Genomic DNA, 72,089 nt, shown 5'->3' on the forward strand with positions numbered 1-72,089 from the left:
ACCACTAATTAAATATAAATTTGTCCGATTTCAATTATACGTGTTAATATATATATATACCTGATATAGGTTCGTGAATCCGAGGTCAACCCTGCTTTGTTCAGTTGTTAAATGTCGTTATATGTATTTTTACTACAAAATACATTAGGTGAGTTTCATTTGCTCCCTTTTACTCATTACATTTTTGGGCTGAGAATACATGCAAATGCTTTATTAACTGTTTTACAATATTTATATGCTTGAGTTTCATTTGCTCCCTTTTTAAATGCTTTTGCAATATATATTTTTGGGACTGAGAATACATGCGCTGCTTTATAAATGTTTGATGAAATAGACATAAGTACTTAAAACTACATTCTATGGTTTGATTATTAAACCGAGTATGCCTCTTTTAGTCTGGTAATCTAAGAATTAAGGAACAGACACCCTAATTGACGTGAATCCTAAAGATAGATCTATCGGGCTCAACAAGCCCCATCCAAAGTACCGGATGCTTTAGTACTTCAAAATTTATATCATGTCCGAAGGAGGATCTCGGAATGATGGGGATATTCTTATATGCATATTGTGAATGTCGGTTACCAGGTGTTCAATCCATATGAATGATTTTTGTCTCTATGCATGGGACGTATATTTATGAGAACTGAAAATGAAAATCTTGTGGTCTATTAAAATGATGGAAATGATTATTTATGTTTAACTAATGAACTCACCAACCTTTTGGTTGACACTTTAAAGCATGTTTATTCTCAGGTACGAAAGAAATTTTCCGCTGTGCATTTGCTCATCTTAGAGATATTACTTGGAGTCATTCATGACATATTTCAAAAGACGTTGCATTCGAGTCGTTGATTTCATCAAGATTATTATTAAGTCAGTTATAGTTAGATATATTATAAAATGGTATGCCCGCCGTCAACTTTTGATGTAATGAAAGATTGTCTTTTCAAAAATGAATGCAATGTTTGTAAAATGTATCATATAGAGGTCAAGTACCTCGCGATGTAATTAACTGTTGTGAATCGTTTATAATCAATATGGACTTCATCCGGATGGATTAGGACGGGTCTTTACAGTTGGCATCAGAGCTGGTATAACGCCGTCCATGTGTGGTGGGTTAGTCGTAAAGGAGGTTCTCACAGTGTTACCTGTGACGAAGCATTGGCTCTTACTCCTTACGATCCCTTACGAGGGTTGGCAATTGCTGAGAGGCAGGCCTTAAAATCAATGTCTGAGGTACACTCAGTGGTCACCAGGCGGTTAGTTGGGAAGGCACTGGGTGGGACGGTGGTTGTCCCCACTGTATTCACAGTTGGTATCAGAGCGGTATTCTTAGCGAACCATGTCTGTATTAGTGTGTCTAACTGATAAGTCTTTAGGATGCATTAGTGAGCCTGGACTTCGACCGTGCCTGCATGTCAAAAGTTTTGCTTATCATTTTGTGTCAAAAATTACCTGCTTATCATTCTTAGTCTAAACACATCTTACTGTAATGATTGCATGAATAATGTATAGACAAAATTCGTATCTTAGCGTATCTGCTAATTCATATCTTAGTGTATCTGTTATTGTTACCTTTGCCTGACAGCTTCCGTAGATTCCTCCGTAACTTATGGGATTTTAGTATTATATATGCATGTGTAAATTATGTATTGTAGGGTATTAATCTACATCCTATAATCTATTTCTTATCGAAAATCCTTCATCTGATCGTACGAGATGAATCCCTCAACCAGTTTGAATTCCTCGGATTCCGACAGCTATTCCGATATAGAGTTTCACCTAAGCTCCGAAAGCAGTGTCACCAGAATGAATCAACCAATTCATTTGATGGGTTCGTAGTTGACTTAATCAATGGAGACGCGAAGAAGGCGATCCATTCCACCAACCGAATTCACCTCTTGACAATGAACCTGAAGCGTTTACCGGCGAACCTGTTCGAGACACCATTTTCAGTCTCATTTCCAGGGTAACTCGACAAGATTATATTCTATCCACAATTCTGAACCTTATTCATCCGCTCGTTCCGACCGACAATCATCCTGGAGTAATAAGTCAACGAACTTCGTGCTCGAATAATCAATTCGGAGAATATGGTACAAAATGTACCAGCTTCAGCAACATCACCGGCACCAACAGTACAATCAATAACAGCACCATTACCATCAACAATCCATGCTTCAATATCATCATCTATACTTTGAGTATGATCATCGTTCTACGTATCGTTCTACCTCATTTATCTTCGTTCAACATGGCGAATATGTAATCTCTAAAGTTTTAGAGATTATTTATTCCAGTTCCAACCGAAAAGCAAATGAGTTTAATATCATATTAACTCATTAAATCCATGAATATATCTGAAGAAAATATATATGTATATATGTTTTCATAAAGATTGTAATTAAAAATTCTCTTGTACAAACTGTTAATGGTGAAAATATTTTAACGGGTAGGTAATACCTCACGAATATTCAGATTTCACATTAATAAGTTACAATGTACATTCTTCGAAGCTGATTCAACCGTCATTTACTATCCTACTTACGTCCACCGATATACAAATCTGTTCACCACAGAATAACCATATTCATCCAATTTCATATTTGAATTTTGATTTATCAGAATTCAACAAGTGGCATAATGAAGAAAACATTGGACAAAATAAAATTTATTAGAAACAAACAAATTAACTTTGAGAAATTTTGTTAAGAATCCACGCTAACAAAATCCTAGCTAACCGTTCCTAGCTAACTGTTAATTCCGTATTACATTTTATTTATCGCAATTTAATTATCGCAATTTTATTTATCGTCATTTAATTTCTGTTATTTACTTTACGCATTTTATTTATCATCATTTAATTTCTGTATTTATTTTACGCACTTTAAATATCGGGACACGTATACAAGATTTTGACATATCATATCGACGCATCTATATATATTATTTGGAATCACCATAGACACTCTATATGCAGTAATGATACAATAATATATATATAATTTGAGTTGTGATCGAGTCTGAGACATGTACACGGGTCACGATACGTATTAATTAATTCGAATATTATATATTAAACTATACATGAATTATTTAATTACTAACTGTGGACTATCAACTGAGGACTACCAACATTGGACAATTAAAATGAATTAAAATATTGATTATAACATATGAAACTAAACAATTCTTCAAGTTTGCCACTTGATTTCATCTTAAACCTCATTTATATCTTGACGATTACAATCTGTATTCAAACCTTTCATGATCCTTGAAAACACCTCAATCGAGAGGATGAACCAACCGCACTTCATTTACGGAAGAAAAGATCAATGCCTATAGTTATGCACCTGAAAAACTCTCGGAACCTGAACAAACGTTTGACACGTATCTGTGCTAACTCCTTTGGCATTGTTATTATCGAAAATAACTTTTCAATCCCTTTTCAATTTAGCCAATTTTGTCACAGCTCCAACAAATCAACATGGACTTTTCATTCAAACAAACCTTGTTGTAACTTTGATATATAAGAGTGCCCATTTATTGTTACCGGAGAACATTTATATTCTACCATATAACCATCAGCGTTTAATCATCTAAAAACACAATTCTCCTGAAACCACCTCGGATTGATAACCGATGATTCAGATATCGTACCTTTAAATGCAGAGGAAACAGAAAAATTGTAGATGGTCTAAACAGCCAAGAGTTTGACGATAAAGAAGGGAGTGTTAGGAACGCTCGATAGAAAATTTGGTACTGAAAAACAGATTGAGCAAACCATGAAGGAGATCTAGGTCAAATACAAAGACCATACCATATATTCAAAGAACCCAGGTAATTCTGGATCCGATGAAACCTTCAACGAATATCTTGCTCCGTACTCATGTTAAAATCTTGCGAAAAATCTTTCTTCATCAACCATCGAACTTAGAAATTCCAAAATATCATCATCAATATCTTCGATATTTCTGAGGATATTTTCATAAATATTCTCATCGTAAATTATATACCTCTTCATGCTTCCTGTGTATCATTATATTGGAAACATTCAAGAGAAAATTTAGTACCGAAAAGCAGATTATGCGAAACTATGAAGAAAGCAGTGGACAAATCACAAAGAATAAGTTTGACTTCAAAGAATCCAAATGATTCAATGTCTGCTAAAGTCTTTAGTGAATATCTTACTCCTTACTCTAAAACCTTGCGGACAATAGTTTCTATCATCCTCTGATCTTAGATATTCCGAGATATTATCGTATCTATCATTATAAATATCCTCGATATTTCTGAATATATTTTCATGACTAATCTTAGCTGAAATCATTAATCTCTTCGTGCTATCAGTATTACATCATATAGAAACTGTTAGTTTCTATATTCTGTAAACTTTCGAGCTTAAAACATGAATGTTATTGAAGTAATGTTGGAAATTGATGCATGAGTTAGTATAATATAATGACACTTGATCAACGTGATTATATTACAGTAAGTCATGCTGAGTTTCTAATGGGACATGATGATTCACAGTCCATAACGTCATCACGTGCCATGTTACATAACTCTTTCATTCTGATTAACTTCTGAACATATCAAGAAAATATATTTTTGATAGTTCTGTTCTCAGTGATTCTGGTAATTTGACAAATCAAATCGTGCGATTTTGTTCTTTCTCGTTTAGAACATTACATTCATTCGAAACTCCATACTTACGAATTCTGGATCATTACTCGCTTTACTAGGGGTCGGGAGGATAATAAAAAGACAAAGAGCTCCAAAATATAAGAGAAAATATAAAGCCCAATGACGACACGAAGGTTACAAACTGTGGATATTAATACGAATAGCAATATAAAGACACGGCATAATTAAAAATAGTATCACCTAAGGTAATAATAGAAGTAAACAGATTTTTCTGGTGGAAGATTGAAAAGAAAGATGACCGAAATGATAATTAGGAAAATATCAAGGATTAGAACTGGATTAATCATTTCACAATCCTTTGGATGTAAGAACTAAGAAAGAAAGTATAGGAATGGTGAGAATAATGGAACGGAAGAGCTTAATTTATAATGGAAACATCTGACAGAACAATCGAGACAGATGATCGCATTTAATTATAGAGATCTTAATTTCCTTTTTCGCCGAAGAATCCGATCTTATAGATTTCGAAGATTTTCTTTAAATTCAACCCTGTTTACGTCAAAAGCTAAGGAAAATCTTATTTTCTTCAATTCACTCTTTTGCGATAGCTTCATTCGTATCCTTAGAATAATCGAATTATTTTATAATTATTATTCAATGATGATAAACCTCTAGTTATCAACTCATATTCGTCAGGAAAACATATTTATTGTTAGCCATGACGACCTCACTTAAATTTCGGGACGAAATTTCTTTAACTGGTAGGTACTGTGATGACCCGGGAATTTCTGACCAAATCTAAACTTAATCTTTATATGAAATTCGACATGATAAGCAAAATCTGTACTGTTGAGTCTCGAAAACTTTGAAACTATGTTCATATATTCAATTGACCTTGACTATTCCCGACGATTCACGAACAACTATTTGTAAATGGATACATATATATTTAAATATAAGAATGTATATATTAATTTGAAATAAAATTTATAATATTATATGAGTTAATTAATTATATAAAAATAATAATAATAATAATAATATATGATATTATTAATAAAAAAATTAAATCTATATATATATGTAACATATATTGAATGTATATTGATATGGTTTCGAATTTAGTTAGTAAATGATTATAGCACTGTTTTGTCAGTCGATCGATATAAAGCATATGTCAAGACCATATCGACCCCATAATGACCCAAAACTATTTTAGACTTGAATTATTAATCAAAGTAGTTGTAAAGTTGATATATTATTTCCGGTTAGCATTATCTATTATCTGTATCTATATAATCATGGTGGGTGTATATAAACACAACTTGTACTATTTTAATATCCGCTAACGTCCATTAAATTAGGCTCATTGAAATCATTCATAATCAAATCATGACATAAATATTATCTAAATATTCTTCTAACATCACATTCAATCTTACAAACTTAATGGATTGTTTTAAGCTAACTTTAACATAATAAAAAGGGCAAATCATAATAAACACAAACCCACTTGATAGATTTTTCTTTTGCCACTTCTAATTAATGGTCATATCTTTGTTTCGGTTAACACACCACAACACCATCTATTATTATAGATATTTATACAAATCACAATTACAATAATAAAGTAAAATAAAGGGAATATCATTTACCACTTATTCATTAATCAAATATAAGATGCCACAAACATTCACATCACTTGTAACATCAACAACTATTTGTTAAAGCAAATATTCTTTACAAATACATGATTGAACAATTACAAGTCACGGACATAATTTATATTAATGTCCTTACTTGATTTTGATTCCATCACCAAACACCCAAATCACCTTCCACTGATCACCATCATCAAACCCAAGTGTTTCAACAGCTGCTACTTGATTTCGATTTCTACTTCTGTTATACGATGAAGACAACACCACCAAACCGTCATTCATACTGCTGTAGGGTTCCTGTTTCAATGACCAAACAAGCAACCTGCTGCAGAAACCGAAGCCAGGTAACCTTGTGATACTACTGTTTCGCTGCTAATATAGGATCTGTTCCTGTTTCTTTTTCAATTGAACAACATCACCCAATCAGCACCATTACTATTTTGCTGCTATTATTCACCTGCAAAATAATCGAACACGTTTCAACTATCATGGTACTTTTTCTATTCCTGATTAAAACAAAACATCAAACCCCTCTTAAACACCATCATCTATATCTATCATCATTAACAAGAACTAATAAGAACCATAACAAAAATCCATTACCCGATCATTATTCTGTTTTCAATCTTCAACCAAAACCGATCACCACTTCCATCATCATTTAGGCTGCTACTGCTATTTCTGACTTCTACTTTAGTCCACTAACACCATTATAAATCATCATCAAACCTGTAACATACATATCCTGCTACTATTCTATGAATACTAGTAGTTTTCTATCAAATTAGTTCAACATGTACCACCTGCTCAATCCTTTTACAAACCAAAACAAGCTAAGAACCAAGTAATTGACAACCTACTACTACAAAACTCAAACTGCTTACCTGCTGTGATGATCCGAGAACCACCACCATAGTTCACCATCCTTTTCATTTGTCACCACCACTATCCTCGTGTTCTTCTTCTTATTCTCCTAAGATCAATCACCATTGAACCCATTAAACCACCACATCGATCACCTATACTGATGTACAGTTTTCTTGTTTGCAAACACCTAAACAACTTGATGAATTCGACTTTCTTTCTATTTCAACTCGAATCAAAAACCAAAAATCGATGTATTAGCTGTTGCTATACTCCTGTCCAAACAATCACACCGACAGCCACGAATTTGCAACAGTCAATAATGATGATGATGAATTTTTGATGAATTAATAATAATGATGACACGAGAATGATACGATGAAGACTGATGATATTTACCTGATCGTCGTGATGATCGGTGCTCGAATAATGATGATACGATGATGAAAAGTGAGGATGATGTTGAAACGATGATGATGATGAACTAATGATCGATTATACCTCGAATCATGGATTAATCGATTGATCGATTGATCAATTACAGAATTGAACAACCCTTAAATCATGAATTTCTCCTGTGAGTATGATTCTGCAAATCTCGATCTGTTTTGAACTGATATTAAACACCATCCCTCTTTATTAGGTAGCTTATTATTATTATAATTATTATTATTATTATTATTATTAATGATATTATTAGAATTATTATTATTGTTATTATTATAATTATTATATAAGTATTATTATTAATATAATTTACATAAGTATTATAAATACTATAATTATTATCATAGTTATTATTATCATTAGTATTATTCTTATTATTTATATTATAAATATTTTCATTTCTATTAACATTATTATTTTTAACATTATCATTATTATTAAAATTTTATAATTACTATTAATGAAATTATTATTTTATATATAGTTATTTAATAAAAAAAAATACAACTTAACATTATTAATATCATGGTTATTATTACTATAATTACTATTATTATAAATATATATATATATATATATATATTTATATATATATATATATATATATATATATATATATATATATATATATATATATATATATATATATATATATATATATATATATACTTATATACTACTATTATTACTAAAAGATAATACAACTTTTTATCTAATATTATAACTATTAAAACTATACTCAATATACATAACTTAAAAAAAAATATTTTATATATAAAATGAATATATTTAATTTATTAAGGAAATCTATAAATTTTAAAATAAGATTCATACCACTAATTAAATATAAATTTGTCCGATTTCAATTATACGTGTTAATATATATATACCTGATATAGGTTCGTGAATCCGAGGTCAACCCTGCTTTGTTCAGTTGTTAAATGTCGTTATATGTATTTTTACTACAAAATACATTAGGTGAGTTTCATTTGCTCCCTTTTACTCATTACATTTTTGGGCTGAGAATATATGCAAATGCTTTATTAACTGTTTTACAATATTTATATGCGTGAGTTTCATTTGCTCCCTTTTTAAATGCTTTTGCAATATATATTTTTGGGACTGAGAATACATGCGCTGCTTTATAAATGTTTGACGAAATAGACATAAGTACTTAAAACTACATTCTATGGTTTGATTATTAAACTGAATATGCCTCTTTTAGTCTGGTAATCTAAGAATTAGGGAACAGACACCCTAATTGACGTGAATCCTAAAGATAGATCTATCAGGCTCAACAAGCCCCATCCAAAGTACCAGATGCTTTAGTACTTCGAAATTTATATCATGTCCGAAGGAGGATCCCGGAATGATGGGGATATTCTTATATGCATATTGTGAATGTCGGTTACCAGGTGTTCAATCCATATGAATGATTTTTGTCTCTATGCATGGGACGTATATTTATGAGAACTGAAAATGAAAATCTTGTGGTCTATTAAAATGATGGAAATGATTATTTATGTTTAACTAATGAACTCACCAACCTTTTGGTTGACACTTTAAAGCATGTTTATTCTCAGGTACGAAAGAAATCTTCCGTTGTGCATTTACTTATCTTAGAGATATTACTTGGAGTCATTCATGACATATTTCAAAAGACGTTGCATTCGAGTCGTTGATTTCATCAAGATTATTATTAAGTCAGTTATAGTTAGATATATTATAAAATGGTATGCACGCCGTCAACTTTTGATGTAATGAAAGATTGTCTTTTCAAAAACGAATGCAATGTTTGTAAAATGTATCATATAGAGATCAAGTACCTCGCGATGTAATCAACTGTTGTGAATCATTTATAATCAATATGGACTTCGTCCGGATGGATTAGGACGGGTCTTTACAAGAATGATGGGATTGTAATGACCCGTCCTAATTCATAAGAACGAATACAATAACATATGATTACATCGCGAGGTATTTGACCTCTATATGATACATTTTACAAACATTGCATTCGTTTTAAAAGACAAACTTTCATTACATCGAAGTTGACAGGCATGCATACCATTTCATAATATCCACCTATAAATGATCTAATCTGTCATTTACTTAATCATAATCTTTACTGAACTCAACGACTTGAATGCAACGTCTTTTGAAATATGCCATGAATGACTCCAAGTAATATCTTTAAAATGAGCAAATGCACAGCGGAAGATTTCTTTAACACCTGAGAATAAACATGCTTTAAAGTGTCAACCAAAAGGTTGGTGAGTTCATTAGTTTATCATAAACGATCATTTTCATCATTTTAATAGACCACAAGATTTTCATTTCCATTTCTCATAAATATACGTCCCATGCATAGAGACAAAAATCATTCATATGGATTGAACACCTGGTAACCGACATTAACAAGATGCATATAAAAATATCCCCTATCATTCCGGGACATCCATCGGACATGATAAAAACGAATTTGAGGTACTAAAGCATCCGGTACTTTGGATGGGGTTTGTTAGGCCCAATAGATCTATCTTTAGGATTCGCGTTAATTAGTAGATCGGTTTACTAATTCATAGGCTACCAAGCAAAAAGGGAATATTCGGCTTCGATCATTCAACCATATAATGTAGTTTCGATTACTTGTGTCTATTTCGTAAAACATTTATAAAAGTGCATGTATTCTCAATCCCAAAAATATATATATATTGCAAAAGCATTTAAAAAGGGAGCAAATGAAACTCGCCATACTGTATTTCGTAGTAAAATACATATAACGTCATTGAACAAGTGCAAGGTTGGCCTCGGATTCACGAACCTAAATTAATTATATATATTTATATGTTGGTCAATATTTGTCTAACAATTTAGGTTAGGTCATAGTGTATCACAATTCTAATGCTCGAGACTAATATGCAACAGTCAATAAAAAGTCAACTTGACTCAAAATGATTTCCAAAATCTATACATGATTATCATATAACTTAAATATCATCGTTTTATATATATTTAATATTTTTAACAGGTTTTATGAAAGTAAATAATAAAAGTCATTTGTTAAGAAAAATTTATATTTAAAATTTATATATGATAAAAATATACTTTTTTATATCTTAAGTAATAAAATTTATAAAGTTCATTTAATATAACGATAGATATTATTAATGTAAATAAATTACGTGTAATAAAATATCTTTGTATTACATATTTATTTGATAAAATAATATTGATAATAACAATAATAATTAGAAGTATTATTTTGTAATAATAGTTATTATTATTCTGCTAATAAAATATCTATATTTATATTAACTAAAAATGATATTAAAATGATAATTTTTATTAATAATAGTACTAAGTTAAAATATATTTATATTTTCATTTTGAAATATAAATTTGAACTATATATAATATATAGTTTTTCAAAACTAATAATATTCAAATCTATATATCTTGAAATCGTTTAAATAATAAGAAATATTATTCGTAATAATTGTATTTTTTAAAGTTAAAAATTGATATACTTTATTTATATAAAACGTTTACAAAGATATTTTAGTATTCCAATTACTTTATATTCCAAATCATTTTATCACAAAGGTTATAATAGTAGAATTTGTTATGTCATAAGACGTTCTTAAAAAGTCTATTATATCGAAATGACGTTTTTGTTTAAGTAAAAATCATATATAAATCATATCAGGTTTCAAGGTTTTAACTTCCAGTTTAATCATGACTCGTAGGATTAAGTCTAAAGAAAAATCAAACGTAAGGAATCATCTTAATGTAAAATGTCGATCTATTTAACTTGTCAATATCTATTCTCTAATTTCACTTTCACAATACCTAATATGAAGGTTAATTAATTTATCTTATCAAAAGTCACGAGACAATTATTGTAAGGCATGTATTGGAATTTAACAGAAATTTCCACCAATCTGACTTGCTCTCACTACTTGACACTTTGTCCTTACTCGAAGATCACTTTATCATTTATTCCGAATATCGTTAAAAAGGAAAGGTTTTTCTAAATCAAAGTGGACCTCTCAATAGAGACTCAAAATCATAATTCAATGTATTTGATATTTCAATCTTTTGATATTATCTTTAAATTCCATCGATAATTATTCTAAATATATTTTGAAACAAATACGTTTATGTAAAGTATTATACGTCTAATACTTTGTTAACGTTTTCAAGTTATAATATATATACATATACATATATAATCATATCCGTTCATATAATGGTTCGTGAATCATTGAAATATGGTCGAGGTTAAATGAATGTATGAACACAGTTTAAAATTCTTGATATTCAATTTAACAAACTTTGCTTATCGTGTCAGAAACATATAAAGATTAAAGTTTAAATTTGGTCGGAAATTTCTGGGTCATCACAATACCTACCCGTTAAAGAAATTTCGTCTCGAAATTTGATTGGGTTGGTCATGGCTGACAATAAGTATGTTTTCATGCGCATATAAGCTAAAGATTAGGTTTTTATCATCATTGAGTAATATGGACAAAATCATTTGATTTTGTGAAGAGTACGAGTGAAGCTATCACCAAAAGAGTGAATTGAGTAGGTATAGATTCGTCATATCTTTTGACGTAGATAGGATTGATTTTCAAGTTCAAGAGATTTGAAGAAAATCTTCGTAATAAGATTTGATTCTCCGGTAACCAAGGGAATTAGGATCCACTTTAAATGTGATCATCCTTTTTGATTGCTCCGTCGGATGTTTTGCTATAAATTCCACCCTCTTCGTTTTCTTACAACTCACACGTTATATTCTTTCTCCTTTAATTCATACTTTGAGTCATTTGTCAATATGCTTCATCCAGTTCTGGTTCTCGATATACTCCTAACTTTCATATCAGTCATTCTTCTTTTTCACCTGCCGCCAGAAGAATCTATTTACTTCTACTACATTTTGGGTTTTATAGTGTTCTTAGTTCTCCCATGTCTTTATATTGCTATCTGTATCGATATCTACATTTTATAGTTTCTGCGTTGTTGTTGGGTTTTATATCTTTCCTTACATTTCGATGTTCCTGCTTCTGTCTTCTATAATCATTGTCATCCCCAATTAATGCTCTCTTTTATTTGCTGCAATTTATACCCCAATTTCTATTTCGGAGTTTTGTCCTTTTGTTTCTTCTTCTTCAGATTAAACACCGCTTGTAATGGTCCAGAATTTGCAGATATGAATTTTGAATGAATATAGTTAATGTTCTAAGAAGGAAATTGAAATGGCACGATTTTGATTTGTCAAATTACCAGAATATCCTGGAAAAGACCGAATCATCAAGAAATATTTTCTTGATATTTTTAGAGGTTAAATAGAATACGAGAGTCGTGTAACATGGCACATGATGACATTATGATCTGTGAATCATCACGTTCCATTTAGAAACTCAGCATGACTTACTGTAATATAATCGCGTTGATCAAGTGTCATTATATTATATTAACTCATGCTTCAGTTCCCAACATTACTTCAAAAACATTCTTACTTCAAACTCGAAGGTTTCAGAATTTATAAACTAAACAGTTTCATTAATGATGTGATACAGATAACGCGAGAGGATAAATGATTTCAGATGAGGATATTTATGAAAATATCTTCAGAAATATGGAGGATATTTATAATGAAAGATACGATGATATCATAGAATTGCTAATATCAGAGGATGATGAATGATATTGTTTGTAGGGGTTTAGAGTCAGGAGCAAGGTATTCGATAATGACTTCAGCAGACACGGAATTATTTGGATTCTTTAAAGGTAGATTTCATCCTTGTGATTTGTCCACAGCCTCCTTCATACTTTGCTCAATCCGTTTTTCAGTACCAAATCTTCTCTTTTTCTGAGCTTTGCCAACACACTACTCTTTATCATCAAACTTTTTACTGTTAAGGTTGTTCATAGTTTTTGCTTCTTCATCAGCATTTCGAGAACTAGTTCGGAGTTCAGGGTGTTTTTCAGAAACTTCACATTCGAGGTATGTAAATCTTGGAGGTAGACGTTATATAACTGTTGATGTAGACATGCTGCGAGATTTCAAAATATTGATTGCTAATTCTCAATAATTGGTATGAAAATTCTTGTTACAAAATGCGGATGAGTAATTTATGGGGTTTCCAATGAATAGGTACAGTGATTTTTTTCGGAGAGGCTTAAAGATCAATGAAGTTGTTGGTAAGTTTACTGCTAATGTGGTGAAACATAAACGGTTCTCCGGTAACGATGGTGAAAGGGTAACGTGTATATCGAGATTATAATAAGATTGTTTCAACTGAAAAATCGAGGTTGACTTGCTGGAGCTGTGACAAAACTGACTACTTTGGAAAGGAATTGAAAAGTCATTTTTGCTAATAAATGCCAAAGGATTTGACGCGAATACGTGTTAAATTATGACTTTGGTTTCGAGAGCTTTTCAGGTATATAACTGTGGGTAATATGTGGTTGGATCATCATCTCGATTGCTCATTATTTGAAGTGTCTTCAGAAATTTTGGAGGGTTTGAACACATATTGTAATCGTTAATATACATATGATGTTCTAACACAGTTTTTGAAGTCAAAGTATAGCTTTGAAAGATGTACGAATCTATAAATGATAATACCGGTTATATCTCGAATTGGATTTTGATTTGTCAAAAATCATAATTCGTAATCAATTTTTAGATGAGAATGGTTGTTTTGATTTCTATAAAAGAGGGTATATTGTTGTGAAAGTAGTAAGTATAGTTGATGATTTGCTTAATCAGATTTGAAGAATGTAACATATTAATTGTGAATTTATATATCTCTCGGGTATTACCTACCCGTTAAAAAAAATTTACAATTAATATTTTGTACAAACGAATTTTTATTACAGTCTTTAGGAAAATATATATGTGTATATTTCCTTTAGATGTAACATATATTTAATGAGTTAATATTAAATTAAACTCATTGATTTACGGTTGAAACTAGAATTGAGTAATCCCTAAAACTTTAGAAACCACATAAGTATTTCTTCAATGATATTATGCATCAATACTTTGTTATTTGTTGATGCATGATATTGATTTTTGTGAAATTCTTGTGAACTTCGCACGATACGAATGATGTTGTCTGAAAAGTTTCGAGTACGTCGTTGATGAAAGTGTAAAATCAAACATATATTTGAATAATACATTTAATTTATTATAAGATAGAATTCATTAAATTTAAAACAGAAATTGTAGTTAACACCGGTTAAGTTGCGGACGAAGGACGTACATTATTGCATATTAGTAATATGAATTAACCGAGTAGTTAAGATTCACACATAATAGCTTAGTACGGAAAGATTTATTATGGTTTAAAGATTTACATATATAAGATATACATATAAATCTTTTCGGTGGAAATGAGTTAATACTTCATAACTCGTTGATACAATATATTTGTTGTTGATTCGTAAGTGAGTCTTGAACTGACAGAGTTTGTGATGTTACAGGTACTGTTGATTTTGACGATGCTGACGGCACTGACTGTGCTGGTGATGCTAACGGTACTGTTGATGCTGTTGGTAAAACAAGTCTAGCTTGTAAATCGTGCACCATTTTCGATCAAAGTTTCTACTCTACCGTCTCCGTTTACTCATCTGCTCTACGGTTAGATTTAAATAATCTCTAAGACTTTGGAGATTACATAATCGCCACAAAGATACCTCTTCCATGAAGTTATAAATTAATACTTCATCGTTTATTGTTGTTGGTATTTCTTGATATTTACAGGGCGTATGATGTTGATACTTGAGGTACAGATTGTGATGTTGTGTTGTGGAATGCGGATGTTGTTGGTGGTGGTGGTGATGTACTGTTGGTGTTGCTGATGGTGGTACTGTTTATGCTGCTGATGGTGCTGCTGGTGTTTGTAACCTTTACACCATATTCCCCAAAGTCACTACCCGAGCGCGAAGCTCGTTGACTTCTATTATACCGGGGTGATTGTCGGTTCGGACGAGCGGATAAATAAAATCTAGGATTTGATGTAGTATATAATCGTGACGAGATACTCTGGAAATGAGAGAAAAAATGGTATTTCAGACAGGTTCGCCGGTAAGTGCTTCAGGTTCTTCGTCAAGAGGACAATGTGGTGGATGGAAAGGATCGCCTTCTTCTTATCTCCAATGATTGAGGAGACTACGAACCCATCCCTAATTCATCCAGAATAGATGATGGCTGATTGGTTGATCCATTCCAGTCACACTGCTTTCGGAGCTTGAGTGGGATTCCATTTCGGAATCCGAGGGACTTGAACTAATGACGAATTCTATTTCGTACAATTGAATAAAGGATTTTTTGATATGAAATGATTTTTCGGTTATCGGGTGGTATTCTAATTACATAGAATATCTGTATATAAATAGAGCAAAAGATTTCGTAGATTACGGAGGAATTTACGGAATATGTCAGGCAAAGTTTACAGTAACAGATACGCTAAGATATGAATTGGCGATACGCTAAGATATGAATTTTGTCTATACACTATTCGTGCAATCAATGCAGTAGAATGTGTCTAGACTTAAGAATGATAAGCAGGTAATTTCCTATGGATGATAAGTAGATGATTTCCGACTAGAAATGATAAGCAAAACTTTTGACATGCAGACACGGTCGAAGTCCAGACTCACTAATGCATCCTAACGACTTATCAGTTAGACACACTAATGCAGACCTGGTTCGCTAAGACCACCGCTCTGATACCACATGTAATGACCTGTCCTAATCCATAAGAACGAATACAATAACATATGATTACATCGCGAGGTATTTGACCTCTATATGATACATTTTACAAACATTGCATTCGTTTTAAAAGACAAACTTTTATTACATCGAAAGTTGACAGGCATGCATACCATTTCATAATATCCATCTATAAATGATCTAATCTGTCATTTACTTAATCATAATCTTTACTGAACTCAACAACTTGAATGCAACGTCTTTTGAAATATGCCATGAATGACTCCAAGTAATATCTTTAAAATGAGCAAATGCACAGCGGAAGATTTATTTAACACCTGAGAATAAACATGCTTTAAAGTGTCAACCAAAAGGTTGGTGAGTTCATTAGTTTATCATAAATGATCATTTTCATCATTTTAATAGACCATTGGATTAATTGCATTGGATTAATTGCTAGTGGAGGTGTCTTTTAATCTACAATTGTTTATCGTATAAATCTAGAAGTTAAGAGTATAGATGCTTTTTTTGTCTTTGGTACATCCTTTATAGTCGAAGGTGATTTCAATTTATATTATCATTATCATCTTTATATAAACATAATAGTCTCCATTATAGTCTTTCCTGGTGTTTAATTTCTATCCCTTTAATTATTTATGCTACTTATATACTCCGTATTATATTAATTTGTATTATATTATTAGTTTTTAGAGCTAGTAAATTTGTAATAACTTTAACTTAATTATTATCTGTATCATTCACTATTATTTATTATTATTAAGTATTATTATTATTCTTTATTTTGTTTTTTTTACTGTTACTGTTATCCATAATTTTTTGCTGGTAGCAATTGAATCTGAAACTGACTTATACCATCTTCATTTATTTAGTTTTTAATTAACTGGTAATATAGATATTCCTATACCCTTACACTTAATAATTGGACACTGTTTTTCTTAGTTTTTTATACGAATTTAACTTATTCATTTTTTTTTACTTGTACTGGGTCACCTTTTTAGTGAATAAAGTAATATAGATCCTACGCGTACTTATGGTCACTTGAGGTCATGTTCTCCTAATTTTGGGGCGGGTAGGCCTAGAGGGGTTAGAGGTGGTTGTAGGGTAGCCACCCTTGGTAGGATTAGAGTGGGTAGCTGGAATATAGGAACCTTGACTGGTAAGAGGATTGAGCTCGTTGATACCTTTCGTAAGAGTAATGTAGATATTGTGTGTGTTCAAGAGACTAGATGGAAGGGTGAAGAGGCGATAGAGATTGAGGACTATAAGTTGTGGTACTCGGGTTCTAGGATAGCACGGAACGGGGTAGGTATCTTTTTAGGTAAACTACATATAGATAACGTCGTTGACGTGGGCAGGTTTAGCGATAGGATTATGTCGGTTAGTTTAATTATTAAGGAGGAGACTTTCACGGTCATTAGTGCATACGCACCTCATGCGGGTTTAGGTGATGCCGAAAAGAAGAGTTTCTGGGAATTGTTAGATGAGGTGGTGAGGGGGTGCCCAGCGGACCATCGACTGATTATAGGTGGTGATCTGAATGGACATATAGGAGCGGAGACAGAAGGTTATGAGGGAGCCCATGGGGGCTTTGGGTTTGGTCCTAGAAATGAAGAGGGGCGCTCAATTCTTGAGTTTGCCATTGCCCACGAGTTGGTGGTAGCAAACTCTTTCTTCAAGAAGAGGGATGCTCAGTTAGCCACTTTCCATAGCGGGGATCGTAGCACCCAGATTGACTTTTTTCTTCTTCGTAAAGGGGAACTTATGACCTGTAGGGACTGTAAGGTCCTTCCAGCTTTGACGTGCTCCTCCCAGCACAGATTGCTGGTCATGGACCTAGTCACTAAGGGAAGAGTTGGCAGGAGGGCTAGGGTTGTACAACCTAGAATCCTTTGGAAGAACCTCTATGGAGCGAATGCGGAGACTTTTAGAGCGAATGTTGTTGAGAGATTGAGTGTAGAAGGGGATAACGTTGCCCCTACAGAAGCAGACCAGTTATGGAATCGCATGGCGTCCACTATCAGAGATGTGGCAAAGTAGACCTTAGGAATGGCTACAGGGACATCGAGAGCCCATAAGAGTAGAAGAGAGTCGTGGTGGCTTAGTGACGATGTCCAAACGAAAGTCGCTTTAAAGCAGGCGAGGTTTAGGGAGCTCATTACTCTTGGAGAAGGGTCACATGAAGAGAGAACTAGGGTAGAAGAAAGATATAAAGAAGCTAAAAGAGAAGCAAAGAAGGCCGTAGCAATTGCAAAAGACAAAGCATACGAAGATTTATATAGGAAACTAGACTCTAAAGAGGGAGCTAATGACGTATATAGGATAGCCAAAGCTAGGGAGCGAAGAAGCAGGGACTTAGGTAACATCAAATATATCAAGGATGTAGTGGGTCAAAGTATAGTAAGAGAAGATCTTATTAGGAAAAGATGGGAAGATTATTTTGCATCTCTTTTCGGTAGGGGAAGACCAGAGCGGAACGGTGAATCCCACGAGGTTCGGGAGTTTCAAAACAACTGTTTCTGTACGATGATTAACGAGGAGGAAGTTAGATTGGCCCTACGAAAGATGGGGAGAAACAAAGGAGTAGGACCGGATCAAATTCCGATTGAGGCGTGGAAGTGCCTAGGAGGCTATGGGGTTAGATTGTTGACAAACCTTTTCAACACGACGTTTAGAAGCGCAAATATGCCTATGGAATGGAGACTCAGTGAGGTTATTCCTATTTACAAGAACAAGGGAGATGCGCAAATATGTAGTAATTATAGAGGCATAAAGTTACTTAGTCATACTATGAAGCTTTGGGAAAGAGTGATGGAGACGAGGCTCACGCGAGACAAAGGTTTCAGAGAACCAATTCGGTTTCATGCCAGGTCGCTCGTCGATGGAAGCGATTCACATAGTTAGAAGCCTTATGGAGAAGTGTAGGGAAAAACAAAAGAACCTACACATGGCATTCTTAGACTTGGAAAAAGCTTATGATTGTGTCCCGCGTGAGCTGATTTGGAAGACGCTTAATGTTAGGGGTGTCCCAAGTAGATATATAAGATCTATTAGAGATATGTACGAGGGGGCGAAGACTCGTGTACGCACGGCGGTAGGAAACACAGAGTTTTTCCCTGTTGAGGTAGGTCTACATCAAGGATCTGCCCTTAGCCCTTATCTTTTTGCTTTGATCCTAGACGAGTTGACTCATAGGATACAAGACAACATCCCATGGTGCCTGATTTTTGCCGACGATATTGTATTAGTTTCGGATTCCCAGGATGAGCTTAACAGAAGGCTTGAGCAATGGAGGATCGCCTTAGAATCAAATGGCCTACGGATTAGCAGACTTAAATCGGAGTACCTTAGATGTGATTTCAAGAAGAGTGAAGAGGAACACGACGATATAGTGGATATCCGAATTGGGGATCAGATTTTACCCCCGCAAGAGTCCTTTAGATATTTAGGCTCGATGCTTCACAATTCGGGAAGGATAGATGAGGACGTGACGCATCGTATACGTGTAGGATGGTTGAAGTGGAGGGCTGCGAAAGGGGTGTTGTGCGACAAGAAGGTGCCCCTTAAGCTGAAAGGGAAATTCTTCAAGGTGGCAATCGGACCAGCCATGTTGTACGGATCAGAGTGTTGGCCAATGACGAAGGCCCAAGAGAGGAGAATGGAGGTGGCAGAAATGAGGATGCTTAGATGGACGTGTGGTAAGACCATGCTAGATATGATACCAAATGGAGTTTTTAGGGAGAAATTGGAAGTTGGGAACATCATCAACAAACTTAGGGAAAGACGACTTAGATGGTTTGGGCATGTCAGGAGGCGCCCAATTTTAGCCCCGGTTAGGAGAGTCGAGACCCTCGCCGTTGGCGGCGTAAGGAGAAGGGGTAGATCTAGACGTAGGATGGAGGATAGATTGAAGCTGGACATGAAAGAGCTTATACTGACGGAGGACATGACTTTTGATAGGAGCCTGTGGAGGAGTAGAATTAGGATAATTGAGTAAGTTGATTTTTTTTTTCAATGTTTTTATTACATTTATTGTACAACTACATACATAACTATAACTAGTTATTCTATAGTTACACTATATATACCCCTCCACATAGTATATATGCACCTGTATCTATTTATATGTATTTAGGCTATATACATGTACCGTTGCATATGTGTGTATCTATATATGTATCTATGTATCTAAGTAACATGTATTGGTGTATGTATGATTGTCTGTCTTGTTTCTGTACCTAGGTATATATATCTACGAATTTATCTATATGTATATATGTTTAAGCATGGGTTTTTATCCATGCTTATGTGTGGTGCGTGTATATATATATATATATATATATATATATATATATATATATATATATATATATATATATATATATATATATATATATATATTTATTTATTTATTTATTTTGTTTGTCTGTATGTCTACTTGATTTTAAATGGTTTTGTGCTCTATATGATTCATGCTATTTGCCCTACTGTTGTGCAATACTGCTATTTGTGTTCCCTTTTTGGTTACTGTGTTTGGTTGCATCTTGCTAGGCGCACATAACCCTTACAGGTACGTATCTTTTGCCCTATCTATTTCGTTTTTATGAGCACATCTGGCCGGAGATCCTTTTTGGAAGCAATCTCTTTTGCTCTAGAGTAGAGGGAGGGACGACCTTATCTAGGCGCGGGTTCTATACTCGCGGGTGGAGTAGCGACTTCCTTCTAATCTAGGGTACGAGGAATGATTGTCTACACCCACCTCTCCCATACCCCACTTTTGTGGGATTGGGTATTGTTGTTGTTGTTGTTAATAGACCACAAGATTTTCATTTCCATTTCTCATAAATATACGTCCCATGCATAGAGGCAAAAATCATTCATATGGATTGAACACCTGGTAACCGACATTAACAAGATGCATATAAGAATATCCCCAATCATTCCGGGCCATCCATCGGACATGATAAAAACGAATTCAAAGTACTAAAGCATCCGGTACTTTGGATGGGGTTTGTTAGGCCCAATAGATCTATCTTTAGGATTTGCGTCATTTAGTAGATTGGTTTACTAATTCTTAGGCTACCAAGCAAAAGGGGCATATTCGGCTCCGATCATTCAACCATATAATGTAGTTTCGATTACTTGTGTCTATTTCGTAAAACATTTATAAAAGCGCATGTATTCTCAGTCCCAAAAATATATATATTGCAAAAGCATTTAAAAAGGGAGTAAATGAAACACACCATAGTGTATTTTGTAGTAAAATACATATAACGTCATTGAACAAGTGCAAGGTTGGCCTCGGATTCATGAACCTAAATTAATTATATATATATATATATATATATATATATATATATATATATATATATATATATATATATATATATATATATATATATATGTTAGTCAATATTTGTCTAACAATTTACGTTAGGTCATAGTGTATCACAATCCTAATGCTCGAGACTAATATGCAACAGTCAACAAAAAGTCAACTTGACCCAAAATGATTTCCAAAATCCATACATGATTATCATATAACTTAAATATCGTCGTTTTATATATATTTAATCTTTTTAACAGGTTTTATGAAAGTAAATAATAAAAGTCAGTTGTTAAGAAAAATTTATATTTAAAATTTATATATGATAAAAATATACTTTTTTTATATCTTAAGTAATAAAATTTATAAAGTTCATTTAATATAACGATAGATATTATTAATGTAAATATATTACGTGTAATAAAATATCTTTGTATTACATATTTATTTGATAAAATAATATCGATAATAACAATAATAATTAGAAGTTGTATTATTTTGTAATAATAGTTATTATTATTCTGCTAATAAAATATCTATATTTATATTTACTAAAAATGATATTAAAATGATAATTTTTATTAATAATAGTACTAAGCTGATAATAATAATAATATTTTATAATAACAATGATATTTCTATTAAAAAATGATAATTTTAGTAAAAATGATAGTTTTAATAATAATAATACTTTTAATAATAATAAAATGATAAAACTAATAAGAACGATAATTTTATCTAATTCAATATCTTACAATATTTTAATTTCACCATGATATTCATACTCATTATTTCCTAATCGATTTATTTAATATCTTTTAGTCGTCTTTTATATCGCATTCATAATAATGATAATAATATTAGTCATAATAGTTAGATGATACTAATATCAATTTTTAATGATAATTATACTAATAATAATTATTATTATAATAACCTTAATGATAATTCTAATAACTATTTTAATGATAATAATAATAAAAATAATAATAATAATGATAATATTAATAATGATAATAATAATAATAACAATAAAAATTCTTTTAATAATTATACTTATATTAAAAATGATAATATTAATAATCATAATATTAATAATACTTAATAGATAAAAATAGTAACGACGATAATAACGACGATAGTAATAATAATTATTTTAACAATAATACTAAAATTCAGTTGACTATAATTTCTAATCTGTTCATCGAAACCATTCGAGTTCTAAATGAAAAGTTCTTAATTTTTCGCTAACTTTCCAACGACATGCATATCTTATACCTTATCTTAACCGCATATGTAACTAATTCAGGATTCAACATAACCTATCTAATGGCAATATCTAAAGTACAAGCATGCATAATCCTATGTATTCGAGCACTAGTCAAGGATACACAATTAATATGTAAAAATTAAATTATGAGTGCTTACGTATCAATATTGAGATTCAATATTGCAGGAAAGGTGCGTAGTCGCAACGGAGATGATAAACACTAGATTGACCTCACGAGCATACCTATGAACCATACCCATCACCTCCATAGCTATAACCCATAATTTCCTTAGCCCTATCCTATTCGAAAACTCGTTTTGAAAATAACCTACTCATGACCTCGTCGTAGTATTTTATGTATAATACTACTAATAATAATAATATTAATAATAATAATAATAATAATAATAATAATAATAATAATAATATTATTATTAATCTTAATCTTAATAATAATAATAATAATAATAATAATAATAATAATAATAATAATAATATGTATGTGTAAGAATGCAAGAGAAACAGATATGCAAATGAACCAGACTTCGTGGCCTTCATAGAACCTTACACCCACATATACCCCATGCGATTGCATGGGGTTTCAACATTGTTTTCATGCGATTGCATGAAAGAAATTTCCAGCTTATATGCACTTAAACACGCTGCCGACACTCTTTTTTAATATTTAATATATTAATTATAAATTATTATTTAATCTATATAATTAATTATATATTATATTATATTTACGTGCATGGTAAAAATGTAATTTTTGTTCAAATGACACGTACGTTGTCACTCGACTCATGTACCACTTTCGGTTTTTCGAACACACTTTCGTACGTTTAAAAAACTAGCCTTTTACGTTACGCGATGTGTACTCTTATTAATAATTTGACTTACTCATAAATAAATTACCTTATAATAAATGTAACTTATCAAATTGAGCTTTGTGGTCATTTGCTTCTATAAATCAGTGGCTCGTTGTTTGTCAAAATATATTAGTTTAAATCAGGACGTTTTATGACTAAGTTAAAATATATTTATATTTTCATTTCGAAATATAAATTTGAACTATATATAATATATAGTTTTTCAAAAGTAATAATATTCAAATCTATATATCTTGAAATCGTTTAAATAATAAAAAATATTATTTCGTAACATTTGTATTTTTTAAAGTTAAAAATTGATATACTTTATTTATATAAAACGTTTACAAAGACATTTTAATATTCCAATTACTTTATATTCCAAATCATTTTATTACAAAGGTTATAATAGTAGAATTTGTTATGTCATAAGGCGTTCTTAAAAAGTCTATTATATCGAAATGACGTTTTCGTTTAAGTAAAAATCATATATAAATCATATCAGGTTTCAAGGTTTTAACTTCCAGTTTAATCATGACTCGTAGGATTAAGTCTAAAGAAAAATCAAACGTAAGGAATCATCTTAATGTAAAATGTCGATCTATTTAACTTGTCAATATCTATTCTCTAATTTCACTTTCACAATACCTAATATGAAGGTTAATTAATTTATCTTATCAAAAGTCACGAGGCAATTATTGTAAGGCATGTATTGGAATTTAACAGAAATTTCCACCAATCTGACTTGCTTTGTCCTTACTCGAAGATCACTTTACCATTTATTCCGAATATCATTAAAAAGGAAAGGTTTTTCTAAATCAAAGTGGACCTCTCAATAGAGACTCGAAATCATAATTCAATGTATTTGATATTTCAATCTTTTGATATTATCTTTTAATTCCATCGATAATTATTCTAAATATATTTTGAAACAAATACGTTTATGTAAAGTATTATACGTCTAATACTTTGTTAACGTTTTCAAGTTATAATATATATACATATACATATACATATATAATCATATCCGTTCATATAATGGTTCGTGAATCATTGGAATATGGTCGAGGTTAAATGAATGTATGAACACAGTTTAAAATTCTTGATATTTAATTTAATAAACTTTGCTTATCGTGTTGGAAACATATAAAGATTAAAGTTTAAATTTAGTTGGAAATTTCTGGGCCGTCACAGGGATCTCTTCTGTATGGGCCAGCACCAATAGATTTCTTCCTTTTAGGCTTTTGTGAAAGAACTTCTTCGACATTCACTTCTGGTGCATTCCCATACTTGACTGCTTTGTTGAAGAGTTCTTGAAGTTCAAGTTTCAGTGTATTTTTAATAGCACTTTTACCTTTATCAATGAAGTACTGCAGTATCTCTATCCATTCATTGAATCCAAAAGTTCTTAGATTCGTGTAATCTACCCTCTCATGAACATTGTTATCCCTGCTGATACTGAAGGAACTTTTTGTGCCTTTATGCACCTTGATGATCTTACCAGGGTTAGATCTTCTGGTCATCACATCAGTGTATTTACTCCTAAAGAAATGATCAGATAATTCTATTGTTCTTTCAGTTATGAGGCGTGACGCGTGGCTATCACGCGCGACGCATGCTATAGCATGGATTGTGAAATGGTGCCAATTTTGACCCGGAAGGCATTGTTGGTTCAAAACGTAGCATATTGATTGCTGGTCATTTTAGAACGGTTTATGCATCAAATATAATATGTTTAGACACCAAATAATTGGTGTTGGTGAATAAATTACATCCTCTCTTTCAACCTTTCCGACGACCTTCTCTTCTGCCATACTTCTCTACCCATTTTTCGACAAGCAGGCAGCGATTCGGTGCGTGGCCTGAGGGTTGTGATAACAGGGTCTCCGACATTTCTACCTCTCACGGCTGCTAGCGGTGGCTGGCGGCTGTTTGGAGGCTGGGGTCAGTCATTGGCTTTCTGTTTGATGGTTGTTGGTTGTTTAGTGGCTAACGGTAGCTGTTGGTTGCTACTGGAGGGCCATGAATGCTGTTGGCGGCGTCTGGAAGGTCTGATGCGACTAACGACTGTTGGCGGCTGGGCGTGCCGGAATTGTGGTTGTTTTAGAAAACTTAGAAAATTTCGATGAATTTGGACTTGATCTCTTTATGGCCCGTCTTAGCAAATGATTCTTTTTTGTTGTTGCACGGACGATCTCCTTCATTCCATTTGTCCCGTCGTTGTGTCTACTTAGGTCGGTTCGATGTTAATGATACGCATACCCGATTAGCTCGTGTAGCTCATCAAACATCATCGCTGAGTGAGCCAAGCATGATGCGCGCTAATATGATAAGCGCTATAGTCACTAAGCCGCGCTTTTTCCTCGTCAGCGCAATAGTGACGTATGCATGTCAGGCGATACTGTAGCTAGCAGGGGGTGTATGGTAGGCAAGAGTCAGATCTGACAAAACAGCTTTTACTTTTGTCGGACCAGCTCACTTACGAAAGTACTATTTGCAGGCCACGATCTTGCTAACACTATTACATGGCAATAGAAGACAAAAAGGATTGCCCTATAAATAATGGACTCGAATCCACGAAGCAGGGATCGGTTCTTGGAGAACTTACACACATACTATTTTAAGTATCCACGTACGGACCTTCCGCGCTATCTGAGATAGCGCAATTGTACTCGTGCTACTGGACTTAAAACATTTCACTAGGCACTCTTGATATACAGGTAACGTTCTATGAACATAAACCCTATAACCCAGCGCGAGCCATCATTGACCGGACTCCTCGCCGATGGTGGGTCTATGTTTAACCACCCCCGCTGAGATCCTCATCTCGCAGGGGGTTATTCACGGTACTCCGGACCGGAGAGTTAAACTCAGTTGGCCCTTAAATCCCCCTTCTTTGATGTCAGGCATGGACCGAACCCGACCCGATTATTCTATGCTTGTTCAGATGTCGTTGCCGGCGTAGTTGACTTTCTCAGCTTCAGGAAATTAGGTCTTGGGATTAGTGTTCTTGGTTTGCCCAATAGACGTGGCTGTTGTTTGACATTCGATGAGTGTAGGAAGCAGAGTTTGGGTACGAGTTCGAGGACCAAAAAAACCGTTATTCTTTTAGATTATTTTAGATTTTAGATTAAAATGAGTTCTTAAGTTTTTATTTCAGGCAAATTAAAAATTGTTCGAATTGTGTAATCGTCAATTATATTTTAGATATTTGTACGGTGGTGTTTATTTATGTTTGTGGTTAAGTTTCAATTGTAATTTGTTTCATTTGTGATAGGTTGCAATTGCTCACTCTTAATCTCGCGTATTGAAACGTAGTGTGAGCTTCAACGTTTAGGATCAGTCCTCTATTGTGTCTGTACAAGCAGTTCATCAGAATTGCTATCAGTTTGTAACCACCGGATCATTTGATCTTTTATATATATATATATATATATATATATATATATATATATATATATATATATATATATATATATATATATATATATATATGTATGCGGGATTGGGTATTGTTGTTGTTATATATATATATATATATATATATATATATATATATATATATATATTAATATTTTTGCAAAAAAAAAAACACTAAATGAGTGGTGTTGATTTCCAAGTGATGTACCATTTCATAATGGACATGTATGAAAGGTTGTAACACTTCATTGCACCTTTTGAATAATTATAAATAGAATTCTTCATGCATTGAAGAAAGGTTCCAGAATTTTGACATTTCTAAATCACTTTGAACATTCAAACTTACAGATTATATTTTCTACAATTACAATGAACAATTCCCTTTTGGTCAAGAAAGTTGTTCATACTAGCCTTATCCCAATATTGATTTCGTGTTACCCGTGACCAACTGGGTCGAAATACTTTATTGAGAAAGTGTTAACACGATTCTAGTATCAATCCGGTTACAGATTATCAACCCACCAATCTACATTTCTAATAATTTATGCTTTACATTTATGTTACGTTTTAAGTTTTACGTTTACGATTACCTTTACGTTTCAAGTTTTACGTTTACGATTTACGCTTTACGTATACCGTTTACGGTTTACATTTACGTTTTACGATTACGGTTTACGTTTTACTTTTGCGTTTACTTTTACATTTTACATTTGCATTGGTGTTCCTTTTACATGTAACGTTGTACAAATCTCGAATTTAAAAATCCCTAAACTAGATACATATTCAAATCCTGAATCCTGAGATTTTTAAAACCCCTTAAAATATCGAATCCTAAAATATTAAGTTCGAGCAATTCTGAAATTTTAAGTTCTCGAACTAAATGACACCTAAATTTGGATCACGTGTCACATTTTTTTTTTTTTTTTTTTTTTGGTAATCAAGAACGAATTTGAATTTGAATAACTGATTCGAATACACTGGAAATGCAACGTGTGGTAAGCATGTAACAAAGGTCAAGCCAATAGACCAATAAATCTCATTCGTTGAAACAAGGTAGACTTTTGAGAATTCTCTACTTGGTAATTTTTTATATATTTATTCGTCGTTAGTTGTACTACTTGAGATCAAATCTGACGTGGATATGCGTGACCCTTGTCTTTTCATTTTTCAACCTTCTCGTTGACTAAACATTAGTATTTCCCCTTCTAACTTACGCCGTCTAAGCGCACTACACCCACTCTCTTCCAAAGGTCTAACTAGGCGCACTACGCACCTTGCGTAAACTAGTCTCCCTTCTCTTTATTTTCTCCTCAGTTAAAAGCAAACGTTGACTGAAAATAATATAAAACTCACACAAATATCGCAGGATTCGCACCTTCACCGACGGTATCGTCTGTGATATCTCCGACCGATGCTTTTATCCTTTTGTATATTTATTAATTGAATCTGTGCTCTGTTCATGTATCTATTTGTTTGTATCTATATGTTAAGTTAGGGTTTTTAAATTAACTGTACGAGAACGGAGAACTTGCATTTGTGGCTGTAAGTCGTTAATAGTTGTTTATGCTGCTCGATTTAGATATTTAATATGAGATGTTGAGATCTGTTTGCTGTAATGGAGTTCAATTTGTAATTTATGAGCTAAAATCTAGGGTTTCTGAAAGTGCTGTTTGGTAATTTGCAGCTTCTAGTAATTGGTGAAGTTTGGTTTATTATTAAATAAATTAAATTAGTTGTTTTCTTGTTGTGGCTGTTGTTGATTAAAGTATGAAGAGATTGAAATCTAGTGATGATGTTAATTCGTATGGAGGTGAAAAAGGTGTGTTTAAGGATTGGGGAAGGAAGGATGATGATGGTTTGAATATGCATCAGTCTTCTTCATCTCACAGGAGTTTTCATTACAACTCTGAGAGTGGGAAGAAAGGTTTATCGTCTTCATCTTCTTCACGGTATGAACGTGTAGAAGATGATCGTAAAAGGCTGATTCGGAAGAGGTCTGATTATGATGTTGATAGTTACGAGAGGAGAAAAAGTCACGATCGGTATAGAGATAGGGATAGAGATAGGGATCGTAATGAAAGGGGGATATTGAGTTCGTCGCCTCGTGCGGGTGGATATGGTAGTGATAGGATCCATAGATCTGAAAGCTTTTCAGGGCCGAGGAGAGATTTTCCTAAGGGGTTCAGATCGGAGAGAGATCGGCCTCGGAGAGAGGGAAGTGTTTCTTCGTGGCGGCAGTTTGGTAGTTGTAAAGAAGTTGATGAATCCGGGAAGAGTGTTGGTGAGTTTGTTAAAGGAAGTAAGGCGGTTTCGGAAGAAGTTGGTAATGTGAGGTCTCCACAACTGGGGAAAGATGTTAAGTCACCTGCAGGTAAAGATATGGATCAAGGATCGAAAAGTGGTTATGATGTTGTCAGAGTAAGTAAGGCGGCGTCGGAAGAAATTAGTAATGTAAGGTCCCCGCAGGGTGTGCGAGATGCAAAGTCACCAGCTTGGTCAAAGGAGTCTGTAAGTGGTCAATCAAAGAGTGAAAGTATTCAAGCAGAAAGTGGAAATAATAGTGAACGAGAAGAAGGGGAGCTTGAACCTGATCCTCATCCTGATACTGCAGAACGGAATGACACAGCTGATGGTTTACCTTCTGATGTTGGAAAACATGTTGATGGCAATTGTTTAGAAGATAGGACAAGGATGATGTCGAAAGAGGAAATAAAGTCTGAGCGAAAGTGTGAGAAGGCTAATGTTGAAGAAGTAAAAAATCTTAAAGAAGCAACTAGCACTGTTGATAAATTATCTTCTTCGGAGGATTCATCGACTCAAAGAATAGGTGAAAACGAAACTGCAATTCCATTGTCATCAGATGTTGAAAAGAAGGATGCAAAACAAATTCAAGATGATATTGCTCAAAAAGAGGAAGATAGGCATGTTTCTGAAAGTTCCAATCCCGGTGAAATAACACCAAAACTAGAAAATGATACCAAATGTAAAGTCAAAGTGGAGAGTAATAATATGACGACGAGTACGCATTTACAGGTAGTAGAAAGTGCAGAACGAAATGATACATCTGGAGCTTTTAATCATTTACTAGTGACGAAAGAATTGACTCAGAATTTCAAGGATAAGGGAAAAAGTGTGACTGTTTCGGTTTCCAGTGGCGGCGATGAATCAAACGGCTTCTTAACTAGCAAGGAAATTGACTTGCACGGACCAAGCAAAAGGGGTTTCGACTTGTTCTTCATGGATCCTGTTAAAAAGACCGAAAGTAATGACCAAAAAGGAGTAAACAAACCGAAAGATGAGAAACTTTCTTTGGAACCACTTGAACTGTCTCTTCGTTTACCAAGTGTTCTTCTTCCTATTGGGGTTACCCAACCGGCTCAGGGCCCAGATTCACCAAGTATGGATATGAGCATCCAATCTCAAGCTAGCTCTTTTCAAACAAGTTCTGATGGATTCACAAGATCTTTTTCGGGTTCACAACACTTCACTCATAATCCTAGCTGCTCGTTGACCGAGACTTCATTTGACTTTGAACAATCAGTTAAAAGTCGTCCGTTGTTTCAAGGTGTGAACTGGCAGGCTCAGTCTTCAGACGACCAGAAAAATGCAGAACCATCGATGCATCTTTCAAATGGAAATGGCGTCGTTCCAAATGCTCAGTCTTTACAGTTACATAGTGCTAGAGTTGCAGAAGGAAGTTATAAAACACCTCTCGTATTTGAAAGACAGCTAAGCAGTAATAATAATAACAATAAGCAGCCTTCGGGATCTATCTCGAGACACCAAAATGATATCAGATCTCCAACACAAAGTGTTGGATCTCATGATACTGGTTCAGATTATTATAAAGATAGAAAGCGTGTTACGAGAGAGGTTATTGGTACTTCAAGTAAGAGTATTGTTCCAACCGACATGGTTGAATCTCTTCTTGCAATGGTGGTATCCGACCCGTTACACACTGTGGCTCGAATATTAAATGAAATGCCTGCACCTTCTCTTACAAGTTTAAAAGAGTTGGCCCGTGATGTTATCTTGAACTCGAGTAGACGAAGACAATTTTCAGCATTTCGTAAAGCACTTGAAAAGAGGTCAGATATTACTCTAGAAACATTACCAAAAGCCCATAGTGTGCAAGTTGAGATACTGGTGGCTTTAAAAACTGGTATTCAAGATTTCCTCCTCACAAATTCAGACACGTCAGCATCTGATTTGGCTGAAATATTTTTGAACTTAAGATGTAGAAATCTCATGTGTCGAAGCTACTTACCCGTTGATGAATGTGAATGCAAAATCTGTGTGCAGAAAAAAGGTTTTTGCAGTGCTTGCATGTGTCTAATATGTTCAAAGTTTGATATGGCTTCTAATACATGTAGTTGGGTAGGATGTGATGTATGTCTGCATTGGTGTCACACTGGTTGCGGCTTACGAGAATCTTATATTAGAAATGGTCGAAGTGCAAATGGTGCGTTAGGTCAAACCGAGATGCAGTTTCATTGTGTTGCTTGTGGTCACCCTTCAGAAATGTTTGGGTTTGTTAGGGAGGTTTTTCAAAATTTTGCTAAAGGATGGACTGTTGAAACACTTGCAAATGAGCTTGAATATGTTAGAAAGATTTTTTCTGGTAGTGATGATATTCGAGGAAAACGCCTTCATGAAATCGCTCATCAGATGCTGACTAGATTGTCAAACAAATCGGATTTTCATCAAGTACGAAGCTATATAATGAGTTTCTTTATGGGTAAGCTTTCTTTGATCCATATAAGTGTGTTGTGTTTTATGCTTTCCTACTATAAATTTCATTTATTTATTTTGTATTAAATAGTTAGGAGTGTTTGGTAGCGGACGTGATTATCTGATTATTTCAATCATAAGTCACATTTAACCAGTTTTTAGCAGTGTTGTAAAAATCTCTTTCTAATGCTGATTACTCATTTTTAGAAACCTGCCGATCCGATTATCCAGAATCTGAGTAATTAAATGGCCAACCTCAGTTAATGGGTCAATGTCGGATTTAGTCGGTTAAAATCGGTCAAAGTTAATAGTGCTCAACAAATCATTTAGTCCTTTAACAACCTCAGATTAACCAAATCTGACAAACATGCGAACAGCTGCTAATCTTATTGTCACATCTCTTTTCTTACGACTGATTTTTAAATATTTAATGTTACTTAAATCACTTAATAACAAGTACTGGTTCAATTCTCTAGTTTAGGTCTATTTGGCTCTCACAAAAGGGCATATTATATTTCTCACTGAACTGGTTACTGATTACAGATGATGACGCTTTCAAGTCGGACAATATTCAAATCTCGCATGAGAAGGTAGTAAAGCAAATTCTCGGTGAACAAAGTAACAATAATTCCATTTCCAAAAGCAGCCAAGAAGCTTCAATGTGGATGAAATCTGCTTACGCAGATAGGCCTATCCAGTTACAAACCCAAACCAACAGCTCAGATTTACATCGGGTCGCTCCATCGGTTCCAATTGAACCCGTTTTTGATGAGTTGGATGGCATTGTAAGGATCAAACTGGCAGAGGCTCAGATGTTTCAAATGCGCGCAGATGATGCAAGACGAGAAGCTGAAGGTCTGAATCGCATTGCACAGGCAAAAAGCAAGAAAATTGATGAAGAGTATGCAAGTCGGGTGACAAAGTTACTTTTATCAGAGGCAGAGGAAAATAGAAGACAAAAATTGGAAGAACTTCAAGTACTTGAAAATGCTCATCAGGAATATTTTAACATGAAGGTTAGGATGGAAAGTGAGATTAAAGATTTGCTTTTAAAGATGGAAGCCACAAAACGTAACTTCAGCTCGGGAGCAATGTAGGTTCTTACTTTTATTGTTTACCAGTTTAGGTCTCCGAAATTAGATTTCGGTAATTTAGATGCTGCTTCTAAAAACAGACTGTACAGAGAATGCACTTTTTATGTTAGGTATATTTCATGTTAAATTGGCACATGCTTTTTATCATAATATATGCACAACTCTATTATCAAATCTGAGGCTCTTTGTTTTTTTTTTTTAGTTAAGAAATGAAGTTGAATTTTTTTGAAAAAGATGAGTGTAGGGGTTGACTAGCATTGTATATGCACAGTGATGTGATGATGGCAGAAGGTAGTGGTAGTGGTAGTGGTAGTGGTAGTGGTAGTGGTAGTGGTAGTGGTAGTGGTAGTGGGAAATAAGGAGCATGACACTATTGATGTGGTGTCTGGTGATGGGAGAAGGCTTTGGTAGCAATTGGAACTTTTCTCTCTTTTTGTAGTTTCTTTGGAACGGCAGAAGATTTTATTAAGATAAAAAAATCATAGCAAGAAGTTAGAAAAAAAATAACGTGCAACAAAACTTGCATAGTGTCCAATGGGTTTTGTAACCACACGGACCAATTAATCCTAGCTTTTTTGTATCTAGAGAATAACCAAAAGAAAGACGTAATACAACAACAACAATACCCAATCCCACAGAAGTAGGGTATGGGGAAGGTAGGGTGTAGACAATCATTCCTCGTACCCTAGATTAGAAGGAAGTCACTACTTCACCCTCGGGTATAGAACCCGCGACTAGATCAGGTCTTCTCTCCCTCTACTCTAGAAGCAAAAGAGATTGCTTCCTAAAGGACCTCCGGCCAGAAATGCTCATACAAACAAAAAAGTGAGGGCAAATGATACGTACCTGTAAGAGTTAAGTGTGCCTAGGAAGATGCAACCATACAAAGTAGCCATAAAAAGAGGACACATATAGCAAGTAAAGCATAACAATAGGACAAATAGCATGGATAATATAGTGCGCAGAGCCATGTAATTTCAAGTAGGCCTACAAACAAGCAGAATAAACACCCACCCGCCCGCACACCCACACACCCAGAAACACATATACACATACACATACACACACACATATATACCCACACACACATATCGGCAGGTATAAATCCCAATAGATAAACAAATATACATAAAGGTATTTTCATAGATATATATACCTAAGTAAAGATACAGACATACATTTATACAAACATACATACAAACATACATACATACATACGCCTAGATTCATGCACATAGATACATACACATAAGCATATAAAAAACCCATACCTAAACACATATACGTATAGATACATTCGTAGATATAACCTAATTACATTCACTTAGATACATCCATATATATATATATATATATATATATATATATATATATATATATATATACAAATATAGGTACAAACATATACATAGGTACAGATACATGCATGCATACATACACCTAAATACATGCACTTAGATACATACACACATACATATATAGAAACAAATATATACATATGTATATAACCTAAAAACATATACATAGCTACCACGGCATATACACGTATACCTATATACATATGTACATGAACCTATACGCAGATACATATACAGACCATCGAATAACATGTGGATATGACGGAGAAATATAAAAACTATTACGTACAACTATGCAGGTAAAACCAATTATCATGTAGATGGATATATAGAGTGTAGCTATAGAAAGTATAGTTGTAGTTATATATGCGTTGTAAAATAAATTTATACTACGCTTCGTCGAAAAAAAAAAAAAAAGGTTCATGCACCTATATTTTAGTTCTAATATGCCTAAAAAATAAAAGAAACTTACTCGATTATACTAATTCTACTCCTCCACAAGTTCCTATCAGAAGTCATTTTCTCCGTCAGTAGAAGCTCTTTCATGTCAAGCTTCAATCTATCCTCCATCCTACGTTTGGGTCTACCCCTCCTCCTTACGCCCCCAACAACGAGGGTCTCGACTCTCCTAACCGGGGCTAAAAGTGGGCGCCTCATAACATGCCCGAACCATCTAAGTCGTCCCTCCCTTAGCTTGTTAGTAATATTTCCAACTTCCAAGTTCTCCCTAAAAACTCCATTTGGTATCATATCAAGCATGGTCTTACCGCACGTCCACCTAAGCATCCTCATTTCTTCCACCTCCATCCTCCTCTCTTGGGCTTTCGTCATTGGCCAACACTCTGAGCCGTACAACATGGCTGGTCTGATTGCCACCTTGTAGAATTTCCCTTTCAATTTAAGGGGTACCTTCTTGTCGCACAACACCCCTTTCGCTGCCCTCCACTTCAACCATCCTACCCGTATACGATGCGTCACATCCTCATCTATCCTTCCCGATTCGTGAAGTATCGAGCCTAAATATCTAAAGGACTCTTGTGGAGGTAAAATCTGGTCCCCAATTCGGACATCCACTATATCCTCTTGTTCTTCTACGCTCGTCTTGAAATCGCATCTAAGGTACTCCTATTTAAGTCTGCTAATTCGTAGGCCATTTGATTCTAGGGCGATCCTCCATTGCTCTAGCCTTCTGTTAAGCTCATCCTGGGAATCCGAAACTAATACAATATCGTCGGCGAATATTAGGCACCATGGGATGTTATCTTGTATCCTTCGAGTTAGTTCGTCTAGGATCAAAGCGAAAAGATAAGGGCTAAGGGTTGATCCCTGATGTAAACCTACCTCTACCGGAAGAAAGACGTAATAATGTTATGTAAAACATGAACAATTTTGAAGCTAGGATCCTTAAAGATGTAGCAATTTCGAAGCCGCCAAATGTTCCAAAGAGAAGAAAAGAAGATACTACTCATAACTAACCGTTTCTTTCCGTGAATAGGCAAACTGTTAAACCAAGACCACATGTCGTCCATCGAGTTCCAAATCAGAATAACAATGCCAATCCATGAACCAATGTTAGCCCATATTTGTCAACTAATATCACAAGCAGCAAACACATGAAATTCTGTTTCTGGATTCACTTCGCACCACACACATGAAAGATTGGGGAGCAAAACACCCTTAAGCACAAGATTATCTTTTGTAGCAAGACGATGCATCTTTAATCGCCAAATAAAAATGTTGATTTTAATCGGAAAATGAGAGTACCATACCGTTGGATGAGCATAAGAGGCTAACGAATGTTGGTCAATCATAACTCTTGCTTCTGCAACATTGAAAATATCCAATGAATTAAGTATGATATACCACCGAGATGAATATCGTAAGAATTAAGTATATGTCTCCAATTTATCCAATGAATTTTTCTAGCATTATCCTTACCCCCCAAAAGAACGAGGCATGCAAAGAATCCATCGATCTAATAACGTTAGACGGAGCTTTGAATAACGACATGTAATAAGTTCCAAGACCGTCGAGAACCGATTTGATCAATGTAAGACGACCACCAAAAGATAACATATTTGCCTTCCACGAAGTAAGACGTTTCTTTATTTTTGCAATGACCGGACCCAATTGGCCGCTTTTGACATGTTAAGGCCTACAGGAAGACCTAAAAAATGGAAAGGTAAAGATGCATTTGAACATCCCATGATCCCGGAAAGACGAGCCACTTCACGCTCGTGAACACCAATACCGAAAAGATTGGACTTACGGAGGTTTATTATCAGACCCGACACCGCAAAAAAGCATCCGAGAAGCGTAACTAGATTCAAGGCATTTGTATCATCCCACTCACCTACAAAAATAGCATCATCAACAGAAATACAGTGAGAAACAAGCTCCCCACACTGATTATTCCCTACGCGAATGCCTTTAAACGCCGAGTTACACATGGCGTCTTTCATCGCAGCAGAAAGGCCCTCCATTCCAATTAAGAACAGGAAGGGGGATAAGGGATCTCCTTGGCGAAGCCCACGTCCTATTTTGAATTCAGACGACGGGCTGCCATTGAGAAGGAGGGAGGCGCAAGAAGACGTGAGACAAGCTCATATCCAACTAATCCATTTCGCATTAAAACCGAGGTTAGAGAGCATAGAAAAAATATACTCCCAATGAATAGAGTCAAAAGATTTGTCGAAATCAACCTTGAACAACATTGCCTTTTTATGTCTCTTTTTACACCATCCAACGACCTCATTGATAATGAGAGGACCGTCCAGGATTTGACGTCCTCTAATGAAAGCTGTTTGCTCGGGACTGATAATGTCATCAATAACCTGTGTCAACCTGTTTGCGAGAAGCTTAGCAATAATTTTGTACTGAATACCAATAAGACTGATCAGTCTGTAGTCTTGGACATAGATCGGATTTTCTTTTTTCGGGATCAGAGAAAAAAACGAGGCGTTGCCCACGAGGAATACGACAACTATTATCGAAGTCAAGAACCATGCTATAAATGTCATCTTCAATCATATCCCAAAAATATTTAATGAATCTGAAAGAAAAGCCGTCCGGTCCAGGCGCTTTATCACAACCACAAGACCAAACCGCGTCTTTAATTTCTTCTTTAGAGAACGGTGAGCTCAAGAAGATAGACTTGGCACCAGAAAGCTTCTTCAAATTGCTACTAGGAGTAGCAACAGTAGCACAACTCCCATGTGCAAATTTATCCGAAAAGAATTTAAGGAAAATGTCTTTGACTCTTCTTTTTTTTGGGCCATGTTTGCAATAATCGCCAAGTCTTTAAGGATTTTGATTCTTGTACTAGCAAGAGTAGAAGGGTTAGTAGCATTACAAATTCCAGCGTCTACATCTTGAAGTTGCGACATAAGAGAAATTTTATCAATAACAGCCTTCGATCGCGATTTAATACTCCATTCTTTCAGCGCCAATTTCACTCTTTTAAGCTTATCTTTGAATTTAATTTGTGGGTTTGAGCTTAAATAAACATCCGTTTTGTTCCACGTTGATTTCACCGTCTCTTCAAATCCTTCGATCTCAAACCAAGACTTGAACAACTTAAACGGAGTGCGACCGTAATCCCGAACCTCGTTGCAAAGCAAAATAGGACAATGATCGGACCAAAGATTAGTGAGAATAGAGCCCACCAATTTTGGAAACGAGTTTAATAAACCATTAGAAGCAAGAAACCGGTCTAACTTGGAACGTCTGGTGAATGATTTGTTGGCTCTTGTGTATGATCTACCATCGAGATGAATATCCACCAGACAGCCTGTTGGTTCAGTGTGCACGTCATAATACAAATCTATACTACCGATTATATACAGGCCGATGGGGTCACACACTTTATCATTTAGACACCAATTATTATATATTGTTGATACATAATTTATAACCTATAATTTAAAAAAAAACATTATTTAATTAAATATGATTTAATTAAATTTATTAAAGAAATAGTTTGATTTAAAAGATAAATATGATATGATTTAAATAAGATCTAAATATTATATCATCTTTTAATTGATACGTCCAAAACTTGAGACATAAATGATTTTATGGAGATTTGATTCCCAAATATTTAAATAAAATATGTTTGGCAGTAATTTTGGGGATAGACAATCAAAATGGATTCAAGGTCATTTTCATACTTTAGAATTTGATAATAATATTTCCATTAGTGAAGTATATTTTAATCATTAAAATCATTATATATACAATGAAAAAGTATGCATATCAGTGAGTGAGAGATAAGGAATAAAAAAGAACAAAATTGATGGTCCTTGTTCTTTTGAGATGTACACCGAGCAATACAAAGAAAAGGATTTCAATATCATAAAACTCAATCATTATTGAGCATAAAAGTTATAGCAACAATAAGGAGTTCGGGATGTTTTGGTTTTCAATCGAGAGCAAACAAAAGAAACAAATAGTTTTCTTTTTATTTCTTTTTAATCATTCATAAAACAATATGGGATATTGTTTTCGAGTTATACGGACTAGCATCCGGTCGGTGTTGTTTGACATGCTGTGTGGATCAACCATAGAGATATTCATACTTTTGAATATATGTTTCAACCTACATGTGGATATCTACTCGTTAAAGGTATATCTAAACTCTTCTTTGTGAATTATTTACTTGACAATTATTAGTGGTGTAATTGGATCTTGTTGGGATCGTTAATCGTGTGAATGTTCTACATAAAAGTTTATAATAAAATAAATGATGTTTATTTTAATGTTAATAAAATAAAATGTCCTGTTCATATTGATTATAAACTTTCCATATTAATTGATTTCGTCGCGAGGTTTTGACCTCTATATGAGACTTTTTTCAAAGACTGCATTCATTTTTAAAAAACCATAACCTTTATTTTATCTATAAAGGTTTAAAAAGCATTACGTAGATTATCAAATAATGATAATCTAAAATATACCGTTTACACACGACCATTACATAATGGTTTACAATAAGAATATATTACATCAAAAATAAGTTTCTTGAATGCAGTTTTTACATAATATCATACAAGCATGGACTCCAAATCTTGTCCTTATTTTAGTATGCAACAGCGGAAGCTCTTAATAATCACCTGAGAATAAACATGCTTAAAACGTCAACAAAAATGTTGGTGAGTTATAGGTTTAACCTATATATTATCAAATTATAATAATAGACCACAAGATTTCATATTTCAATATACATCCCATACATAGAGATAAAAATCATTCATATGGTGAACACCTGGTCCCGACATTAACAAGATGCATATAAGAATATCCCCATCATTCCGGGACATCCATCGGACATGATATAAAACTCGAAGTACTAAAGCATCCGGTACTTTGGATGGGGTTTGTTAGGCCCAATAGATCTATCTTTAGGATTCGCGTCAATTAGGCGTGCACTAATTCTCAAAATTAGTGATGTTCCCTAATTCTTAGGCTACCAAGCAAAAAGGGGCATATTCGGCTTCGATCATTCAACCATAGAAAGTAGTTTCATGTACTTATATCTATTTTGTAAAACATAAAGCTGCATGTATTCTCATCCCAAAAATATTAGATTTTAAAAGTGGGACTATAACTCACTTTCACAGATTTTTACTTCGTCGGGAAGTAAGACTTGGCCACTGGTCGATTCACGAACCTATAACAAATATGTACATATATATCAAAGTATGTTCAAAATATATTTACAACACTTTTAATACATTTTTGATGTTTTAAGTTTATTAAGTCAGCTGTCCTCGTTAGTAACCTACAACTAGTTGTCCAAAGTTAGATGTACAGAAATAAATTGATATATATTATCTTGAATCAATCCACGACCCAGTGTATACACGTCTCAGGCTAGATCACAACTCAAAGTATATATATTTTTAGAATCAACCTCAACCCTGTATAGCTAACTCCAACATTACTGCATATAGAGTGTCTATGGTTGTTCCAAATAATATATATACATGGGTCGATATGATATGTCAAAATATTTGCATACGTGTCTATGGTATCCCAAGATCACATAATATATTAGAATACATGTATAATACAATATAAGTTAGCTAGGATATGATTAATATAGATTTGTTACAATATTTCCCGTAGCTACAATAATCAAAAAATATGCAATCTTATTTTACCCATAACTTATTCGTTTTAAATCCGTTTTGAGTGAATAAAATTGCTATGGTTTCATATTGAACTCTATTTTATGAATCTAAACATAAAAAGTATAGGTTTATAGTCGGAAATATAAGTTACAAGTCATTTTTGTAAGAGGTAGTCATTTCAGTCGAAAGAACGACGTCTTGATGACCATTTTGAAAAACATACTTCCATTTTGAGTTTAACCATGATTTTTGGATATAGTTTCATGTTCATAAGAAAAATCATTTTCTCAGAAGAACAACTTTTAAATCAAAGTTTATCATAGTTTTAATTATCAAACCCAAAACAGCCCGCGGTGTTACTACGACGGCGTATGTCCGGTTTTACGGTGTTTTTCATGTTTCCAGGTTTTAAATCATTAAGTTAACATATCATATAGATATAGAACATGTGTTTAGTTGATTTTAAAAGTCAAGTTAGAAGGATTAACTTTTGTTTGCGAACAAGTTTAGAATTAACTAAACTATGTTCTAGTGATTTCAAGTTTAAACCTTCGAATAAGGTAGTTATATATATATGAATCGAATGATGTTATGAACATCATTACTACCTCAGGTTTTGTGGATAAACCTACTGGAAATGAAAAAAATAGATCTAGCTTCAAAGAATCCTTGGATGGCTTGAAAGTTCTTGAAGCAGAATCATGACACGAAAACAAGTTCAAGTAAGATTTTCACTCGAAATAAGATTGTTATAGTTATAGAAATTGAATCAAATTTTGAATATGAGTATTACCTTGTATTAGAAAGATATCTTACTGTAAATAAGAAAGATTTCTTGAGGTTGGATGATCACTTTACAAGATTGGAAGTAAGCTAGCAAACTTGGAAGTATTCTTGATTTTATAAAACTAGAACTTATAGAATTTATGAAGAACACTTAGAACTTGAAGATAGAACTTGAGAGAGATCTTAGATGAAAAAAATTGAAGAATGAAAATGTTTGTAGGTGTTTTTGGTCGTTGGTATATGGATTAGATATAAAGGATGTGCAATTTTGTTTACATGTAAATAAGTCATGAATGATTACTAATATTTTTGTAATTTTATGAGATATTTCATGCTAGTTGATAAATGATGGTTCCCACATGTGTTAGATGACTCACATGGGCTGCTAAGAGCTGATCATTGGAGTGTATATATCAATAGTACATACATCTAAAAGCTGTGTATTGTACGAGTACGAATACGGGTGCATACGAGTAGAATTGTTGATGAAACTGAACGAGGATGTAATTGTAAGCATTTTTGTTAAGTAGAAGTATTTTGTTAAGTGTCTTGAATTCTTTCAAAAGTGTATGAATACATATTAAAACACTACATGTATATACATTTTAACCGAGTCGTTAAGTCATCGTTAGTCGTTACATGTAAATGTTGTTTTGAAACCTTTAGGTTAACGATCTTGTTAAATGTTGTTAACCCAGTGTTTATTATATCTAAAGAGATGTTAAATTATTACATTATCATGATATTATGATATATTAATATATCTTAGTATGATATATATACAGTTAAATGTTGTTACAACGATAATCGTTACATATATGTCTCGTTTCGAAATCATTAAGTTAGTAGTCTTGTTTTTACATATGTAGTTCATTGTTAATACAATTAACGACATGTTTACTTATCATTTATCATGATTAAACATAGTGTATCAATATCTTAATATGATTCATATGTATTTAGTAAGACGTTGTTATAACGATAATCGTTATATATATCGTTTCGAGTTTCTTAATTCAATAAACTCAATTTTATGTATACAACTCATTGTTAAAATACCTAATGAGATACTTACTTATCATAATATCATGTTAACTATATATATAATCATATATATGTCATCATATAATTTTTACAAGTTTTAACGTTCGTGAATCACCGGTCAACTTGGGTGGTCAATTGTCTATATGAAACTGATGTGTCGCGAGGTGTATATAAAATAGTTATTAATTTTAGCAGGAAATACTATTAAATACGATACAATTTTACACAAGATATTTATTTATTTAGAGAATGGATATACTTAAACCTTGCTACAACACTTATAGGCAGTGTACCTAATCGTACAGTAGTGTAGTTTTTAGTAAGTCCGGTTCGTTCCACAGGGAAAATCTTTAAACAAAGCTTAACGCTATATTAGTTTACTTTTATAAAAATACAAATATATATATAAGTAATATTATTATTATAAAGGGGAGTTTTTACCGTTTAATGACCGGTTTATCGATTTTAAAACTTTAGTCGCAGTTAAAACCAAATGTAAAATATTAAAAATAAATACAAGGCTTAAATTAAAGCGTAAAGTAAATAACGATAATGAAATTGCGAATAATAAAAGTGCGATAAAATAAACTTGCGATAATTAGAAGTGCAATTAAATATAAAATAAAGGAAATAAAATATGAAATAAATTAATTATGCTTATTTAAACTTCCGTAATCATGATGTTTGACGTGTTGATTTTTGTTTTATGCCCATGGGTTAATTGTCCTTTGTCCTGGATTATTTAATATGTCCGTCTGGTTTTTGTCCATAACAGTCCATCAGTCATAAATATAAAGTGCGAGTAACCTCGTCAAATTATCCTTATACCCGAAGTTAAATATTCCAACTAATTGGGGACTTAAACTGTAACAAGATTTTAATACTTTGTTTAATAATTACACCAGGATGTCAACTGAGTGTAACCCAAGGTTTTAATATTTTGTTATCAATTATACCAAGTATCCTTGTACATAATTTCACCTCTGTTTTAATTATTCTAGTGGCTATTAATCCATTCCCGTGTCCGGTTAAATGAACGATTATTCGTACATATAAATACCCCGCCCATCGTGTCCGATCGAGTGTATATGGTAATTTATAGGGACGCCCAATTGTCAATCTTTATATTATCATTAACAAACTATCATTTAGTTAAACAAATATTAAGCCCATTAATAGCCCATAGTCAAATTTCCACAAGTGTCCTTTTTTTGTCCAAACCCCAATTATGGTACAAAGCCCAATTACCCAATTTTAGTAATTAGCCCAACATCATGATTACTTCGGATTAAATAAGCATAATAATAACTTAGCTACGAGACATTAAATTAAAAAGGTTGAACATAACTTACAATGATTAAAAATAGCGTAGCGTTACACGGACAGAATTTCGACTTACACCCTTACAACATTCGCTAACATACCCTTATTATTAGGATTAAAATTAAAATTAAAATTAAAATTAAAATATAAATATAAATATATACGATATAGATAGAGAGATGGATATATGTTGGATGAAAAATGATCAGAATTCGGTTGGCTTTATAGGGAATTGCAGAATTTGGGGCTCCGCGACTCGCGGCTCTTTTTGCCTTCAAACTCCGCGAGTCGCGGAGTTTGTAAATACAGCTCACACAATTTGGAGTCTTTCTTGCCGACGGTTTTTATTTATTTATATAATATATAAATAATTATAAGAATTATTTAAATATTATATTATATTTATGTGCATAGTTGACTTGTAATTTTTAGTCCGTTGCGTCGAGCGTTGAGAGTTGACTCTGGTCCCGGTTTCGGATTTTCGAACGTCCTTGCGTACAAATTTATATTTTGTACTTTGCGTTTTGAATCTTGTACTCTTGTAATTTCGAGACGTTTCTTATCAATAATTGGAACCTCTTTGATTGTCTTTTGTACTTTTGAGCTTTTTGGTCGTTTGCGTCTTCAATTCGTCGAATCTGTCTTTTGTCTTCACCTTTTATTATTTAAACGAATATCACTTTTAAATAGAACAATTGCAACTAAAAGCTTGTCTTTCTTGAGGAATAATGCTATGAAATATATGTTCGTTTTTAGCATTATCAAATATTCCCACACTTGAGCGTTGCTTGTCCTCAAGCAATATCGTCTTGAAATACTAGAATCACTTCTTTATTCTTCACACTTTGTACATCAGTGATTTCTATACGGCGGTATAAACAATGGTAGTAACGATATGGTTTACAGTCCCACATGACTATAAAAATTTAGATCCATTAAGGAAATTGGATCTTTATGAAAACATTTGATCTTTTGAAAATTAAATCTAGTTTTTACCCTAGATAAGTTTTCCGGAATAACCCTTTACCGGTGTTTGCAAAATATTTTTGTGGGTTTGGTGGGTTTCAGATTTGAAAATTTTAGCTCAAAACTTGCGGTTTTGTGTCACCCACTTACTAACCTTGTATTAGGAAAGCAACATCATTTGTTCATTCCGTCTTGTTGTTATTTCACATATATTTTGCATGTTGTGGTCAAAATTAGTTGCTTTTGCTGAACTTAATGCCAGTATTTGAAAATGCGTTGTTTTACCCTGTTGTATTAGGAAAGCAACACGTCCAGTTTACTTGTTCCGTATATTACCTTTCGGCAAACTACCGTCCGGTTGTAAAGGAAAGCGCTGAACAAGTAACTATTAAGGCAATGTCCCCTGACATGCTTTTAATTATGGTCTATAACGTGTCGGACGCAATTACTATCCTTGGTAGGAGCAATAGTAAAGCTCACCCTTATGATTTTTCGGTCTGGCACAAGGTCCTGTCTTTGACCACTATGCAACCACCGTTCTTACGGTTGACACCCGATTTAGTTCAGGTGACCTAATGAATTCCAGGTGAATTCCTAGGATTTTACGTTCAATGGTAATGAACGCATTGAAAATAGGTTTTCAGAAAACAAATCGGTTTATAATTTTGATCAAAATATTTTCTCGTTCAAGCTCGAGTTTAGATATCATTGATTTCCATGAGTTTGAATTCGTAATCTTTAAGGTCAATCTCAAGGATTGAGTAATATCAGTCTTAAAAGCTGATTTTTAATCTTTAAGGAGATTATCCTTTCTGGGGATCTGATTCATTAGTCTTATCAAGCTAATTTGCATGGTGCCCCCCATTGTACGAGATAAATCCTTCTCATGGTTAGGATAAATCTGACCACCTGGCGACCCTGTTTAATGCTGAGGTCCGTGGATTTCCTGCTGATTTTAGTGATGACTTTTCTAGATTTTTCATCAACCTACAGCTGGTCTGGACGACAACTTCTTGACCTAAATCAATAAGCGCGTGTCTTTTTCGGAAGACTTTACTTCCTTTTAATGATAGAATTGATTCATCGTGTAGATCCATCTTTCTTACAGTAAATCAGGTAAAACTTTTTAGTTTAGTCCAAAGCAAAAGTATTTTCAGTTATTTGTACAAAAATATGTGATATATGTTTTGAATAACTTGGAGAATTTTCCCACACTTGGCTTTTATTTTCCTTTTTATTGTCCTCTATTCCATTTTAAATGAATTTTAACATTTTGGTTTGTTTCTCAATTTATGTCCTTTTTGAGGTAACAATAATTTCGGTGTTAACACCTAGTTTTATCGTTCATAAATATGTATAAACATGATTTTGAGTTCATTTAATTGAAAATTTTGAAAAATTTTACTAGAATTGGGTAGTCAGTATATAAGACTAGGGCTGTTCTTTATTATCAGAGAGCACTAGATTCTAATACAACTACTGCTTTACTAGTATTTTTAATGGTAACCAAGTGTTTAAGATTAAAATTATAAAATTCGAAAGAATTTAACCCCTTCCCACACTTAAGATCTTGCAATGCCCTCATTTGCAAGAAATCAGTAACAATTTTAAATTATTGAGGGTGATTTGTGTGTAAGTGATTAAATTTTACCAAAGTTTCCAAATATATTGGCGTTTGTTTGCTGAATGATAAATGGTGCACATCATTTGTTCATTCCGTCTTATTGTTATTTCACATATATTTTGCATCTTGTCGTCAAAATTAGTTGCTTTTGCTGAACTTAATGCCAGTCTTTGAAAATGCGTTGTTTTACCCTGTTGTGTACATAAGATAAACTGCAAACATATATACATATTTTTGAAGTTTGGTATATTACCCCACATTCAAAAATTATTAAAATCTAAGAATAAAAGTTAGAAAATTATAAAAACTATTACAATATTAACATAAGTATTAAACGTATCAACATTACAAATTACAAAATAAATAAAACTAAGTAGACTAGGGATGATACTGATACCAATAGGGGTTCCAAGCATAACCATAGGTGCTATAGAATGCTTTGGCAGGGTTATACGTAGGATACGGTGGTTGCATCTCTATAGACCAGGAAGGGAATATGGGTTTTGGTGTAGGAATATAGTTTCTACCTATATGTTGGCAATGAGCTATGATTTGGTTTTGATGAACTTGCCAATCTTCAAATGCTCTCTGTCTAGCATTTTCGTACTCCTGTGAAGCTATAAACCTTTGCATTTCTTGCATTTCATTTCCCCCTCCTACATTACCTTGCTGTTGGTTTCTCTTAACCTGTGGATGTCTACCATGGTATTGTACTGCGGCGTTATTTCGCCTCTTCAAAACTTTCGCACCATGGTATACATTTAAACCTATAGTATCGCGGGGTTCTGGTTCTTCGACTAATAATCCCCCCCGACTTATATCCACACCGAGATATTCAGCAATCAAAGTAATAAAAATACCACCTCCTATTATGCTATGCGGTCTCATCCCCCTAACCATAGCTGATAAATAATAACCCACACAATAAGGTATACTTACAGCGCTTTGTGGGTCTCGAATACACATATGGTAAAACAAATCCTGTTCATTTACCTTTTCCTTGTTCTTACCTCTTTGTGTAATCGAATTAGCTAAAAACCTATGAATTACTCTTAATTCAGCTCTATCTATATCCAAATAAGAGTAATTTCCCCCTTTGAATCGGTGATGGCTTGTCATTTGACTCCATACACCGTGTGTATCAAAATTTTCATCTATTTTTCTACCATTTAGTATCAACCCTCTACAATCGGCAGATGCTAACTCCTCAGGCGTATATATACGTAAAGCCTGAGCCATGTCTAGTAAAGACATGTGGCGCATCGAACCTCCTAACAAAAATCTAATAAAAGATCGATCGGTTAAACTAGCTACCCGATCATTTAATTCTATACTACACAACAATTCTTCACACCATACTTTATATACAGGTCTACGCATGGTGAATAAACTTACCCAGTCATTAAAAGTAGAATTACCATACCTCTGTACAAGTAATTCCCTAATTGGCCCGGACAATTCTACAGCTTCTAAGGGTCCTCATTCTATGACCCTAGGTACCTCAACAACTTTGGAATGAAGAGTATGCAAACCCCTTTGATATTTTGGATAATCTATCCAAAGTCTGTCAAATCTCAGGTTCGGGTGCAAATCTTCCGAGTGCATATCAGAAAATGTCATGACTGGATGAGGTATATTTTGTTTGTAGTAGTTATCCACCTCCTGTTGTTCCGCATTATCAGCAGGAGCATTACTAGCTTGGGATGAAGATTCACCCCTTTCAGTCTGCAAAACACATCAAACACAATTTTTGTGCATCCAAATATGCATTAGTGTCAGCAAAATCATCAATCAAAATAATTACAATGACATGATCAATTTATATCAAACTTAAGCTCATTTTCACATTTTTATCAAATCTACACTTTTTCAAATAAGCATATACGAAAATGTACGCCAAGTTCATAAGCATTCAACTCAAATAACATGTCAAAATAATCATTACTAGCAATTAAACAAGTTTCAAATGGCATTATCTCTCAAAAATCAAGTTCATGAATTTTTAGACTTGAAAAAGTCCACTTTAATTCTCAAAATCATGTTTAGGCTCAAAGTTTGGATCATTTAACTACCTAAACATGTTACACTACTTAATTTAGCAACAATTCATGACAAAAATCGGCCATAACCTGTTTATATCAAAAAGCCCCAAATTTGCTCAAGAACACAAACCCTAGATTACTCAAAATTTGAAGTTTAAGGCTTCTAATCATGTTAAATAGCATCAATCTAGGTTATACAAGCATACTACATAAACAATTTAAGCATAATTACACTAAAAAGCATCAAAATCAAATTGGGGAAAAAATTGCTCAAGAACACTAATTTTCGGATTAAATGGTGTTTAGGTGTAGAAATTTACCGTTTTTCTTGAGTAATTCCTTGATAGCATCCTTCTCAACATGATTTTAGTAAAAGATTTGATGATTAACGGTTAAAAATTGTGATTTTGGGGGTTTTTTTCCGTGTATTTTCGGGTTTTTTCGGCTGTTCTTCGCTGTGTTTTCCTTGTGGTGTGTGGACTGAGCTGTTTAGCTCGATTTTATTTTTTCTGTATTTTGGTCCTCCCGCGAGTCGCGGGGTTTAAGCCTTCAAACTCCGCGAGTCGCGGAGTTTGTTTTTTTTTTTTTGTTTTTTTTTTTTTAATAACTTAGCTTATAAAATAATTAAGTGATTAATTTTTAAAATTTTGTTTCCCTTGTTATTTAGGACGAGGTCGTTTCGGATTGATGTCCTAGTCCGTCCCTCGACAAAATTTTAAAATTTGTCTTTTTGTAGCGATTGTTTTAAAAGCTAAGATTTTTGGGTTTTTTTTTTTAATGTTTTTGGCATATTTTAATTCAATAAGATTAAAAAATAATGATAATAAAAGTTCTCGTCCCTTCCTCGGGTAAAGCAATTTCGGTTCAACGACCTAGTCTTCAACTTACGACGAATTTTAAAAATCATATTTTCTACTTAATGAGATAAAGTAAATTTTTGTTTTTAAATTCACACAATTTAAATATAAAATTCAAAATTAATATTAAAAATTCACACCAAACTTTAAAATTTTAAATGCATAAAATTAAAATTCATATTTTAAAAATTAAAAATTCACACCAAACTTAATTTAAAAATTCATATTATAAATTCACACCAAACTTATATTAATTTTTCAAATATTTACAATTTTAAAAATATTTTTTTTACAAAGTTTACAATATTAATTTAAGATTTATATATTAATTTTAAAAACATGGTAAAAATAAAATTAAAAATCTTTTTGGCTTTTTATCCCACTTTAATCAATCAAATATTATCAAAAATATGCGCCCCTCTTTTCGGTAAAGTAATTTCGGTTCCATGGCCTAATTTAACTCATGACGAATTTTTGAAATATTTTGGGTTGATTGATTAAAGATATTTATACCTTAAGAATAAACGTTAAATTTCGCAGTGATGTAATAAATTTTTGAATGATATCAATAATTTCGGTCGCCAAACCTAATTTTATTCAATACCAATTTAATACTTTATAGCGAACAAATTAGCGTTTATTATCAAAAGGTTAAAAAAAAATAAAAAAATAAAAATAAAAACTGTACAAACATACCTGTGAAATAGATTTCTTAGTTATATGATCTATCCCATTCATAAGATAGTCGGTTTAATTGGTTTTTCATAGCTACATAGGCGTAACCTCGAGCATTCAGCGTCTTTTCTTCTAAACATATGAACGGTCCGTCTCTGCATAATGTAACAAATTCGGTGTTTGAATAGGTTTGATTATTTGAACATTTACCTCCATGTGACCATTTTCCGCATTTGTGACATCGTTCTAGGTGTCGTGCTCTTCTTTTCGCTGCGGATTTTGATTTTCCTTTACCAAATTGTAACTTATTATCTTCGCATCTGGATTCTTTTCTAACTTCGTCCATTCTTTCTCTGATTACTGATACTATTTCACTCGGTAGTGTGTCATTATTACGTTTAGTGATCAAAGCGTGTAGCATTAGACCATGGTTTAGTTCACAGGCAGTCTTCATTTTATAAAAACCTAAAAAAAAATTCAGAATGGGGGGGAGAAGACTAGTTCTTTAGGGTCTGCTAGGGAAAGACCATTCGGGTTCCATTTTCGAGAACTACACGAAAACAGACAATCTAACTCTAACAGAAATACATATTATCCTTTAAAGACTTGATTCTCCCCACACTTAGTTAGCTGTGGTGTCGAAATTGTGATTAACTTCGTTGTCGACTTCCATCGGACCATGTATGTAATGTTTAACTCTGTGACCATTAACTTTAAATTCAATCCCATTTGAATTTATTAATTCTATCGTTCCGTATGGGAAAAATCTTTTGACTATGAATGGTCCAGACCATCTTGATTTCAATTTTCCAGGAAATAGCTTGAATCGTGAATTGAAAAGAAGAACTCTGTCTCCTTCTTTAAATTCTTTTGAACTTCTGATTCTTTTATCATGCCATTTCTTCGTTCTTTCTTTATAGATTAACGAATTTTCGTATGCTTCATGTCTTAATTCTTCTAATTCGTTTAGTTGACTTAACCGTAGACGTCCGGCTTCATGTAAATCAAGATTACATGTCTTCAAAGCCCAAAATGCTTTGTGTTCAATTTCTACTGGAAGATGACATGCTTTTCCATAAACAAGTCTAAAAGGTGTGGTTCCAATTGGAGTTTTGTAGGCTGTTCTAAAAGCCCAGAGTGCATCCTCCAATTTAATGGACCATTCCTTCGGATTTGATCCTACGGTTTTCTCTAGAATACGTTTTAAAGCTCGGTTGGTATTTTTAACTTGTCCACTTGTTTGTGGATGATATGCGGTGGAGATTTTATGAGTTACTCCATATCTTTTAAGAACTTTCTCAAGTTGATTATTACAGAAATGAGTACCCCGATCACTTATTAAAGCTTTCGGTGTTCCAAACCTTGCAAAAAGACGTTTTAAAAAGTTGACTACAACTCGTGCATCGTTAGTTGGGAGAGCTTGTGCTTCCGCCCATTTAGATACATAATCAATGGCTACGAGTATATATAGATTATTATGAGATTTTGGAAATGGACCCATAAAGTCAATACCCCAAATGTCAAATACTTCACATACTTGGATGACATTTTGTGGCATTTCATCACGTTGACTTATTTTTCCGGTCCTTTGACAAGCATCACAGGATTTGCAAAGAAGGTGTGCGTCTTTGTAAATTGTAGGCCAATAAAATCCAGCATCATAAACTTTTCTTGCTGTTAGTTGAGGCCCATAATGCCCTCCTGTTGGTCCTGTGTGACAATGGTTTAATATTTTACTAGCTTCATCTCCAAATACACATCGGCGTATTATTCCATCAGGACAACTTTTAAACAGATGTGGATCTTCCCAAAAATAGTGTTTTATATCACTGAAGAATTTCTTTCGTCTTTGGTACGATAATCCTTTTTCAAGGAATTCACAAACTAAGTAGTTTGCATAGTCTGCAAACCATGGAATTTCTTTATAATCTATCTTCAATAGATATTCATCAGGAAAGTTGTCTTGTATGGCCGATTCATTTAGAACTTCTAACTCAGGATTTTCAAGACGAGAAAGATGATCAGCGGCGAGATTTTCTGCTCCTCTTTTATCTCGGATTTCAATATCAAACTCTTGTAAGAGTAAGATCCAATGGATTAATCTTGGTTTAGCATCTTGTTTCGAAAATAGGTATCTAAGAGCAGAATGGTCGGTATAGACCACCGTTTTGCTAGAACGAGATATGATCGAAATTTGTCAAAAGCAAAGACAATAGCAAGGAGTTCTTTTTCAGTAGTTGTATAGTTCGTTTGTGCTCCTTGTAACATCTTACTAGCATAATATATAGGTTGAAATCGTTTTTCAATCCTTTGTCCTAAAACGGCTCCCATTGCAAAATCACTTGCATCGCACATTAGTTCAAATGGTAGATTCCAATTTGGTGTTATCATGATCGGCGCATTAGTGAGTTTCTCTTTAAGAATATTAAAAGATTTGATACACTCATCTGAAAAGATGAATGGAGCATCTTTTTCTAGGAGTTTATTCATAAGAGTGGCAATTTTAGAAAAATCTTTTATGAAACGTCGGTAAAAACCGGCATGCCCTAGAAAACTCCTAACTCCTCTAACATTGGTGGGATGTGGAAGTTTAGCAATTACATCTACTTTAGCTCTATCCACTTCAATTCCTTCTTTTGAAATTTTATGTCCAAGAGCGATGCCTTCTTTAACCATGAAATGGCATTTCTCCTAATTAAGTACTAGATTTGATTGTTCGCATCTAATAAGCATTCGTTCCAGATTAACTAGACATGATTCAAATGTATCACCGAAGACTGAAAAGTCATCCATGAAAACTTCCATGCATTCTTCTATCATGTCATGAAAAATCGCCATCATACACCTTTGAAAGGTTGCAGGGGCGTTACAAAGTCCAAATGGCATGCGTTTGTAAGCAAAAGTACCATAAGGGCACGTGAATGTGGTTTTCTCTTGGTCCTCGGGTGCTATTGGAATTTGAAAATATCCGGAAAATCCATCTAGAAAGCAATAGTAACTATTTCCGGCTAATCTTTCCAACATTTGATCTATGAAAGGTAAGGGAAAGTGATCTTTTCTGGTGGTGTCATTTAATTTTCTATAATCAATACATACACGCCATCCTGTTACAGTCCTAGTAGGAATAAGCTCATTTTTCTCATTTGTAATGACATTCATGCCACCCTTCTTAGGCACGCATTGAACTAGGCTTACCCATGGACTATCAGAGATTGGATAAATTAAACCTGCATCTAGCAGTTTAATAATCTCTTTCTTAACTACATCTTGCATATTAGGATTTAGTCTTCGTTGGCGTTGCACATACGTTTTATGACCTTCTTCCATAAGGATTTTATGTGTGCAATACGAAGGACTTATTCCTTTAATATCATGAATCTTCCATGCAATGGCTGGTTTATGAGCTTTCAACACAGAAATGAGTTGTGATTTCTCATTTTCAGTAAGAGAAGACGATATTATTACAGGTAATTCAGATTCACCATGTAAATAAGCGTATTCCAAATGGTTTGGAAGTGGCTTTAATTCTAATTTCGGAGGTTCTTCTATCGATGATTTGTATCGATATCTGTCTTCTTCTTTTAGCATTTGAATTTCTTCTGTTGTTGGTTCATATCCATTAGCTATAAGTGTAGCTAACATTTCAGCTTCATCAATTGGTTCATTACCTTCTCCTAAAGAACATTCTCCTGTTCCTTGTAATTCTGGAAATTCTTCTAATAATTCTGCATGTGCATCTATAGTTTGAATATAATAACATGTATCATCTGCAGATTGTGGTTGTTGCATTGCTCTATCAACTGAAAAGGTAACACTCTCATCCTCTATACTTAGGGTCAATTTCTTACCGAACACGTCTATCATTGCTTTAGCCGTGTTTAAGAATGGTCTTCCTAATATGAGAGGAACTTGAGAATCTTCTTCCATGTCCAAAACAACAAAATCTACTGGAAATACTAAAGTACCAACTTTAACTAGCATGTTCTCCATTATCCCTCTAGGATATTTTATTGATCTATCGGCTAGTTGTATGCTTATTCTGGTTGGTTTCAATTCTCCAAGGTCTAGTTTAGCGTATAGTGAATACGGCATTAAATTTATACTAGCACCTAAGTCTGCCAATGCTTCTATTGAACTAAGACTACCCAGAAAACATGGAATTGTGAAACTTCCTGGATCAGATAGTTTTTCTGGTATCTTATTCAACAACACTGCTGAACAATTAGCATTCATTGTAACAGCCGAGAGTTCTTCCATTTTCTTTCTATTCGTGATCAGATCTTTCAAGAATTTAGCATATCTAGGCATTCCTGAAATCACATCAATGAAAGGAAGATTTACATTTATCTGTTTAAACATATCCAAGAATTTGGATTGCTCGGCTTCAAGTTTCTCTTTCTTCATTTTACTCGGGTAAGGAAGTGGTGGTTGGTATGGTTTAACAAAAGGTTTAGCCTTAACTGTGTTATCTTCATTAACCTTTTCAACTACCGGTTCTTTTTCCTTATCTTGATCAGGTTGTGGTTCTTGTGGAGTGGGAATAGCTTCATCAGAAGTTACAGGTATTTCAGGTGGTTTAAGTGTTGTACCACTTCTTGTGGTAATGGCTTTAACTGTTTCATTCCGGGGGTTAGCATTTGTATCACTAGGTAGACTTCCCGGTTTTCTTTCACCTATTAACCTTGCTAGGTTACTTACTTCTTGTTCCAGATTTTGAATAGAAGCTTGTTGATTTCTAAATGCTTGAGCATTTTGTTCATTGGTTTGTTTCTGAGATGTGAAAAACTGCGTTTGAGTTTCTACTAGCTTCGTCATCATATCTTCTAAATTCGGCTTTTTATCATCGGTTTGTTGTGGTGGTTTGTTTTGAAAATTAGGTCTTTGCTGATTGTAATTATTATTGGATACTTGTTGATTGCTAGGACCTTGTTGGTTGTTGTATGGAATATTTCGGTTATAATTCTGGTTTTGATTGTAAATCGGTCTTGGCGGTTGATAATTATTCTGATAATTATTTCCAGGCCTTTGGTTTATGTATGAAATATTCTCTCTTTGTTCCATTGTTAATTCAATACTGAGACAATCTTTTGTCAAATGTGGTCCTCCACACTGCTCACAACTAATTCGTATTGAGTGAATATCCTTAGTCATCTTTTCCTTTCGTCTCTCGACAGCATCTATCTTTGCGGAAATGGAATCTAAGTCATGGTTAGAATCGGTTCTAGCTGCTTTAGATGATCTAACGATATCTTTTTCTTGGTGCCACTCATGTGAGTGGGAAGCAGTGTTATCAATAATTTTGTAAGCATCAGTTTCGGTTTTCTTCATAATAGAACCACCAGCTGCTATATCTATGTCTTTCCTTGTAGTGATGTCGCATCCTTGGTAGAATATTTGTACTATTTGACAGGTGTCTAAACCATGTTGCGGACATCCTCTTAACAACTTTCCAAATCTAGTCCACGCCTCATATAGAGTTTCATTTGGCTTCTGTGTAAACGTAACAATTTCTGCTTGAAGTCTTACGGCTTTAGATGCAGGAAAGAATTGTTTAAGAAATTTTTCAACTAAAACGTCCCATGTATCAAGCGCCCCTTCAGGTAACGATTCCAACCAATCTTTGGCTTCTCCCTTTAAAGTCCAGGGAAATAACATGAGATATATCTGTTCATCCTCCACTTCTCGGATTTTAAATAGTGTGCAGATCCTATTAAAGGTACGTAGATGTTCATTTGGATCTTCCTTCGGGGCTCCACTAAATTGACATTGATTAGTCACCATATGTAAAATTTGTCCTTTGATTTCATAATCTGGCGCATTAATGTCTGGATGAGTAATTGCGTGACCTTGGCCAGTGCGTTTAGCTCTCATTCGGTCTTCCATACTTAAAGGTTCCAGATTCTCCATAATTGAATTTGTTGAATCGGAATCACTAGAGGATTCTGATTTAATGGTTCGTTCCTCAACAATCTCTGTTTGAATGATTGGTGGTTCCGGAGGAAAGTTTAGTGGTTCAGGATCTACGAATCGTTCCTGAATATTCTCCGGATTCTCAATTGTGAGGTCGGGTTCAAAAAATGGATTATCGGAAATTTGAACTGGAGTACTTGGTCGACTGGATGACGATTCTAAAGAAAAATCAACGGCAGTAATATTTGCTAAATGTCTTGATCTAGTTACAGGTGGTGAACGTACAAAAGGTGGTGAACGTCTTGCTCGGTGCATTCACTGAATATCCTATTAATTTTTAAAAGGAAAGAAAAATTATAATAAGTTATCCAATCAGTAGACTTTTCTGATTTTGCCCACGTTTCGAATAGCCAAAAGATGCAGCAGAGGGGCAGGATTCGTTTGGTCTCAATATAATTGAGGACTGTTTGGCTCCAATAACCCGGTCCACGTACAAATCCAACTATTACTACGAACCAGAAAATTTTGATGTCTATTAATTTAACCACTTAAAATAAATTTTCGTAATTTTAAGAAATTTAGATAAGAAGTAGAATAAAAATCTATGTCCTAAAACTAGAATAGCGAGAAATAAGAAAGAAAAAGAGTTCGTCGAAAAAGGTCGAAAAAGAAAAATAAGAAAGAAAGATAAAAGGCGACGGAAAAATAAAAGAAACTTATAAAACTTAAAAATACTTGACTAACCTAACCTTATTACTACAACTAACTTAAAATTATAATCGCAAATTGAGATTACTAATTGGAATGATAATTGATACATAGGTAAAAGTCGTCTAAAAATATTAAAGCTTACAGGAAAAACTAAATCCCAAATGGAAATAACTTAAAAAGAAACTAAAACTTAAAAAGGCGTCGCAAAATTCTAAAGTACCTAAATCTTAGTCTAAAGAAAAAGCACTTAAGGAATTTTACGGCAAAGCCTAAAAATCTAGAAGTAAAAATAACTATGGCAAAAACTATGAGTTAAAAATAAATACGAGCGAAAAATACAAAAATTACGCTAAAACTATTAAAAAGGGACAAAATATATAAATATACAAAAAGTTGTAAAAAGTACAATTTTTATAAAAATATTATTTTTATATTATTTATTTATTAAAACTATTAATTTTACAATTTAATAAAACTAATTTAACTAAATAAAACAAATTAAATAAAAAGAAACTTTAAAATAAAACTTAATTATAATAATAATAGATAATTAGGGTTTATAATAATAATAATTAATAAATACCCCGTAATTAATAATGTTTAGGGTTTCTGTCGGTGTCAGAGTTACTCCGCGAGTCGCGGTATTCCAAGCAGAAAACCTCCGCGAGTCGCGGGGTTCCAAAAATCAACTCAGGTACGTTTTTTTTTATTCGACGTTTTTTTTTTTCTGTTTTATATTTTTCTGTTTTAAAATCTAAATATTTATATAATAAAATACTTATATTTAAAAACTAAAATAAAAATAAAACTACTTTATAATTTTATAAATAAAAATTGTAAAACTAGATTTATATATATATATATATATTTTTTATATTAGCGTTGCGCTTCCGGCTTTTAAGCGATTTCCCCGGCAGCGGCGCCAAAAATAACTTGATGTGTCGCGAGGTGTATATAAAATAGTTATTAATTTTAGCAGGAAATACTATTAAATACGATACAATTTTACACAATATATTTATTTATTTAGAGAATGGATATACTTAAACCTTGCTACAACACTTATAGGCAGTGTACCTAATCGTACAGTAGTGTAGTTTTTAGTAAGTCCGGTTCGTTCCACAGGGAAAATCTTTAAACAAAGCTTAACACTATATTAGTTTACTTTTATAAAAATACAAATATATATATAAGTAATATTATTATTATAAAGGGGGGTTTTTACCGTTTAATGACCGGTTTGTCGATTTTAAAACTTTAGTCGCAGTTAAAACCAAATGTAAAATATTAAAAATAAATACAAGACTTAAATTAAAGCGTAAAGTAAATAACGATAATGAAATTGCGAATAATAAAAGTGCGATAAAATAAACTTGCAATAATTAGAAGTGCAATTAAATATAAAATAAAGAAAATAAAATATGAAATAAATTAATTATGCTTATTTAAACTTTCGTAATCATGATGTTTGACGTGTTGATTTTAGTTTTATGCCCATGGGTTAATTGTCCTTTGTCCTGGATTATTTAATATGTCCGTCTGGTTTTTGTCCATAACAGTCCATCAGTCATAAATATAAAGTGCGATTATCCTCGTCAAATTATCCTTATACCCGAAGTTAAATATTCCAACTAATTGGGAACTTAAACTGTAACAAGATTTTAATACTTTGTTTAATAATTACACCAGGATGTTAACTGAGTGTAACCCAAGGTTTTAATATTTTGTTATCAATTATACCAAGTATCCTTGTACATAATTTCACCTCTGTTTTAATTATTCTAGTGGCTATTAATCCATTCCCGTGTCCGGTTAAATGAACGCTTATTCGTACATATAAATACCCCGCCCATCGTGTCCGATCGAGTGTATATGGTAATTTATAGGGACGCCCAATTGTCAATCTTTATATTATCATTAACAAACTATCATTTAGTTAAACAAATATTAAGCCCATTAATAGCCCATAGTCTAATTTCCACAAGTGTCCTTTTTTTGTCCAAACCCCAATTATGGTACAAAGCCCAATTACCCAATTTTAGTAATTAGCCCAACATCATGATTACTTCGGATTAAATAAGCATAATAATAACTTAGCTACGAGACATTAAATTAAAAAGGTTGAACATAACTTACAATGATTAAAAATAGCGTAGCGTTACACGGACAGAATTTCGACTTACACCCTTACAACATTCGCTAACATACCCTTATTATTAGGATTAAAATTAAAATTAAAATATAAATATAAATATATACGATATAGATAGAGAGATGGATATATGTTGGATGAAAAATGATCAGAATTCGGTTGGCTTTATAGGGAATTGCAGAATTTGGGGCTCCGCGACTCGCGGCTCTTTTTGCCTTCAAACTCCGCGAGTCGCGGAGTTTGTAAATACAGCTCACACAATTTGGAGTCTTTCTTGCCGACGGTTTTTATTTATTTATATAATATATAAATAATTATAAGAATTATTTAAATATTATATTATATTTATGTGCATAGTTGACTTGTAATTTTTAGTCCGTTGCGTCGAGCGTTGAGAGTTGACTCTGGTCCCGGTTCCGGATTTTCGAACGTCCTTGCGTACAATTTTATATTTTGTACTTTGCGTTTTGAATCTTGTACTCTTGTAATTTCGAGACGTTTCTTATCAATAATTGGAACCTCTTTGATTGTCTTTTGTACTTTTGAGCTTTTTGGTCGTTTGCGTCTTCAATTCGTCGAATCTGTCTTTTGTCTTCACCTTTTATTATTTAAACGAATATCACTTTTAAATAGAACAATTGCAACTAAAAGCTTGTCTTTCTTGAGGAATAATGCTATGAAATATATGTTCGTTTTAGCATTATCAGAAACCTATTTCAATTAATCAAGTCTTAACAAGTTTGATTGCTTAACATGTTGGAAACACTTAATCATGTAAATAACAATATCATTTAATATATATAAACATGGAAAAGTTCGGGTCACTACAGTACCTACCCGTTAAATAAATTTCGTCCCGAAATTTTAAGTAGTTGGAGGTGATGTCGTATCTTCTGGAAATAAGTGCGGGTATTTGTTCTTCATCTGATCTTCTCATACCAGGTGAACTCGGGTCCTCTATGAGCATTCCATCGAACCTTAACAATTAGTATTTTGTTTTGCTTAAGTCTTTTAACCTCACGATCCATTATTTCGACGAGTTCTTCGATAAATTGAAGTTTTTCGTTGATTTGGATTTCATCTAACGGAATAGTGAGATCTTCTTTAGCAAAACATTTCTTCAAATTCGAGACGTGGAAAGTGTTATGTACAGTCGCGAGTTGTTGAGGTAACTCAAGTCGGTAAGCTACTGGTCTGACGCGATCAATAACCTTGAATGGTCCAATATACCTTGGGTTTAATTTGCCTAGTTTACCAAATCGAACAACGCCTTTCCAAGGTGCAACTTTAAGCATGACCATCTCTCCAATTTTAAATTCTATATCTTTTCTTTTAATGTCAGGGTAGCTCTTTTGTCGACTTTGGGCGGTTTTCAACAGTTGTTGAATTTGGATGATCTTCTCAGTAGTTTCTTGTATTATCTCCAGACCCGTAATCTGTCTATCCCCCACCTCACTCCAAAAAATCGGAGACCTGCACTTTCTACCATAAAGTGCTTCAAACGGTGCCATCTCAATGCTTGAATGGTAGCTGTTGTTGTAGGAATATTCTGCTAACGGTAGATGTCGATCCCAACTGTTTCCGAAATCAATAACACATGCTCGTAGCATATCTTCAAGCGTTTGTATCGTCCTTTCGCTCTGCCCATCAGTTTGTGGATGATAGGCAGTACTCATGTCTAGACGAATTCCTAATGCTTGCTGTAATGTCTGCCAGAATCTTGAAATAAATCTGCCATTCCTATCAGAGATAATTGTAACATCCCAACCCAATATACAATCGAACACGTGTACTAAAATATTTTTTTTTTATTTCAGGAGAGTGCGCCACGCGCACCACCTCAGGGTGCGCAGCGCGCACAGGCCCAATTCTGTTCTGTCCAGTTTTGTCAATTTTCAATTAAAGATCTCCCACTTCCCGACATTTTTAGACGAAACGCTTTTCACAACATGTTATAATGGTTAAAACTCACACAATTCAATAATAAAATGAGTTTTACAAAACGGGCCCACATCGGCCGTTTTACGAGTTTCATACAAAAGTTCGAGTTTCGACCACACTAGTTTAAATTCCAAATGACACTATGAGCATGGTGTTTGGGGTTAAACTACCCAAATCTCGGTCAAACTCCAAAAGCTATCACATCCCAAAAGCGTCCCCTAAATAACAAGCGGGATCTCTAATCCAATCGAAGGCCCTTACCCTTGTCAACGCCGGAGCCTATAAAAAAGATAAACAACGAGAGGGTAAGAAAAGCTTAGTGAATGCAATAATTATAACCATAGATATAATATACCTACTTGCAATCACTTACACATTTACCGCATACACGCTAGCAATACAATTAGCATACCATCACAAGTACAAAGCTAATATTCTCCAACAAACCCCTACTAGCGTAATCAATAACATATAATCGACATAATATAATATACTACAAAACAATACACAACCATGGTTAACCATTCTCGCGTCATGGTGCTACCGGCTCTTTGGTTCACACCATACGCATTTGTCATGATGCTACCGGCTCTTTGGTTCACATCACAACTCGAGTCATACTCACGCTAGAGTGCTACCGGCTCTTTGGTTCACACTCTAACAACGCTAAGGTGTAGTGACCCGAACTTTTCCATGTTTATATATATTAATTGAGATTGATATTTACATGACTAAATGTTTCCAACGTGTTAAGCAATCAAACTTGTTAAGACTTGATTAATTGAAATAGGTTTCATATAGACAATTGACCACCCAAGTTGACCGGTGATTCACGAACGTTAAAACTTGTAAAAACTATACGATGACATATATATGGTTATATATATAGTTAGCATGAATTTATTATAAGTAAGTATCTCATTAGGTATTTTAACAATGAGTTATATACATAAAAATGAGACTATTAAATTAAGAAACTCCAAAACGATATATATAACGATTATCGTTATAACAATGTTTTACTAGATACATATGAATCATATTAAGATATTGATACACTCGGTTAATTATGAGTAAATATATCATTAATTGTATTAACAATGAACTACATATGTAAAAATAAGACTACTAACTTGATGATTTCGAAACGAGACATATATGTAACGATTATCGTTGTAACGACATATAACTGTATATATATCATACTAAGATATATTATATATCATAATATCATGATAATCTAACAATTTAATATCTCATTTGATATAATAAACAATGGGTTAACAACATTTAACAAGATCGTTAACCTAAAGGTTTCAAAACAACATTTACATGTAACGACTAACGATGACTTAACGACTCAGTTAAAATGTATATACATGTAGTGTTTTAATATGTATTCATACACTTTTGAAAGACTTCATATCCTAGCTAACTTATATTGTATTATACATGTATTCTAATATATTATGTAATCTTGGGATACCATAGACACGTATGCAAATGTTTTGACATATCATATCAACCCATGTATATATATTATTTGGAACAACTATAGACACTCTATATGCAGTAATGTTGGAGTTAGCTCTACAGGGTTGAGGTTGATTCTAAAAATATATATACTTTGAGTTGTGATCTAGCCTGAGACGTGTATACACTGGGTCGTGGATTGATTCAAGATAATATATATCGATTTATTTCTGTACATCTAACTGTGGACAACTAGTTGTAGGTTACTAACGAGGATAGCTGACTTAATACACTCAAATTTTTTAAACATAATAAAAATGGTTGTAATTATATTTTGATCATACTTTGATATATATGTACATATTTGTATAGGTTCGTGAATCGATCCGTGGCCAAGTCTTATTTCCAAGGAAGGAAATATCTGTGAAAGTGAGTTATAGTCCCACTTTTAAAATCTAATATTTTTGGGATGAGAATACATGCAGGCTTTATAAATGATTTACAAAATAGACACAAGTACGTGAAACTACATTCTATGGTTGAATTATCGAAATCGAATATGCCCCTTTTTATTAAGTCCGGTAATCTAAGAATTAGGGAACAGACACCCTAATTGACGCGAATCCTAAAGATAGATCTATTGGGCCTAACAAACCCCATCCAAAGTACCGGATGCTTTAGTACTTCGAAATTTATATCATATCCGAAGGGTGTCCCGGAATGATGGGGATATTCTTATATATGCATCTTGTTAATGTCGGTTACCAGGTGTTCACCATATGAATGATTTTTATCTCTATGTATGGGATGTGTATTGAAATATGAAATCTTGTGGTCTATTGTTACGATTTGATATATATAGGTTAAACCTATAACTCACCAACATTTTTGTTGACGTTTAAAGCATGTTTATTCTCAGGTGAATACTAAGAGCTTCCGCTGTTGCATACTAAAATAAGGACAAGATTTGGAGTCCATGTTTGTATGATATTGTGTAAAAATTGCATTCAAGAAACATATGTCGATGTAATATATTTCTATTGTAAACCATTATGTAATGGTCGTGTGTAAACAGTATATTTTAGATTATCATTATTTGATAATCTACGTAATGTTTTTAAAACCTTTATTGATAAAATAAAGGTTATGGTTGTTTTAAAAATGAATGCAGTCTTTGAAAAATGTCTCATATAGAGGTCAAAACCTCGCAACGAAATCAATTAATATGGAACGTTTATAATCAATATGAACGGGACATTTCATAAGGTGCTACCGGCTCTTTGGTGCGCACCCTAAAAAATCGTGCTATAGCGCTACCGGCTCTTTGGTTCACACTATAACACACGTACTATGACGCTACCGGCTCTTTGGTTCACATCATAGCACGCTCGCACATACTATGGCACTACCGGCTCTTTGGTTCATACCATAGCATACAAATAAATACATTACATACATATGCATATAATCATTCCACTCACCTTTAACGATTTGGTGACGGTTTTATACTTCCGCAAGCTTCAAAGCAAAGTGCCTAATATAATAAGTACTTCAATCAACCTACATAACTAGTTGGACTAAATACCACACTTATGTGCATTTAATGACTTAAATGCATTAAATGCCCCATTTTCACCAAAACCGCCCTTTAAGGGTCAAGACCATCATTAATCACTTAAAAGCTAGTGATTAAGGCCCAACAACACTAACCATTACACAATTAGGGTATTTCATACCCATATTTCCCAATTAGGTCAATCATTAGCCCTTTGACTAATTTAAAGTCAACACACCCATTTCATGTTATCTACTAACCCATCTAACACCCATTTACTAATTAACTAGGTGTGCTAGTGATTAACTAACCAATTAGAACTCATAAACATCAATTAACATTTTGAAACCCTAGGTTAGTCACCATTGAGTCTTCATGACCCCCTCTTACCCAAGAACACCCAAAAATAATTAAATATGGGTTTTATGTTCATCACTATCCCAAACCCTAACCCTTACACAAAATCAAAGTAAGAAAATTAAAGTTAGAACATACCACTACAATCAAAACGTAGCTAGAGAAGAGATGAACAACTTTATAAATCGAGTTAAGACTCAAAACTAGCTCCTTCTTCCTTTGCTTGAGCTTTCTCACACAAGAATGTCACTCTCTCTCTCTAAAATTGAAGTGGATAGGATGAGGTTGTTGGAAATGGAGTGAATGACACCCCAAGATCTGACCTACTAGCCTCCAACTCGTCCACAATTGAAATTACCAAAAAGCCCATCAAAATATCTAATTAAACAAGCAGAACCCGGCTACAGTGGATAGTGCGCCACGCGCACCAATAGGTGTGCGCTGAGCGCACTTTGCCTAGCTCAGCTTCTGACCTCAGTTTTAATGCACAACGTCACTCACGCTTCATGTACTCTATTTACAGCTCTGTACAATAAATATTAGGGTCTTACAACTCTCCCCCACTAGAATCGGAGCGCGTCCTCGCGATCCAAGCCGCATGACAAGAGGGAAGGTAAACCAATACGAATTCTTCGGGCTCCCAAGTATACTCGGAACCTTTACTACGACGCCATTGAACTTTAATAGTTCTCACTTCTTTATTTCTCAACCTTTTGACCTTCTCATTGAGTATGGAAATCGGCTCCTCAATATATTCTAACTTATTGTTTAGCTCAATCTCATCTAACGGTACCCAAGATGAATCATCCGCATGGCACTTGCGGAGATGGGAAACATGAAATGTATTATGGATCCCTGCAAGCTCTTCGGGTAATTCCAAACGATACGCAACTTCACCAACACGAGCTAAAACCTTAAATGACCCAATAAACCGAGGAGCTATTTTTCCCCGTTTTCTAAATCGAATAATGCCTTTCCATGGCGAAACCTTAAGCATCACCATGTCAGCTTCTTGAAATTCAATCATTCGTCTACGCTTGTCGGCATACGACTTTTGTCTATCTTGTGCCTTTTTTAAATGATCCCAAATCATATCAATCTTGCTATTCGTTTCTAAGACCAAATTGGTACTCCCGATTTCTTTTTGATAAATTTCACCCTAACAAATCGGAGTTCGAAACCTCCGCCCATAAAGCATCTCGTAAGGTGGCATCCCGATACTAGTATGATGACTATTATTGTACGAGAATTCCACCAAAGGCAAGTGCTCATCCCAACTACCACCGAAATCAATAATACACGCCCGTAATATATCCTCCAAAGTTTTATTCGTACATTCGGTTTGATTGTCCGTTTGAGGATGATACGCCGTGCTCAATTTCAATTGTGTGCCCATATCTTCATGAAACTTTTCCCAAAACCGAGATGTGAATCGGGTATCTCGATCCGAAATAATAGATATAGGAACCCCATGTTGAGCGACTACTTCCTTGATAAACAATTTAGCCAAGGTCTCCGATGATATCGCTTCCCGAATGGGAAGAAACAAAGCACTTTTTGTCAATCGGTCAACTATCACCCAAATTGAATCAAATTGGGTTCTCGCTGTTTTAGGTAACTTTGTGATGAAATCCATGGTAATGTGCTCCCATTTCCACTTCGGGATTTCTAACGGTTGTAACTTACCATACGGCTTTTGGTGCTCGGCTTTAACTTGCAAGCACGTGACGCATTGCTCAACATACTTTACAACATCACGTTTCATGCCCGGCCACCAATACTCTTTTCTTAAATCAAGATACATTTTCGTCGCGCCCGGATGAATGGAATACTTTGACTTATGTGCTTCATCAAGTAGCACTTGTCGATAATCACCCATCTTAGGCACCCACACCCTTCCTTGAAAAGACAACAAACCACATGAACCCATAGTAATGAATTCCGATTGCCCCACAATTCGTTCCGCATGCTTGTTGTGAACGTAAGCCTCTATTTGGATCACACCAAGTTTTTCAAGAAAATCGTTAGTAATAATCATACGTAACAATCCCAATCGTAATGACGGGTGATGACTCTTTCGACTTAACGCATCCGCGACCACATTCGCCTTGCTCGAATGATAAAGTATTTCACAATCATAATCTTTTACCACATCCATCCACCTACGTTGATGATAATTCAAATCTCTTTGGTTAAAGAGATGTTTCAAGCTCTTATGATCCGAATAAATCGTACTCTTGACACCATACAAGTAATGGCGCCAAATTTTCAATGCATGCACAACCGCCGCCAACTCAAGATCATGAGTCGGATATCTCGTCTCGTGTTCCTTTAATTGTCGAGAGGCGTAAGCGATGACTTTACCTCTTTGCATTAGAACACACCCGAGCCAATTTAGCGAAGCATCACAATAAACCGTCATGTCTTTCGCACCTTCCGGCAATACCAACACTGGAGCTTGACATAACTTTTCTTTTAACAAATGAAAAGCAATTTCTTGCTCGTTCTCCCAAATAAACCTCGCGTTCTTCCTCGTCAATTTTATCAATGAAGAAGCAATCTTAAAAAAGTCTTGGATAAACCGACGATAATAACTGGCCAATCCGAGAAAACTTCGAATTTTTGTAGGCGTAGTCGGTCGTCTCCAACTCTTCACCGTCTCTATCTTCCCTGGATCTACTTGAATACCATTTTCGTTCACAATATGGCCAAGGAATTGAACTTCCCTTAGCCAAAATTCACATTTGGAGAATTTAGCATACAACTTCTCCTTCCGCAACATCTTTAACACGCACCGTAAATGATGTTCATGTTCCTTCATACTCTTCGAATTGACAAGTATGTCGTCAATGAACACAATTATCGACTTGTCCAACATAGGTTGGCACACTCGGTTCATAAGATCCATGAATGCCGCCGGTGCATTTGTAAGACCAAAAGGCATAACTACGAATTCAAAATGCCCATAACGCGTTCGAAAATCCGTTTTCTCGATGTCTTCCTCAAGGACCCGCATTTGGTGATAGCCAGACCGTAGGTCGATTTTTGAGAAATACGTTGCACCTTGGAGTTGGTCAAACAAATTGTCAATCCTAGGCAATGGATAACGATTCTTGTTCGTCACTTTGTTCAACTCCGATCCCGATAATCGATGCACATCCGCATACTACCATCCTTCTTCTTCACGAATAAAATCGGAGCGCCCCATGGCGAAGCACTCGGTCGGATAAAACCCTTTTCAAGTAGCTCTTGGGTTTGATTTAACAACTCTTGCATTTCCGTTGGCGCTAAACGGTAAGGAGTTTTAGCAATGGGGGTAGCCCCCGGAACCAACTCAATGCGAAATTCAACTTGTCTTTCCGCCGGAACACCCGGTAACTCATCCGGAAAAACGTCTTCAAATTTATTCACCACCGGAATTTCACGAATGGATGGTGGCTCATCTCGAGTATCAACAACATGGGCAAGAAAAGCCATGCCACCACCAACAAGAAAACGACGTGCCCGTGCAAAAGTGCATATCGGCACAAGTCTTCTTCGTTTATCGCCATGAATAATTAACTCTCCCCCATTAGGGGTCTTCACTCGAATAGATTTTTCATGGCATGCAATATCGGCTCTATTATGATCGAGCCAATCCATACCAACAAGGATATCAAAATCACCCAAAGTCATCGGGATGAGATCGATTTTAAAGTTTTTGACACCAAACACAATATTACAATTTTTACACACATCAACCACTAGCACCGTCTTGCCATCCGCTATTTCAACTTCTACCGGACGACTTAACTTAGCTAACGGTTTATTAAGTTTAGGCACAAATTTGGTGACACAAATGACAAGTTTGCACCACTATCAAAGAGTATCCTTGCCGGATTGGAATTAACCATGAAAGTACCTGAGAAAACTTCGTTAGATTGCTTGGCCTTCTCATTGGTCATCAAATAATTTCGACCCTTAGCCGTACCCGCCGCCTTCTCTAGTCGCTTAACATTATCGTTGCGCAATTCGTGACACTCCGGCCTCTTGTGCCCCTCTTTGTTACAATTAAAACAAACGATTTTGTTGGAAGATGAGTTCGTACAATCACGGGCCAAGTGCCCTTGTCGACCACAATTGTAGCACGTGGGCCCAAAACTCTTAGAAGCCCTCTTTTTCGCACTACCGACGCTCTCGGTCACACTCTTGCTCTTCTTGTTCGAGTGGCTAGTAGCTTCAAATTTTCGTTTGTCAAAGGTGAAGTCACACTTTCTTGGAGCAAGCGACTCAAAACCCTTAGCGATATCAAATAGCTCATCAAAAGTCTTCACCGAATTTCTACTAATCCTTTCTTGATAGTTATCATTCATGGTTTGGTAGAAATCTTCTTTCAACATGTGATCGTTCTCGTCATACTCCGGGAAAAATCGGGTCTTTGATAAGAAAGTGGACTTGAGAGTGTTCAAATCCATTGACCCTTGCCTTAAAGTACGTAACTCGTCCTTAAGCTTTGAAAGATCGGCCGAAGTTCAGTACTCCTTGAAAAATTCTTCTTTAAACTCGTCCCACGTCAAACTCATACTTTGTTCTTCGCCATAAAGTCGAATTTTCGCGTCCCACCACAACTTGGCATCACCCCTCATTATGCTACTACCAAACCTCGTCTTTTTATCGAGAGGGCACTCACTAGTACGGAAAGCCCCCTCCATATCAGAGATCCATTGAGCACTCTTGAGTGGGTCTCGTTCACCTTCAAAGGTGGGAGGTTGAGCATCTTTGAAGTTTTTATAGTGGAAGTCTCGTCTTCCCGCGTTATCCTCTTTAAGAACAATCTTAACTTGTTCCTTGACTAGATTGACTACTTGTTCGTCAATCGAATCCAAGAACATCTTCTTAACATCCTCTAAGAAGGCCTCATGACGCCTTTGCATAATGGCCTCAACCTTGGACGTAAACTCAACATCCTCGCTCGAACCCCCTTCATTGGTCTCGGGTCCGTTTCTCGTCTTCATACTATAAAACGGAAAAGGTTAAGCAACGAACGAGAAAAGTTAACACATATGTATATACATATACACCACACTACCCCATCTTGCTCAACCTTCGTCGTACATCGCTTGTTTGACACGATTTGAACCCGTAACAATGGTAGCTAATCATTGTTACGCGAGCACATCGCATTAACCGGCTAGTACAACGTCTATCTCGCTTGATGATTGCTAACACAACACAAAACAATTAGCGCAAGGTTAGTTCACATAAACCTAAGCACTAATCAACTCCCGGTCCGACCCGTCTCCTACAAGTCCCACATAAAGCGCATATACAAATAAATCTAAGTCTAGGAACCTATCTCAAGTCGTCTAAATCCCTTAGACCATGCTCTGATACCACTTGTAACATCCCAACCCAATACACAATCGAACACGTGTACTAAAATATATATTTTTTTTCTGGAGAGTGCGCCACGCGCACTGTAGTGACCCGAAATTTTCCGAACCTTTCTATGATTATATGTTTAATGAAAACTATATTTACATGATTAAATGTTTCCAACATGTTAAGCAATCAAACTTGTTAAGACTTGGTTAATTGAAACGGAAATTTTGTAAACGTCTGATTACCCAGTTTGACCAATGATTCACTAACGCTATAAGTTGTATATGACATGATGATACATAAGTGAATAAATATATATGTTTAACATGATATAATGATCATCAAGTATCTCATTAAAAATAGTAACAATAAGTTATATACTTAAAAAGGAGACTATTGACGTATGAAACTCGAAACGATACATATAACGATTATCGTTATAACCACGTCTTACTAAATATATATGACGCATATTAATACATTGTTATATTATATATAACATGATAATATGATAATTAAATATATCATTAAGTGTATTAACAATGAACTACATAAGTAAAAACAAGACTACTAACTTAAGGATTTCGAAACGAGACATATATGTAACGATTATCGTTGTAACGACATTTAAATGTATATATCATATTAAGATATATTAATATATCATAATATCATGATAATATAATAATTCAAAATCTCATTTGATATTATAAACTTTGGGTTAACAACATTTAACAAGATCGTTAACCTAAAGGTCTCAAAACAACACTTACATGTAACGACTAACGATGACTTAACGACTCAGTTAAAATGTATATACATGTAGTGTTTTAATATGTATTCATACACTTTTGAAAGAATTCAATACACTTATCAAAATACTTCTACTTACCAAAAATGCTTACAATTACATCCTCGTTCAGTTTCATCAACAATTCTACTCGTATGCACCCGTATTCGTACTCGTACAATACACAGCTTTTAGATGTATGTACTATTGGTATATACACTCCAATGATCAGCTCTTAGCGGCCCATGTGAGTCACCTAACACATGTGGGAACCATCATTTGGCAACTAGCATGAAATATCTCATAAAATTACAAAAATATGAGTAATCATTCATGACTTATTTACATGAAAACAAAATTACATATCCTTTATATCTAATCCATACACCAACGACCAAAAACACCTACAAACACTTTAATTCTTCAATTTTCTTCATCTAATTGATCTCTCTAAAGTTCTAACTTCAAGTTCTAAGTGTTCTTCATAAATTCTACAAGTTCTAGTTATATAAAATCAAGAATACTTTCAAGTTTGCTAGCTCACTTCCAATCTTGTAAGGTGATCATCCAACCTCAAGAAATCTTTGTTTCTTAAAGTAGGTTATCATTATAATACAAGGTAATAATCATATTCAGACTTTGGTTCAATTTCTATAACTATAACAATCTTATTTCAAGTGATGATCTTACTTGAACTTGTTTTCGTGTCATGAATCTGCTTCAAGAACTTCGAGCCATCCAAGGATCCGTTGAAGCTAGATCCATTTTTATATTTTCCAGTAGGTTTATCCAAGGAACTTAAGGTAGTAATGATGTTCATAACATCATTCGATTCATACATAAAAAGCTTTCATATTCGGAGTGGTAAACTAGTAATCACTAGAACATAGTTTAGTTAATTCTAAACTTGTTCGCAAATAAAGTTAATCCTTCTAACTACACTTTTAAAATCAACTATACACATGATCTATATCTATATGATATGCTAACTTAATGATTTAAAACCCGGAAACACGATAAATACCATAAAACCGGATTTACGCCGTCGTAGTTACAACCGGGGGCTGTTTTGGTTTGGATAATTAAAAACTATGAAAAACTTTAATTTAAAAGCTATACTTCTGGGAAAATGATTTTTCTTATGAACATGAAACCATATCCAAAAATCATGGTTAAACTCAAAGTGAAAGTATGTTTTTCAAAACAGTCATCAAGATGTCGTTCTTTCGACGGAAATGACTACCTCTTTCAAAAATGACTTGTAACTTGTATTTCCGACTATAAACCTATAAATTTTCTGTTTAGTTTCATAAATTCAAGTTCAATACGAAATCGTGGCCGCTTAAATTACTCAAAACGGATTAGAAACGAAGAAATGGCGAGCAAAACAAAATTGGTAAAAACTACTCATTTTAGCTACGTGAAAATTGGTAACAAATCTATTCCAACCATAACTTAATCAACTTGTATTGTATATTATGTAATCTTGAGATACCATAGACACGTATACAATGTTTCGACCTATCATTTCGACACATCTATATATATTTCGGAACAACCATAGACACTCTATATGTGAATGTTGGAGTTAGCTATACAGGGTTGAGGTTGATTCCAAAATATATATAGTTTGAGTTGTGATCAATACTGAGATATGTATACACTGGGTCGTGGATTGATTCAAGATAATATATATCAATTTATTTCTGTACATCTAACTGTGGACAACTAGTTGTAGGTTACTAACGAGGACAGCTGACTTAATAAACTTAAAACATCAAAATGTATTAAAAGTATTGTAAATATATTTTGAACATACTTTGATATATATGTACGTATTTGTTATAGGTTCATGAATCGACCAGTGGCCAAGTCTTACTTCCCGACGAAGTAAAAAATCTGTGAAAGTAAATTATATTCCCACTTTTAAAATCTAATATTTTTGGGATGAG

At 34.0% G+C, this 72,089-nt stretch overlaps 3 protein-coding genes across 3 annotated transcripts; 2 read left to right on the forward strand and 1 right to left on the reverse strand.

Moving 5' to 3' along the window:
* The first annotated feature begins 7,550 nt into the window (after positions 1 to 7,550).
* On the forward strand, positions 7,551 to 18,408 carry LOC139864137 (uncharacterized). Its single transcript, XM_071852726.1, has 2 exons — positions 7,551 to 7,590; positions 17,387 to 18,408. Exons 1-2 carry the CDS (start codon positions 7,551 to 7,553, stop codon positions 18,406 to 18,408), a joined length of 1,062 nt encoding a protein of 353 aa, XP_071708827.1.
* A 10,208-nt stretch (positions 18,409 to 28,616) lies between these two features.
* Positions 28,617 to 33,255, forward strand: LOC139861475 (protein OBERON 4). Its single transcript, XM_071849867.1, has 2 exons — positions 28,617 to 31,994; positions 32,531 to 33,255. Exons 1-2 carry the CDS (start codon positions 29,024 to 29,026, stop codon positions 33,082 to 33,084), a joined length of 3,525 nt encoding a protein of 1,174 aa, XP_071705968.1. The 5' UTR covers positions 28,617 to 29,023; the 3' UTR covers positions 33,085 to 33,255.
* A 3,289-nt stretch (positions 33,256 to 36,544) lies between these two features.
* Positions 36,545 to 36,889, reverse strand: LOC139864138 (uncharacterized). Its single transcript, XM_071852727.1, has one exon. It carries the CDS (start codon positions 36,887 to 36,889, stop codon positions 36,545 to 36,547), a length of 345 nt encoding a protein of 114 aa, XP_071708828.1.
* Positions 36,890 to 72,089: the final 35,200 nt, after the last annotated feature.

Source organism: Rutidosis leptorrhynchoides, chromosome 8 (genome assembly GCF_046630445.1).
Source record: "Rutidosis leptorrhynchoides isolate AG116_Rl617_1_P2 chromosome 8, CSIRO_AGI_Rlap_v1, whole genome shotgun sequence".
NCBI classification, from domain to species: Eukaryota; Viridiplantae; Streptophyta; class Magnoliopsida; order Asterales; family Asteraceae; genus Rutidosis; species Rutidosis leptorrhynchoides.

Excerpts from the sequence above, each read along its gene's own strand:
- LOC139861475 (XM_071849867.1), top strand. The coding sequence starts at position 29,024 with ATGAAGAGATTGAAATCTAGTGATGATGTTAATTCGTATGGAGGTGAA. Across the intron at positions 31,995-32,530 it reads TATAATGAGTTTCTTTATGG|ATGATGACGCTTTCAAGTCG; the intron begins GTAAGCTTTCTT and ends TACTGATTACAG.
- LOC139864138 (XM_071852727.1), bottom strand. The coding sequence starts at position 36,889 with ATGTGTAACTCGGCGTTTAAAGGCATTCGCGTAGGGAATAATCAGTGT.
- LOC139864137 (XM_071852726.1), top strand. The coding sequence starts at position 7,551 with ATGAAGACTGATGATATTTACCTGATCGTCGTGATGATCG. Across the intron at positions 7,591-17,386 it reads CCTGATCGTCGTGATGATCG|ATCCTACGCGTACTTATGGT; the intron begins GTGCTCGAATAA and ends AAAGTAATATAG.